Source organism: Nyctereutes procyonoides, unplaced genomic scaffold, assembly GCF_905146905.1.
Source record: "Nyctereutes procyonoides isolate TBG_1078 unplaced genomic scaffold, NYPRO_anot_genome, whole genome shotgun sequence".
Classification (NCBI taxonomy): Eukaryota; Metazoa; Chordata; class Mammalia; order Carnivora; family Canidae; genus Nyctereutes; species Nyctereutes procyonoides.
In genome coordinates, this window is record NW_026575146.1 from 46,184,147 (window position 1) to 46,256,235 (window position 72,089).

General features: G+C 37.8%; 1 pseudogene; it reads right to left on the reverse strand.

Moving 5' to 3' along the window:
* Positions 1 to 28,112: 28,112 nt before the first annotated feature.
* LOC129500012 (60S ribosomal protein L36a-like) lies at positions 28,113 to 28,547 on the reverse strand (annotated as a pseudogene).
* Positions 28,548 to 72,089: the final 43,542 nt, after the last annotated feature.

Sequence of the window (72,089 nt, forward strand, 5' to 3'; positions counted from 1 at the left end):
AAACATTTTAATAGAATATTATGTAACCTCTAAAATGATATTTTTGAAAAATTAATTGTATGTGAAATCACATTACTTTATAAAGTCACAATTAGGGGGACCTGGGTTGCTCAGTGAGTTAAACATCTGACTTCAACTCAGTTCATGATCTCAGGGTCCTGGGATTGAGCCTCACATCAGGTTCCCTGCTCAGTAGGGAATCTGCATGTCCCTCTCCCTGACCCTCTGACGCTCCCCTTGCTTATGCTCTCTCTCTTTCTCAAATAAACATATAAAATCTAAAAAAAACCAAAGCCACAATTAAAATTTTACTAAAAGTATCAAACAATATATTATGATCACATAAATTAAAGTATAACTGCATTTATATTTCTGTGTTTGCATATATGCAATTTGTTAAGAAGGCCTTTTTTTGAATTCTAGGGTTGGATGGAATATTCAGTTTCTTAATTTCTAAAATATTTTCTAAGTTTTATATAGTGAAGAGGTATCACTTTTAGAATGAAAAATGTGGTCATTAGAATATATTCACAAAATAACCCTTCCTACCAAGTAGCTTAGAATGTAATATTGTTTATCATATCATTAGATTATGGCAATAGGAATGTGGCTTTCTACCAATACTTTTTTTTTTCTTAAAAAAATCATAGTCACAAATGAATGCAGGCTAGCAACAGTACCCCTATGGTATTTCCACCAATGCTAGCCATACATGGTCCATTACATGCCCTGATCACACACAGAGGATCCTGAATCCCTGTCTTGCTCTTGCTTGCTCCATGCTCTCTTGCTCGATGTATTCTCTGCTCCCCATTATTTAACTGGGGAGCAGGTATGTTACCTGCTACATTTAATTTTTTATTTTGTCCATTATGTTTACATTCTCGTCTTTTCCAGCTAAGGCTGCCCTTCTCTATTTGGCTTTGCTCTTCCCTTCCTCCTTCACAGATTACCAAAGTCAATACCCCTCCTGGATAACCAGACTGTCTAGATCATCCTTGTCATTTTCTACTCCCACTTTCACCTCTTCCCTCCCACCCTCCTGCCTTTTCAGCTGCTAACAGTCTAGAATGGTTGGATGAAACCAAGTTATCAACTGAATGGGTTATTTTTCTTTTAATTAAATGCTTTTAACAATTAACCTAAAGGGAAAATTACTTCATTGATGTTCTTGTATTTTTAAAAATTTGCAACATCTAAAATTTTGAAATGTCCTATCTTTAGTGAAATGCATACGTGGAGTGAAAGATTTCATTTCTGTTAACATTATGAAACTTCTCATTTTTATTTTTGCCAAGGTGAACTGATGTAATCCAGGATTTTGTTCTTTTCAAGAGAAGATGAGCAACTTTATAGGAAACCTTAAGGGAGAAGGGAAAAAAAAGTGTCTTGTATAACAAGTACAGCTTGGGTAACTGATATTTTTACATGAGGATTTTTGGCTCAATATAAGGAAGAGGATTTTATAGCCCCAAATAGCAATCTAAAATCCTTCAAACTCATATAGACAGGTTTCAATATTAGGGATTCTGTATGATTTCTGGTTCTTTTCAGAACCAGACAAAACTGAATTTCAATATCTCATTTAAAAAAGTTAATCTATCATGAGAATACCAAATTATTATACCCAAACTGTATATAAATCTGATTGTTTCTATGTTTCCTATCTAAAAATTGCATATTATTTTGATCTTAATGATAAGACTAGAGATGCCACAATCTGGATTCAAGTTTAGGCTTTGGAACCTAGTTATAAAATGTCCTTAATGTTTCAAGGTGTTTCTTTAAAAGGGGGCATTAATATCTATTTTGGCTTTTTCACATCATAATGATGGGAGAATGTAAGATAATGCATATGAAAAATACACCATGAAGCTTTCAAACTCTATTGATCCATGCTTGATATACAAATAGGATATCCTGCTTATGAAGTTTTGTGTAATAAAAATATGCCTCCTCTATGTCCAACCTATTTTCCTTGGCCAATAAAGTTTTCATGCATTTGACTTGAAATGCTGATCTTCTTACTAAAAATAGCCTAGTACCTTTTGTAGGTCAAGAGGATTCTCTTTTAGCTGTCACTTTTCTGCTTCCCAAGTACTAAGATAACTGGTGATAGCAATGCCCAAAGGCACCAAGATCACCTTATAATTTGCCTAGTGATGATATTAATAGTCCTGACAATAACAGTTAACCTTTGCTGTGTGCTGACTATGCTTCAAGCACTATCCTAAGCACTTTTACAGGTGTTATTTTATGTAATACTCAAACTTGACCTATGAGGTTGATATTATAATTACCTACTTTCAGAGAATGGAAACTAAAAAGAGGCAGTTTCATTCATTTGCTTATTTAAAAAAATGTGTGTTAAGTACTAAGGATGTAAGCTAGATGGGGAGAAATAGCAGTAGTAAGGTTAAAAAGGTCGTTATACCCACAGGATTTCTATTATGGTAGGGAAAAAGACAAAACAAACAGGGAAATGTGTACATCTTAGAAAGTAATAAGTATTCTGTGAAATTTTGAAATGAATGGCTCCTTTAGAAAGTGGTTAGGAGAGATCTTGGTTAGGGAAGATCTTTCTGAGGAAGTCTGGGAAGATAAAGCCTTAATGACAAGACGGGGCCAATCCTATGAAGGTCAGCAGAATCTATGGGCCGAGAGAACAGTAAGTTGAAGAGTCCCATGATGTGAACAGGCTTGAGGTAATGATAATGATGGAGATGTGGAAAAAATTACAGAATGTTTCAGAATAAGAACTGATGGATTTTCTTCTGGATTGGAAATGAGGCTGAGGGAAAGAGATGAATCAAAAGGTGAATACTTTGTTGGTTTGTTAAGATTAAAGTAGGTTGTTGATTTGCAATTTGGGGAAGATGGCACGTGGTGGGCAGGTTTGAAGAAAGACCAGGTGTAATATTTTTTTGAACTTTTGAACATTTGATTATTCTGGTAAAACATATATATATAATGTAACATTTACCATTTTAACCACTTTTAGTATACAGTTCAGGGGCATTAAGTACATTCACGTTATTGTGCAAACATCACCATCATCCATCCTCAGAACTTTTTCATCTTCCCAAACTGAAACTCCATACTCATTAAACACTAACTCACCCCACTCCGCCTCTCCCTATGGCCCCTGGCATCCAACAGTCTACTTTGTCTCTATGAATCCAACTACTCTATGTGCCTCATAGAAAAGAAATCATGCAACATTTGTCCTTTTGTGACAGCCTAGTGTCTTCAAGGTTCATACATGCACCAGATTTTCCTTCCTTCCTCCCTTCCTTCCTTCCTTCCTTCCTTCCTTCCTTCCTTCCTTCCTTCCTTCCTTTTTTTTTTTTTTGTAGACTTATTTCTTGGAGCAACTTTATGTTCATGGCAAAGTTGAACATAAAGTACATAGTTCCCATACACTCCCTGCCTCCCCAACACACAAAGCCTCCCCTAGGATCAACATCTTCCACCAGAGTGGTACATTTACTGCAGATGATAAATCTACATTTTTAAAAAGATTATTTATTTATTCATGAGAGAGAGAAAGAGAAAGAGAGAGAGAGAGAGAGAGGCAGAGACACAGGCAGAGGGAGAAGCAGGCTCCATGCAGGGAGCCTGACGTGGGACTCAATCTTGGGTCTCCAGGATCAGGCCCTGGGCTGAAGGCGGCACTAAACTGCTGAGCCACCCAGGCTGCCCTAAAATCTACATTTTATAGGTGAACAATTTTATAAGTTAAAAATTACTTAGTTCCAAATAGAATGTAGGAAGAGGAGAGAAAATTAATTATGAAGTTTTTAAAAAGGATTTATTTACTTTTTTTAGAGAGATAGAGGAGAAGCAGAGGGAGAGGGAGAAGCAGATTCCCCACTGAGCAGAGAGCTCAACAATGCAGGGCTAAACCAAGCTAACCGACCTGAGCTAAAACCAAGAGTTGGTCGCTTAACTGAGCCATCCTGGTGCCCTGAATTAGTAACAGTTTTTATTGTTTTCTTTCTCTAAATGAGCTCTGTCCAATAGAATGGCCACTAGCCACTTGCAGCCATTAAATATATGAAACATGGCAGGTCAGAGATGCTGTAAGTGTAAAATAAACACCAGAATTTGAACATGTAGTAATAAAGTAAGAACATAAAATGTCACATTAACTTATTTTGTATTGGGTAATTGTTGAAATGATCATTTATTTTCATACTTTTAGTTTAAAAAATTGTGGTAAAATGTACATATCATAAAAATTACCAGCTTAATCACTTTTAAGTGTATAGTTCAGTGGAATTCAATATGTTCACATGATTGTGCAACCATAACCATCATTTATCCACAGAACTTTTTCATTTTGTAAAACAGAACCTCTGTCTCTATTAAACAACTCCCTACTTCCCTGCCCACAAGCCCCTGGCAAGCTCCATTCTATTTTGTATCTCTATGAATTTGACTACTCCAGGTTAAAATGATACTCATCTGGGTTTATTGGGTTAAATTCAATAGATTAGGTTTTATTTTTTAGAGAGAGAGAGAGAGAGAGTCTGTGAGGTGGAGAGGGAAGGGGAGAGAGAGAGAATCTTAAGCTGACTCTGGCTACATGCTGAGCATGTAGCCCAATGTGGGGCTCAATCTCAAAACTCTGAGATCATGACCTGAGTTGAAATCAAGAGTCAGATGCTCGACTGACTGAGCCATCCAGGTGCTCCTTAAATACAACAGATTTTTAAAATTGTTTTCCTTTTCTAAAATGTGGCTATTTCAAAACTGTACACATGTAGCTCACGATATATTTCTGTTGGACAGCATTACTTGCCTTATATGGCTATTTAAATTTAAATTCACATTAAATAAAATTAAAATTTCAATTCCTCATTTGCACCAGCCAGATTTAATGCACTCGCTAGTTACATCTGGCTAGTGTTTACCAAACTGAACGATGCAGATATAAAACATTCTTATCATTACAGTAAGTTCTGTTGGACAATATTGCTATAGGAGACCCAACTAAATGAAGAAATAGTCAAAGAAAAAACAAGGAAATCTGAAACAAGGTCAGCATGGTTGAGCAAAGGTTGGTCAGCATTCTTGCAGCCAAGGAAAAGTGACAACATATTAATGCAAAGATTAAAAAAGTATTGCAAAATTTGCAAGTTTTGCATTATTTGTTTTAAAACACTTGGACAACAACAGACAGCTTCAGATGTTTTTCCCATAAAATCTTAGATGTTGCCACCAAATGTACAACACACTACTGTGTACTGTCATAAGTCAGCTAAAACATGTGTAAACATATGTCATGTCAGTCATTAAGAAGAAGGGTATAATTATACTTTTAAATGTTGCAAAGCATTTTGAAAGTAGTGTATAATTTTCTAGAGCAGGAACCTTTGTGAACATATCTTTCCCTGAATGTTTATACAGCCTGACATCTTCAGGTTTGTTCAAATCAAGAGCCCCACTGTGAACAAGCCAGCTGCAGACAAAAGAAGCAATTTGTTCTTTAGGTGCCATTTCATTGAGAGAACCAGAAAGAAGGAGCAAGGCAAGCAGAGCCTCAGACAGAAAATCAAGACAGGGGAGGCTACTACCGAGCTAGAACAAACGGCTGAAAACTTTATAAGGTCTGCTGATATTAAAGGGAAGAATTTTTACTAATTGTGACCAAGATGCTAGCATAACAAATATGTAGTATAACCTATAAAAGTTGATGGTTTTGCATTTTTACAGCTCTATTGAGGTATTACTGATACAGAAAAATAATAATAAACAACCCTGTACATATTTAATATTATGATTTGATAAGTGTGCATTTGCCTTGCACCTATAGATATCATTACCGCAGTAGTGGTAATAAACATATGCAACACCTTCCAGATTTTTCTTTTTCCTCTTTTTATTTAATTTCAATTAATTAACAAATAATGTATTATTAGTTTCAGAGGTGGAGGTTAGTGATTGATCAGTCTTATATAATACTCAGTGTTCATTATATCACATGCTCTCCTTAATGTCCATCACCCAGTTATCCCCATTCCCCTACTCTCTCCTCCACTGACCCTCAATTGGTTTCCTATGATTAAGACTCTCTTATGGTTTGTCTCTCTCTCTCTGATTTCATATTATTTTATATTTTCCTCTCTTCCCCTACGATACTCTGTTTTGTTTCTTAAATTCCATATATGAGTGAGATCATATAATTTATCTTTCTCTAATTGACTTATTTTGCTTAGCATAATAATACCCTCTACTTCCATCCACATCGTTGAAAATGGCAAGATTTCCTTTTTTGATGACTGAGTAGTAGTCCATTGCATATATAGACCACATCTTCTTTATCTCTTCATCTATCGATGGACATCTGGGCTTTTTCCATAGTTTGGCTATTGTGGACATTGCTGCTATAAACACTGGAGAGCAGGTGCCCCTTCAGGTCACTATTTTTTGTATCTTTGGGATAAGTCCTTAGTAGTGCAGTTGCTGGGTCTTAGGGTAGCTCTATTTTCAACTTCTTGAGGAACCTCCATACTGTTTTTCAGAGTTCCTGTACCAGCTTGCATTCCCACCAACAGCGTAAGAGGTTTCCCCCTTCTCCACATCCTTGCCAACATCTGTCATTTCCTGACTTGTTAATTTTAGCCATTCTGACTGGTGTGAAGTGGTATCTCATTGCGGTTTTGATTTGTATTTCCCTGATGCTGAATGATGTAGAACATTTTTTCATGCGTCCGTTGGCCACTTATGTGTCTTCTTTGGAGAAATGTCTGTTCATGTCTTCTGCCCATTTCTTGATTGGATTACTCATTCTTTGGGTGTTGAGTTTGATAAGTTCTTTATAAATTTTGGATACTAGCCCTTTATCTGGTAAGACATTTGCAAATATCTTCTCCCATTCTATTGGTTGTCCTTTGGTTTTGGCAACTGTTTCCTTTGCTGTACAAAAGCTTTTTATTTTGATGAAGTTCCCAGAGTTCATTTTTGCTTTTGTTTCCATTGCCCTTGGAGACACATCTAGCAAGAACTTGCTGTGGCCAAGGTTACGGAGATTGCTGCCTGTGTTCTCTCTAGGATTTTGATGGATTCCTGTCTCACATTTAGGTTTTTCACCCATTTTGAGTCTATCTTTGTGTATGATGTAAAGAAATGGTCCATTTTCATTCTTCTGCACGTGGCTCCAATTTTCCCAACACCATTGGTTGAAGAGACTATCTTTTTTCCATTGGATATTCTTTCCTGCTTTGTCAAAGATGAGTTGACCATAGAGTTGAGGGTCTGTTTCTGAGTTCTCTACTCTGTTCCATTGATTTATGTGTCTGTTTTTGTGCCAGTACCATACCATCATGATGATTACACCTTTGCAATAGAGCTTAAAGTCCATAATGTAAATGGATTTGCCCTTAACATTTTTAAAGTGTATAACACCATACTGTTAACTATAGGCACTATACTGTACAGCAGATCTCCAGAACTTATTTACCTTATATACCTGTCACTTTACACCCATTGAATAAAAACTCCCAATTTCTCTGCCAGCCCCTGGCAACCACATCCTATTTTCTGCTTCTGTAGCTGTGACTATTTTCAGATACCTCACATAAGTGGAATCCTGCAGTATATGAATTTTGTGACTGACATTTCACCTAGCATAATGTCTGCCAGGTCAATCCATGTTGTTGCAAATGGTAGGATTACCTTCTTTTTTTAAGACTCATTTATATATACATATATATATATAAATGTGTGTTTTAATATATATAATATATATTTATATATGTATATATTAATATATTGTATGTTTACACATGTATATATGAATATATAATTTAATAATGTAGAATAATTTAATTATTCAATGTTAATATATATTATTTTAAGTTAACATTTAATATGATTAAATTCAATAATTTAATAATTGTATATATATTTATATGTATTCTTTATCTCAGATTCTTCTGTGATATATTTTGCAGTACTTCGAAACTCTCCTTTGGATTAGATTATGAATTCTCTTTTCCTAAAGTTTTGGTTCTTCGTTTGTGTCTCACATTCAGTCAATTGTTTTTCCTAACATGTTGTGGTTCTTGATCAGTGCTCACCTTTTCATCGAATATTCTTGGTGTGTGCATATTATTAAGGATGGGGATGCCTAGCTGGCTCAATTAGCACAGCATGTGACTCTTAATCTTAGGGTTGTGGGTTTGAGCCCCACATTTTGTAGAGATTACTTAAAAATAAAGTCTTAAAAAAAAAAAGGATGGCATATGGCACTTTCTATCGTTTTACCATTAGGGCATGGCCATTGAATCAGATGGTTTTGGGTTTGAATCATGAACTCTGCTAATTAAAAAAAATTATTTATATGTATATATACATATATATGTGTATATATATGTATACACACACAAGTAAATATATATATACATAGGTTACTATAATATTTTTATAAGAAAGAAATCAATTGTCATCAGGTTTAAAATGAACTTACAAGGAGAACAAGAGAATAATTTAAGAACTTGAACTCACACATCACTGGACATCAGGGAAATACAAATCAAAACCACAATGAGATACCACCTCACACCAGTGAGAATGGGGAAAATTAACAAGGCAGGAAACCACAAATGTTGGAGAGGATGCGGAGAAAGGAGAATCCTCTTGCACTGTTGGTGGGAATATGAACTGGTGCAGCCACTCTGGAAAACTGTGTGGAGGTTCCTCAAAGAGTTAAAAATAGATCTGCCCTATGACCCAGCAATTGCACTGCTGGGAATTTACCCCAAAGATACAGATGCAGTGAAACGCCGGGACACCTGCACCCTGATGTTTATAGCAGCAATGTCCACAATAGCCAAACTGTGGAAGGAGCCTCGGTGTCCATCGAAAGATGAATGGATAAAGAAGATGTGGTCTATGTATACAATGGAATATTACTCAGCCATTAGAAACGACAAATACCCACCATTTGCTTTGATGTGGAGGGACCTGGAGGGTATTGTGCTGAGTGAAATAAGTCAATCGGAAAACATTATATAGTCTCATTCATTTGGGGAATATAAAAATTAGTGAAAGGGAATAAAGGGAAAGGAGAGAAAATGAGTGAAAATATCAGTGAGGGTGACAAAACATGAGAGACTCCTAACTCTGGGAAATGAACAGGGGTAGTGGAAGGGGAAGTGGGCAGGGGATGGGGGTGACTCAGTGATGGACACTGAGAGGGGCATTTGGCAGGATGAGCACTGGGTGTTATGCTATAAGTTGGCAAATTGAGCTCCAATACAAAAAATAAAATAAAATAAAATTTAAAAAAAGAACTTGAACTCATCTTAATTTTCTGATATATAGAACTATGGAGTAGGAAATACTGATTATTAGAGAAATTCAGATAAGTATATACTATGCAAAGTCTTGAGAGCATCAAATTTGGCCAATAGAAATAAAGTAAATAAGTAAAAATAATTAAGAAGTATGTATTGGAAAGTTGGATATAACAAAATGGAGACAAAGCAAGAAGTAACGACAGCAAGAATTGTGGAATATTTTGCTTCCTTGATGGTAGGAGTGATGTGAACCATGAACTAAGTCGTACTTTTGCCAAGTAAGGGTAAGGTTTTAGCAAAGGTCACACACATACAAAAAACACTTATTACCCCTGGTAATAAGGCCATCACTACATGCTACTAGCATATGATTGAGAAAGAAAGACATATTAATTAAATAAACAGTAATTAGTGGGGAAAGTATTTTAGGGGGAAAGATCTGGGCAGGAATTTTGGAGGGGTTTATGTCACATAGGGAAGATCATGGAGGGAGAGCATTTAAGTCATGTGTATTACAGTTTATCTGACTGTAGACCTGCCATGTGTTGCATCTGGCACCTCTCTGTTGTTTGAGCCATGTGGTTGTCTTTCACTGTGGTATTATCTGTTCTATACATTGGCACAAGTGGCTGGAGGACATCATGTCCTGAGAAATGGGAGCACTCACACTACTGGTTGCCTGTATAAGTTGTCTTGAGTTAGGTACACTTGTAGCTACTCACGACATGCATAGCTTTTCCTCTCCATTCTCTTGCCATGCAGCAGGAAGACCACACCTGTCTGGGGTAGTGGAAGAAGAAAAGAGGGCAAAGGATAAAAAGAAAAGTCCATTGTAGAAACCAAAAGTTGCATAAAATTCTCTTCAATATATACATAAGTCCTTAGAAATATCCTTTCTTTCACAAACAATATCCACCCATCCTTATCTACCGGACTTTAAGATTTAACCAAGTTATGCAGTCACACTCCAAAATTTCAAAAATACTAATTCAATGTTATGAATCCTATTTCTATTCTAGAACGATTCCCCAACTTGAAGAATGACTTTTGGTCAGAAATCTGTGGATTTTGTAAGTAATTGATTTCATTTAGATCACAGTCTACCCTAAGAGAGGCCTATTTTAGAAAAGACCTCTAGAAGCACATTTTCCTACCTATACTGTGCAAAGTGCTTCCCCAGCATATAAATACGCTTAGTATCTCCATCGATATGTCAGTTATCACAACAAACTACATGATAATAGGACCTTTTGCAGAGAAAAGTAACTGGGTTAGCTGACTTAAGGTCTATCTTCTGGAATCCTTCCCTTATTTTCCCTTTTATTGTCATTGCTCTTTTTTTGGGCGGGAGGGGAATTTGCTGAGTTACTGCCATGGCTACCTAATTGATATTCCCCCATCTACTCTCCATCTTTTACACCACTCTGTTCTTATCATGTAAATCTGCACTCAACAACTTTCCATGGTTCCCCAGGGTCTATGAAATTAAAACCAAACTCTAGTATTAAAGTAGACACATGAATCCCTGCCCCCTGAAATATGCCTCTATGCCAGTCACAGCTGACATTCAGCTTATTTTTCCAGGTACCTGATAATATTCTCTCCTCTTGCTTTTCCTGGTGTAATTTATTTGAGTGGAACACACAATGGGACCCTTCCAATCTATAGAAATTCTACCCACACTTTCAAACCTATATCTTCCCTAATAATCACCTAGGCAGTTGTGGTCTTCACTGATCCTTCTGCACATCCTCCTACATGATACTCAATATAAAGGGCTTAAAACAGTTCTTATTAATAAAATGATCATAAATAACATGTTCTCTACTTTTTCTCTACTTTTCCCCTTTGTGCGTCGATTACGTGCTCTTGAGGGCAGTGACCCTCTCTAACTCACCTTTGAGTCAGTATGGCACCTAACCCAGTGCCTACTCATGGTAGTTCCTTAACAAAGATTTGTTAAATTAAATAGTGTCATTTGCTATTCACTGGCAATTGTTTCTAGATTTCTTTACTGGTACAAATAGAAAAATATTTACAAGAGAGCTATCTGTTCATTGAATACACAGATACACAAGGCATTGCCGTTGGCAATGAAGTCTGCCCTTTGGCACTAGTTCAGTATATTGGCTGGGTCATAATAACCTTTTCCTTTTTGGGCTCTGTTATTCATATTTTATCTCATTTAGCTTTTGACTTTAGTATCAACTATGTCATTTTTGTGTTCTGGTCTCATTCCTTGCATTTATGCCACTTTTTCCCCTCAAGAACAGCTATGGGTCCTCTCAACAAAGGTTTTGGAGAACAGCTCCATTTTTGCCACATTGCCTAGAGCCTCAACACTCTACATCCTTCCAACATTCCCCACACCTTGCTTATTCAAAACTACTCCCTCCAGGGAGTCTCCACCAGCTTTCATTGCTTAGAGGTGAAACCCAATGAATTGATAGACTTGGGAGAGCCTTCCCTTTCTTTGTCTCTCAGAGATATACCTGCTTTGTTTACTTCATAGAAATATAGGGGGAACAAATAAATCAACACACAAGATAATATACAAAGTCTAAACTGGAAGTTTTACAAATCTAGGATTTTATTTTAAAATTATGTTATTAAACATATTCCTTGATGACATAGCTTCTTCAGTGCCTATTAAGACAGATTATCTTTAACAAGAACAACAACATTTAAAAAGCAATGCAATTTTTATCTTGCTATAAAATTCTCTGTTTAGCTTTGTCTCCCCTGTAAGGCTGGAGCTAGACTTTAAAATTGGTATTAGTTAAGGCCATGACAATTAAAGAAACTGAGCAAAAAAAAAAGAGTCCTTCTTCCAGCTGGATTAATAGGGGAAAGCTTAAATCTCTGACAAGAAGATTTTAATAGTGAACATGAAAATCCCTCTTACTGGGTCACCGTTACTTACTCCAAGAAGGGCCTGCTGAAAATAAGAAATTCACAGCTATCCTGCTGACACAGAGAGAAAGAAAACTTCAAAGTAAACCTTGAAGAAATGATGTTTAAAGCAGTAGAGTTGAGGCTTGACCCAGTAATAGATTTTGAAAGGGTGTTTGGTATCTCTGCAGTAAGTCAGGGTGTCCAATAGACAAGGCTCCAGACCAGAATACAACCAGGCTGGAGGCGTCTTAATAGTGATATTGATTGACTATAAACAAAGGCAGAAAAAAAAAAAGTAACCAGGATAGCAGAGAAAAATGTATTTTTGGGAAAAGGTTATTATCCTCCTTTGGGATGACTAATACCACAGCCATAGAAATTCATTTTACAACAAATGTTTTTTGAGATCCTACATTGTGCCAGGCCCTGGCTAAAAGATACATTTCTAACCCTCAAGGCATTTTCAAGCTAGCTTGTGTGTTTTAGGGAGGTTGGTGGAAGGAGGGAAGAATCCACGGCCCAGACACAAAAAAATCAAACCTGCCACTTTAGCATTATCAGTAACTCACACTCTGTTGAATTGCTCTGAAAAAAGAACTATACAACCCAGAATGACTCTCATTTTGTTTCTGTCACCAAATGGCTGGGTAACTTAAGAGCAGTCACCTCACCTTTCTGGATCTTAATTTCCTCTTGGCCAAATATGGGGTCTGGTGGGGGAGGAGGAAGACAGTGAACAAAAGTTATACCTAAATCTCTTTTAGTTCTGGGGTGCCTGAGTGGCTCAGTTGGTCAAGAATCTGACTCTTGGTTTTGGCTCAGGTCATGATCTCAGAGTCCTTGGATCAAGCCTTTTTTGGGCTCCACGCTCAGCGGCGAGTCCGCTTATCTCCCGCTCTGCCTATCCCCATGCTTACATGCACACTTTCTTTCTCTCTAAAATAAATGGATGAATTTTTAAAAAAATAATAAATCTCTTTTAATTCCGTAATTCAAATGTGGTTGGGAACTGATATGTAACACAACAGTAGGATCTGTAACCATCTCTGTGAACAGAATACAAATTCACTCTTTGCAAGAATCAATTTGTACAGAACCTGTTGATGGAGTTAATTCAGGACATTACCCCTTGTCTTATCATTAGCACTTACCCTTGGTTTCAGACTTCCTGTCTCGGAGATGGTCAGAAGTTACCTGGCAACAGTCAGGGGAAAACATGAAGCTGAGTGAAGCCCCTTTGCCTTTTGGGATGGATGTTTTCCAAGGACGGATTTAATTGGTTATTTTGGAGTCTTCCAATCTGGAATAGCTCTACGAATGGGATAACCAATGGTGGCTGGATTTTTCTTGTGATCTATATATACTGCCTTCCAACCCTTGCTCTGCTCCAAACTGCTATAGCTAGAAACAGCACATTGGGTGAATGTAGCAAGAAAAGTTGAGGTGAGCCAAAGAAACCTAGTTGGAACCATAGTCTCAAAGAGGTGACCCTGTACGTTGCAGACACTGAGGATTTGAGAGTCATCCATTTAAAAATGTTTAAGCAAGAAGTATTTATTCTAGGGCTGAAGTCGTAGGCAATAAAAAGCCTAATTTGATCTTGCAAAAGTAATGGTCAAAAAGGAACCACACATGTGTCAAATCCAAACAAGAAGCAACTTCAGACAGCAAGTGCTATTACAAATCACAACTCCACATATCAATCTGGCTGTGGCCATGGCAGTGGCTGCTGTGCAAGCTTCAACATGCTTCATGCGAGCACAGGTTACTTCCCCTTGGGCCTGCTGCCTGCCCTGGAGCTTCTTAGCTTGGATGCCCACAGTAGCCTGCTAGGCACTCATTCACAAAGTGGCCACCCTGAGCAATGCGCGGTGGAAGATAAAAGTGCTTCCCATTTCATCTCCATAGGGGGCAATTCCGAGATGCATTTCATTAGGTATCTCAGAAGATTCCACCAAATTGAGAATGCATTCTTGTATTTGCTATCCTCCTCTACTCCACTCACCTGCCCCTCACTCCTGCTTCTTGAGATCATTCCCAAACCACCTGCATTCATGCAAGCTTCTGACTCATGCTCTGCTTTATGGGGAGGTCTGATAAGGAGGCAAGAGGGAGAGACTAAGGATTGTGTTGCAAATATGAAATTTCTTTGAAGTTGGGTGAATTTTGTATTCTTCACAGTATTTCCATGTATGTTTTAATATTAAAATATTAACACTAATATCTCTAATGAAAAGTCCTACAGTAACCTATTGGCTGGCCTCAACGTTCCCACTATTGACACATCCAACCTATGCTTCATAACATCCTACGACGCAAATTTGAGTCATCCCTTTGCTTACACCTGTTAGATGGACAGACCACTTGATGAAGTTGTGATGAAGTTCAAACTCCTTAACGTGATTTATTAGGTCTTGCATAATTCAGCCCAGGCTGATCTCCCCAGCCATTTTCTATCTTCTCCCTGACATTTATCATCCAGCCATAATGAATTTCTTCTGATTCCTTAGGGCTCCACGTTCACCTGCCTCCAGGCATTTGATCATTTTGTTAAATCCTCCTGGAGTCCTCACCCCACTACCCGTCAGCCTGATCAGAGAGCACTTTGTCATTCCTCAGATTCCCCCTCGAAAAGTAAATCCCCATCTTTGTCTGAATTAGACGCCCACCCATGTGTTCCTGTTGTAGCCTAATCTCCCCCCATCACCATACATTTAATTCTTTTGTTCTTGCCTATGAGTCTGGATCGCCTGCAAATGAAGCAGGGGGGGCAATAGGCCACTCCATCCATCCCTGCTGCCAAGGGCCTTGCTTGGTTCTGGGAACAAAGCTAATCACTGGCAGTTAGGGTCTTCTGGATCACTGAGTTCAATTACTGTTTTTCACACCTGTTGGCCATGTGACTTTGGGCAACTCTTGCAAGCTCTTTTAGTCTTAGTTTCTTTATCTGTAAATTGTGGAAAATAATAATACCTGATTATAGGATGATTAAAAATAAATGAGATAATTCATGCAATTTAGTACAATGACTGACCCACAGAAAGCATTAATAAATGACAGCTACTATTATCCTAACAATACTGATTATAATTATTAGGTATGCAATATATAAGCATGAAATGAGCAAATGAATGCAAAATAAAAGAAAAATACTTCATACTTCCTCTCATTTGTTAATAAGCAAGTTAAGTTTTACCATCTTATCAATTTCTTAGAAAAGAGAGCTGAACTGAAGAAGCCAACAAACCATATACGATTCAGGATCCAGGAGATTTTTGTTCACTGCTCCACTGTCATAAATGCACATGCATATGTGAATGTGACTGGCATTCATTTTTTTCAGCTTTTTAAAAACTAGGTAACTAGGATAACAAAGGAGAGTGTAGCAGGCTGAATAGTGCTTCCTCCCAAAGATGCCCATGTCCTAATCCATGGATTCTGTGAATATATTATCTTACATGGTAAAAGGCACTTTACAGATGTGATTAAACTAGAGAGCTTGAAAGGAGAGATTATCCCGTATTATCTAGCTGGGCCCAATATAATCACAAAGAGAAGAGGCAGGCAGGAGGGTCAGAGTCACAGAGGGAGGGTGATGTGATGACCATACAATGTGAAGCCAAGAGCCAAAGACTGAGGACGGCTTCCAGAAGCTAGGAGAGGCAAGGAACAGACTCTCCCTTGGAGTCTCCAGAAGTAATCAGCTCTGTTGACACCTTGATTTTAGCTCCATACAGACTCAGTTTAGATTGTAGCCTCTAGAACTGCAAGGAAATTAATTTGTATTGTTTTAAGCTACTAACTCTGTGGTAATTTGTTATAGTGGCAACTAGAAGCAAATGCAAACTTGAGGTACACAGAATATTGATGACCAAGGGGTTTAGTACAGTATTTTTTGGGTTTCTGAGAATAGAGAGATTGACGAGCATGAACTTAACTGAAGGGATCATCTTTCCGTATGTAAAGAGGACCAAAAACATTCTGGAGATAGAATTTCATTTTTTGCTGGCTATTTAAATCCGAAGGGAGTGCTAACCTCTTTTTATTTTAAACTTAAATATACACTCATATATATAAATACACTTGGGTCTACAATCATGCTGTCTTAAATAACGTGGCTCTATATTTTAATACACGGTAGAATTAGCCTTAGCTCATTAGTTTTCCTTTCAAAAAGTTTCCAGCTATTGCTCATTTATGCTTCCAGGTTAATCTGGAAATACTGTCATCTTAAAATAATAATATTCTAAGTCTCTTCTGCTTGTAGTTGATGTTGGAGGATTTTTACAAGGTATAAGGATCTTCATTTTTTATGGAGTCTTTCTAATTCATGAACAATATATATTTACATATTTAGCCAGTTTTTTTTCTCTAGGTGCCTCAATAGAATGTTATCATTTCTTCAGAATGTGTCTCCATATTTAGCATTTGTTTTATTTCTAAGTATTTTCTTGTGGTCCTTATGAATGGAAGATCTTCTTCCATTGCCACTGCTCTGGACTGAATGTTTCAGTCCTCCTGAAATTCACATGTTGAAATCCTAAAGTGATGATGTTGAGAAGTAGGGCCTCTGGGAGATGATTAGGTCATAAGGGTAGGGCCTTCGTGAATGAATTTAGTACCCTTATAACAGAGGCCCCAGAGATACTTCTCATCTCTTCTACCATGTGAAGATAAAATGAGAAGAAGGCCGTCTGGCTGTGAACCAGGAAGCAGGATCTCACCACACACCAAATCTGGTGCCTTGATCTTGGACTTCCCAGCCAAGAATTCTGGAGATCTGTGAAAAATAAATTTCTGTAGCTTAGAAGCCACCTAGCGTACAGTATTCTGTTATAGCAACCCATATGGACTAAGATGTGATCCTTTTTTTTAGGTCTGCCAGCCTTCTTTTGTTGTCAGAGAAGCTCATTCTTGATCTCTTCCTTTTCTACATTGGTTCTCTTGCAGAGTCTATGTTCTCTCTGATTTCCATGAGAAATGCATTTGTTGTCAATTTTCTTTTGTTTCCTGGGATAAATATTCTACAAGAGTATATTATCTTTCTCTTGTGTGTTGTATTCCTTTCTTCTTTGCCTTTTTAGTTCTAAAAAATTTTGTCTTCAATGCTTCCATTTTTTTAAAAAGCTTATTTCTGATGGGTACAATGTTTTTAATTTAATTTTTTAAGACAGAGAGAGAAAAATTGAGAGCCAGGGGGTGGGAGGAAAGCGCCAGAGGGAAAGGGAGCAAATGTCAAGCAGACTCCATGCCCAGGGCTTGATCTCACAACCCTGAGATCACAACCTGAGCCAAAAATCAAGAGTCAGGCACTTAACTGAGTCACTCAAAGTGCCCCTCTGATGGGTGCAATTCTGAGCATTCTATTTACTCTCTGATAGTGTATAGTTTTCCTCTTCATTCCTCCCTTCAATTTCTTACTCCATTGTTATCCTTCCTTTAGAACAAAATTTATGAGATGGTCTGGCTTTTTTGTATTTTATTATTTTTAAAAAATATTTATTTATTTATTCATGAGAGACACAGAGACAGAGAGAGAGGCAGAGGGAGAAGCAGGCTCCATGCTCAGAGCCTGATGTGGGACTCGATCTCGGGTCTCCAGGATCACGCCCTGGACTGAAGGTGGCGTTAAACTGCTAAGCTCCCCAGGCTGCCCAGTCTTTTGTTATTTTTGCCTCCCAGACCTCTAGCAACTTGGAAAGGGCAAGGTGGGTTAGTACAGCAATCCTGCCAGCTGTAACTGATAAAACAGATTGATCCCCAGAAGAGTAACTTAGTATTAAAGTTCTTGTTCTGTGATACCAGATTTTGTAAAGCATATGGAAGTCTTTTCTCATAGTTCCATCAACTGAGGATATTAATATGCACACATCATTAATGGGATCATGTTACCACCATAAGTAATTACAGAAGACCTTTGGCTCCTGGCTTTTACCATACATCCTTACATGACAATGTAACGATATTTTCAACTTTTATTGAAGATTTATTTTTTCACCTGACTTAGGTTTTTTCCTCAAATAATACATTTGTGTTATCACATATATGAAATTGAGTGATGAACATAAAGTCACATTGAAGTGCAGATACTATGTGATAGTTAGCTAGTAATTTTCACTAGTAAAGTGACTTTCATACAAACTAGCATCTCAGTCTATGCCAATCTAATTTCTTGTCACAGCAAAATTATCAGTCTCTCTATATCACAGACCTTGAGTATTCTGTGAGAATAATCAAAATTGTGAACACTCCATCTTGAATCCTGAAGATCTCCCATATTCACTGTGGCTTCCCAGACTTTGAAATTGCATAAGTAGGTAAGATGTTTCATGATAAGCCCTGTAATGATGCCAGTTCAGACCATTTTTGCAGATAGAAAAGACTTTGGAAAGTAAGTTTTATGATTTAAGGTAAAAATCATTATATATGCAGAGATAGCTATCATATAAATATAACTTAACCCTTCTGAGAAACCCCTATTCATAAAATAGACCCCTTGCCCATATAGTTGTGAGGAAAATATCTGAAATATGATTTAAGCGTTCAAAGATTAAACAGAAATGCAGAGAGACAAGATGGGGGAAGTTAGAAATGGTTTAATCTATGCAATTTTTTATGTTGGTACTTGGGTTCACCTGTTCACAGGCCTAAGAAAACTGCTCTTTCCTGACACTTCATGCACTCAGGTTTGCACATAGAGCTAAAACAAGCCTGGCAGAGAGTGTAAAGTTCATCAAGAAAAAAGCCTTCAGAATGCAGCTTACTGCACAGGACCACTGCCTCACTGGTGTCCTGTGTCACTGCTAACAAATTTTAAAACCCACACCTAGGGATGCCTGGGTGGCTCAGTCAGTTAAGCATCTGCCTATGGCTCAGGTAATGGTCCCAGAATCCTGGGATTGAGCCCTGCATGCACTGGGCTCCCTGCTCAGCAAGAGTCTGCTTCTCCCTCTGCCTGCGCCGCCCCCCCCCAACACCCCCATGCTCTCCCACACTCTCTCTTCCTCTCGAATAAATAAATAAAACCTTAAAAAAAATCCCACGTCAAAAGGGAAACAAAAGGATTCCTAAAGGATGTCTTCCTTTGTTCTCTGAAAAATATCACCACTAATTCCAGAATCCCATGAAACTGCTATTTAAGCAAAGTTACTGCAAAGGAATAGTCAACAGGATAGATGAGGCAGACTTAGTAATGTCCTCTGAGACATTCAGGATGAAAGCAAATTTAAAGATGACCATTTCTACTTCAGAGAGGCAACCAACTAGTTTTCCAGTCCTGTACAATATAGAGAAATGTAACCCCAAGTTTGGTTCTATCTCAAACTGTGTCTTGTACTTACTGTAACCTCTCTCACTCTTGCAAATATTCCCATTCTCCATCGTGTACTAAAATGAAAACATCTTGTTCAACACAAATAAAGAAATTCCCTACAAATCTGAGGGAGACCGATGGTTATAAGCTCTTGGACATCTATGCCAAGCAGCCCATTAGATTGCAGAAAACCTTCTTGCTTGAGGAGAAATTATAACATATCAGCAGGTGCAATTTTATTTGGACAGTAATATCTTGACTAAGTGGATGGTTGCAGTTTTCTGACACACCAACCTCACAGCTGCTCCGATGACCTTTACTTATCTCAGTGAAGTCAACAGTGATGCTATTTCTTTGACTCTCAGCATATCCCATGGTTGTGCTCATCACCGACAGATCTGTACGGATATATATCTTACTTCACATCAGAATGAAAAGATGAATCTTGCAGGAAAACACTCTTGAGTTGACATTTAAACAAGTAATTTGATTTGGGGGAGAGGAATAATTTTAATTTGTTGTCATTTTGAATCTGTATCATCCTTGTGAAACTGATAGCAAGGCAAAATAAAGCTTTTCAAAAATACCTATTCTTTACAAAGGTTATGTGGAAGAAATGTCCTTGCTTTTAAGGATGAAGTATACCATGTTAAGATGGTTTTATATACATATATACATGTATATGGGTATATATTTGCACAGGTATGTATTTGTATACCTAGAGAATGCATATGCTTGAAGAAAAATAAGAAGTATTAAAAATTGTTCACCTTAGGTTTGGATATGCAGGAGTTACTTATATATTGATTTCAATCTTTGAATGCTTAACCTTTTTCATAATTAAAATATTTAAATACTGATATTTATTGAAATTTTAAGGCACAATCTGCACTAAGATTCCCCCTCCCATCATCCCCTGCCCTTATATAAGTCCCTGGACTATGGAATAAAAGCGAAGTTGTAAAAATCAGGAAAGCAACCACTCCAACCCATTTGCTTTTTGAAAGAGGCTGCAGCGTGGCATGGCAAGACTCAGGATCTTGAAACAGCAGTCAAGTACACATCCTTCCTTTCTTGCCTCCACGCTTCCTGATTCCGTCTGCTGCCTGCTTCTCTGCAGTCATGGCCAATAACATGCTTGGGATAGAATCGGAACTCTTTTCAACTGGAGTCTCCCATATGTTCATTATAGAAAATGTGTTTGCATTTTCACTGCAACACAGCGCATATACTGACGCTGCCTGACTGTGAATTCATAGCTGGGAGAGAAGAGGGACTGGCAGATGAAGTGAAAGAAAGTTGGTGAGAAGTAGCATTCCAGCCCAAGAGTTTCAGAGTTTCACAGGACTTTGAAGCTCTGGTACTTGGCATAGTTCTCATTACAGAACGCCCGGATTGTTGTTTTTTGCCTGCTGTGGCCCCTTTCCACTTAGGACTGTAATTTCAGCACTTAGAGCAACATGAACTTTCTCAGCATGGGACCCTATGTGAGACTAATTTCTGATTGGTCGAGGGCTGTCTTTAAAGTGATTTTCTTTTCTTTTTTTCCTAGCCACTGACAGTATTGATTCTTAATCCATGGATGCCTATAGATTCAGTGTCACTGATATATTCTGCTTTCCCTCAATATTATGTAGATAGATGAATGGATGGATGGTTGCATGGATGAAGTAGAGAGAGAGAGGGAGAGAGATTGAGATGGAGGTCACCACATTTTTGTCTAACTTTTCATAATCTTAGAGCCTGCTATTAGAGAACACATGGGAAAGGTCTAGCATACGAAGAAATGAGAAAGCTATTTGCTGAATTCGAATTTCTGTGCTGCTTCCAACAGACAGCTGTTTGGAGCTTTGTAGCACCTGTCTTCATGAAGTCTGTGAGTCTCCAAAGGTTTCTAACTCCTATGAATATCAACTAACATTGCCATATTTATGACTAAATTTATTTTGTTACAGATTACTTGAGATTTTTAGTTGCCCACTGTATTGGTCTGCTAGAGCTGCCATAACAAAGTACCACAAACTGGGCTACTTACAACAACAAAAATGTATTCTCTCGTGGTTCTGGAGACTAGGAGTCTGAAATCAAAGTTTCAATGGGGCCATATTGTCTCTGAAAATTTTAAGGAAGAATCTTTCTTTGCCTCTTCTTAGCTTCCAGCGGTTGCTGCCAAACTATGAAGTGCCTTGGCCAGTAGATGCATCATTCCAATTTCTGCCACCATCTTTAGATGGCCATCTTCCTTCTGCAAGTAATTCTGTTCTCCACATGACCTTCTTATGACACCAGTCACTAGATTTAGGACACACCCTAATCCATTATGGCTTCATTTCAACAATTATAGCCACAAGGACCCTATTTCTAAATAAGGTCACATTTTTAAGTTCCTGGTGGGCATGAATTTGGGGGAGACATGATTCAACTCTCCAAACCCAACAAGAAATAAATATATCTTTCTAGCATGTGGGTTTCTGTTTTAAGGAGTTCAGAGTAAATGCCTTTGTACAAGATTTTTTAAAGTATATGTTTTCCTTTTTTTTCGACTATGAAAATATTTCCTTGATTTCTTAACTTATCTTTCCACAGATTAAATTTCTAAATTTTATTTTGGTTGTGAAAGAAAGATTTAAAATGTTTCCAGGAGCAGTCCCATTAGTTTTGATTATTCCTTAAGAAATAAAATGTGTGAACCAATTGACATGAGAGCTTAGAATTTATGGGGCCAGTTTCACCCTTTCACCCTCTTATGTGAAGCTGGAAATCAAGCTACGCCAGGTTCTGGCTATTAATATTAGCTGCACTCTATAGCTTCATGCCTCTCTTTCTGCCCCTCCTTATGCTGTTCCATCCATAAGCTATACACTTCCCCCATCTTTACTATCAAAATACTCCCATTCTTCAAAAACTCAACTAAAGGGCTTTTGCTCCTCAGTTTTCTCTTCCTTACTCAATCCCTCCAAAGTCTGAGTCGTTTTCTCTGTCCAACTCCTCATACTAAAGTCAGTCAATGACCTCGGTTTCTTTGGGTGTTCCTCCTCGCACCACACCGTACCCATATGACTTCAGAGAATTTATTTAGCCTTTCTCAGGCCTCAGTAAACTGAGGATAATAATATCTACTTCTATGTAAATTGCTTAAAATAATGCTTGGCATCAAGTAAGAAGTCAATAAATGTTAGTTCTCCTCTGTAATCATTTTCTTCTTTGTCCTGTGGTTATTTGTGAACAAATGTGCATGCTCCACTAGACAGGGAACTAACTATTGGAAGCCAGGGGCTGTGCTTTATCTATCTTAGCATGCCATATGCCATCAAGTACATGCTTGTTATGTAGCTGTGCTCAGTACATTTTTGCAGATTTGATACAGGAATGAACGCTTTTCAGATTCTGTCTGAATTCTTAACTAATACTGACAATCCTTCTCTTGTTTTCTAATGGAGTTATGGTAGAAATCTTTTCTGTCTGCACACATCACACATGAGATACATGCATTGAACATTTTGTTTATTTATTTTTTGATGTGCTCATGGTAGAAGGTTTTTACAATAGTTGCCAATAAGTTTTTATTTATTAGACACTTAATATGTACTAGACACAGACAATATGTTATCTCAATTTCTCACCCTCATAAGAACCATGCAATGTTTTTGCTATTATTCCCAGTTTGCAGAAGATAAAATGAAGCTCAGAGAAGCTAAACCTGTTCTGATGCAGAAAGCCATAGTTATAACAAGGGACAAGGCTGAGATATGAACCTAGTTAAGCTGGCTCTAAAGTCTTTCATCCTCCCCCTCTTCTGTTGTGTTGCTTGCTTTCTTTCTTATTATAACACTACAAAATAGTTCAGAACCAGGAGGAATTTCTACTATAATTCCAATATCTCATCACAATTGGTATACACATTCTGCATATTATCTGCTTATCTTCTTCATTAGCCTATTTTCTGGAATTGATATCATAGTACCCACACAAATCTCTAACTTGCTTTTTTCACCCTCTCAAGTGGTTTTTTTCAGTATGTATTTGCCATAGACCTGCACTAATTGTCACCATTTTCCTTTCTCTTTGAGTGACAAAACACGTGGTCAATCAAATAAAAATCTTGGTGTGTTGTTCACACTGACTTGACTTAATTTGGATTTTTTTTTCTTTTTTTCTGACTCAGTCAGAAATCCAGGGATATAACAAATGAGAGCATAGTCACTGATGGAGACAAGATGTTCAGCTCTTCTGGATTGAAAAGGGATAGTTTCCCATCCTTACCTGAATCATATTTTCACCTCTTGAACACCCCTAGGTTTCACTCTCTACAGGAAAGGCAAAACAAAACATAACTATTACACAGTGCATGCATGCACACACACATACACACTGAGAAAGAAAGAGAATAAGGATCACAATAAAACTTAAAAAAAAGTAAAAACTACTGAATTCATTGGGCTAGATCTATTCTAAAATTAAAGGGGAGTAGAAATTATTAGATTCTTAAAAGGAAGAGAAAATATTAGCCTGCATGGCAGGTAAATTCCTGAATTATTATTTAATGACTTACATTCACCATTATGAAAAAAATCAGGAAGACTGAATGTTCTTTGGATTTTTCCTTTTCTTGTGCCAAGAACTTGGTTAGGCTTTTGGTTTGGGGGCAGTTGTAAAATCAGTTGTTTGAGGACAAATGCTTTTCCAGGCTTGGTAAAACTTACATTCATGGAAGACATTGTGCCAGGAGACTCAGAGAGGGAGAGTAGAGCTCCTCTGGGGTGAGTAGAGGGGAGAGTAGACTGATAAGAGCCAGAAGATGAAGAGACAAGAGAGGAGAAGGAAAGAAAGGGACAGGGAGTTGGATGGAAGAAGAAGGAAAGGAGGAGGTGCTACTTCTGTGGCTCTCTATTTTCTTTTGAGTGGTAAGGGACAATGGGTGAAATTAATTTTAAGAATGCATTTTAGTTAATCCAATATATTAGAAGTATTATCATTTCAACATGTGATCAATATAAAAATTATTAATCAGATTTAATGGATTAAATATGAAGTGTGTATGTATAACCCACACAATATCTCAGTTCACACTTTTTAATAACCGTGTATGGCTACTGGTTATTTTATTGCAACAGATATCTGAATTTTTAACTCTTGAAGTGACCCTAAAGATTATTCTTAATCTAATTATTATACTGTAAAAGTGAAATAAAAAAATATTTAGGGAGGTTCAGCAATTAGTATAAGGATACAAAGCAAAGAACTCAAATCTGAAAGTCTGAGGCCTTTGTTGCACAAGTGTCTTCAATCCTGGAGTAGTGCCATATTTACTTCTCCATCATGGGAAATGTTACCAAATATTTATGCTCTTCTTCTTTGTAATAACTCAATATAATATTGGGGGAGCAGTGAGAGGCAGTAATATGTTCAGCCATTAACCTACATTTCTCAGCTTGCCTTGTGTAGCGTTGTTCATGAGATGAAGTTCTGGACAATGAATTAAAAGAAAAAATATGAAAGTGATTTCAGAGTAAATTTCCTTTTGAAATAATATTTCATCTCTTGTTCTTTATTGTTTCCTTTTTCTGCCTGCCTATAGTGCAGATAGGAGACTAGAGGTGAGACTACCATTGCATGACACTGAGATGATCATGGGAATCAAAGCCATAGTCTGTAGATGATGGATAAGAGAGATGGAAGAGGAGGGCATGACATGGAGCTGGTATGTCAGCCAGAGACTGTATGTGATCAAACTTTTTATTATGTGAGTATAAGTCCTTGTATGGCAGAGCCACTGTACTTACTGTGGCACAATGTAATTCTTAACTGATATTTTCATTTCAAACATCATTAAATTATATTAGGATCAATAGACTTTTAAAGTAAAAATTTCAATGAAATACAATACCCAGTAGGGTAATATTTATTAGTAGATATGCCAAATATAGGAACAAAAAAATCAAGAAAAAGAGAAAGATGTATTATATTCCCTTTGTAATGTATAGTCCTGAAAAATTTTTTAACCCTCTATGTTGCTATATAGTTTACTGGAACAAAATATGTTTGCATCACAGCAGTGCTACAGCACTACGTTCATGTACGTCAACACCTATTAAAATGGGGAAATGCTGTCTTTTGGGTTAATAATGTACTAGGAGTTATGAGATCTTGGTTCTTTTCCCAGTTCTCTCACAAACATGTTGTCTTTGGGCAATTCAAGTAGCTTCTCTATAACTCAGGTTCTTCATCTATAAAGCAAAAAAGATTAAGGTAGTGGAATCCTGAATTCCTTTGTAGCTTTAGCATTCTGCAAATCTATAGAAGCACTTCTTCCAGGAGACAGGATTCACAGCCTGATTTCCTTCTATGTTTGGCCTTTGGGGCTGTGCTAGTTTAAATTGTTAGATTAAATTTTTGGCAGTGATAACTCTTAAACATCCACCATTTGCAACTCTGACAGTATTCCTTCTGCTACGGAACCTACCCTTTCAGAAGACTCAACTTATTCAGCATTGCATAAAGCACCTTCATAAAATTTCAAGTGAAAAGGATTTCGAGGAAGTCAGATTTAGTACCTATTTTCTCTTTCAGAGGTTCTGGGAAATTATTTTTAGTGAGCTAAGAAAACAGGGACTATTGATACAATTTAGTATGCTCTGTGCATGTGTATTTTAAAATATTAGTCTCATTTCTTTAGTTCTATTTACTATTAGGCATTATTGAAAATTCTACCTCTTTTCATTTGCTCTTAAAAAAAAAAACCCCAAAGAGTCTTTTTCCAATTCTGAAAACTCTTGGCTAAATACTGGTGCTATTTTCAACTTATAGTAACTGGCAACCTCTCATTTTGTAAAGTTCAAAGAAGAGCAGAAACTCAGCCTCTGAATATGCTGCTCTGTCAAATGGTTAGAATGAACAGGAAGCAGACAATGGAAGGCAGATTGCTGGAAGTCAAACCCTCCTTTACTATAAAGAATAGACTCAGATGAAGACTACTTTACAAAATTCATCTTTTAGATGGTTATGTTGAAAGGGGGATGGGTCCCACCTCCAGTCATTCTTGCATCCAGATCTGCTTGCATCCCTCTTATTGAACCTTAGATTATACTTCATATCACTTCAGGTACTATTTATTTTAATACCATTGCTAGCTAGCAAAAAACATTCACCTCACAAGATGCCTTTGAACCATGGTCCCAAGGGAGACAGTACTGACTAATGCTTACAAGTGTAGGAATAGTAGAAAAACTGCCAGACTGAACAACTCATTCACTCTTTACTTAACCCTTAGTTTTCTAGTTTCCATTGAGTCTCTCCCTCATACAGGACGATTGTGGTGACTACATAAGATACTACATGTAAAACATTCATTTACTCTTGATTATAGTCAGTATTCAGTAACTGATAACTGTATATCAGTATTATTATTATTACCTTTACATTATTGTTTAAAGTAATAATATTAATAGCACTAGAATTCCTCAAAATAGTCTTCCTATTAAAATTGTCACTATTTGCTGATGATATGATCTTATATACAGAAAACTCCAGTCAGTCAAAAAATTGTTGGAATTAATCAGTGATTTCAGTAAAGTGGCAGATTACAAAATCAACTTCTAGAAAACCGTGGCATTCCTTTACACTAACAATGAAGCATCAGAAAAAGAAATAAAGGGAACTATCCCAATCATAATAGTATGAAAAACAACAAAGTACTTAGGACTTAATTTAATCAAGGAAGTGAAAGTTCTGTATGATGAAAACTATAAGACTTTTCTGAAAGAAATTGAAGAAGATACAAACAAATGAAATGGTAGCCTGTGTTCATGGATCAGAAGAATAAATATTGTTAAAATGGTCATATGACCACAAAGCCATCTACAGATTCAATGAAATCTCCATCAAAATGCCAAAGGCAGTCTTCACAGAAATAGAAGAAAGAATTCTAAAATTTGCGTAGAGCCACAAGAGTCTAAATAGTAAAAACAATCCTGAGAAAAAGGAGCAAATTCAGAGCTATCACACTGATTTCAAACTAATACTCCACAAGGGAGCCAAAAATACCCAATGGGGAAGAATAGTCTCTTCAACAAATGGTGCTTGGAAAACTGGAGAAACACATGCAGAACAATGAAATTGGACCCTTGTCTCACCTCACTTACAAGAATTAACTTGAAATGGGTCATACACTTAAACATAAGACCTATGTCAAAAAACTACAAGAAAAAAATAGGGAAGAAACTCATATTGATTTTGGCAATGGTTCTTTGGACATGATGCTAAAAGCACAAACAACAAAAGCAAAAGTCAACAAATAAGACCTTGTTAAAATCAAAAGCTTCTTTCTGCACAGTAGAAGAAACAATTAACCAAATGAAATGACAGCCTACAGAATGGGAGAAAATTTTTGCAAGCCATATATTAGATAAGGGGTTAATATCCAAAATATATAAAGAACTAACACAACTTAATAACAACAAATAATCCAATAAAAAATGGGCAGAAGAACTAAACAGACCTTTTTTCCTTTCTTTTTTTTTTTTTTAATATCACTGCATTTATTTTCATACATGTAATTCTACGGCGTCAACATTTTCCTCTCAAAAGAAGAATTGCAAAGCTTAAAACTGGATCACTTGGCCTTTTCTCTTCTTATCTCCTCCCAGTTCAAAATGCTTGCATCTCTTAATGGCCAGCATCCTCTTGGACCTGCAGTTAGGTTCAACGCATTCAAGCCTCAACACAATCCTCTTTGTGGTTTTAGCCTTCTTCCAGAAAATTGGCTTTATCTGCCCATCATAGCCACTCTGCTTCCTATCATAGCACCTCTTTCCCTGGGCCTAAAGGGAATCCTTGCCCTTCTTATACTGGGTCACTTTGTGAGGCTGATGCTTTCCACACTTCTTACAGAAAGTCCTTTGGGTTTTAGGAACATTGACCGACCATCTCTGCAGTGGCATTGTCTGCATGATAAAAACGGGAAATTCGGCGTCCACCCGCCTCACCTCACTTCGTTCGCGCCTAACAAGAAAAGGGAGGATGAAGCGGAAGTCCATACATTTTTTTCAAAGAGGACATCAAGATGGCCAACCATGAAAAGATGCTTAACATCACTAATCATTAGGAAGATGCAAATAAAAACCAATTACACCTGTTAGAACGGCTATCATCAAGAAGACAAGAGACAATAAGTGTTGGCAAGGATGTGGTAAAAAGAGAACACTTGAATACTGTTGGTAGGAATATAAATTAGTCCATCCACTATGGAAAACAGTATGAAAGTTCCTCAAAAAAATAAAAAATATATCTACCATATGATCTAGCAAGTCTACTTCTGTGTCTATATACCCAAAGGAAATGAAAACAAGATTTTGATGAGATATATGCGCACCCATGTGTATTGCAGCATTGCTCACAAGAGCTAAGGTCTGGAAACAACCCAAAGGCCCATTAACAGATGAATGAATAAAAAGACATGACATATGTACATGATGAAGTATTATTAAGCCATGAGAAAGGAGGCTATTCTGTCATTTGTGACAACATGAATGGACCTTAACATGTTATGCTAAGTGAGATAAGTCAGACAGAGAACAACTAGTAGTGTAGGATATCATTTACACGTGGAATCTTAAAAAATCAAACTTGTAAAAAAAAACAGAGTACAATGGTAACCAGGGAATGAAGAGTAGAGTGATAAGACTGATGGTGTGTAAGGGTATGAACTCGTAATAAATGGTAAATAAGCCATAGAGATCTAGTACACAGTTTAATGAATAGAGAAAATAATACTATACTATAATGATGTAGTGGGATAAATATTGCTTCACTGGCAATCATATTACAAGGTATAAATGTATCAGAGTAGCACACAGAACACTTTAAATTTATAAAATTTATAAAATGTGACATCAAATTTATCAAATAAAAATAATAGTTTTCATTGGCAGTATCATTAAATTGTCCCTCTCTATTTCATAAACTAAGTAGCTTTCTAGAGTCATACCAATAAACATAATATTTTTATTGGTTTCTTGAAATAGTCCATGCAGGATCCTTGAGAGTAAGGATGTGGTTTATTCATCATTCTGTGTTCAATGTCTAATGCATAAATGCTCATTGAACAAATAACTTTTGGGTGACAAGCAACAGAAATGCTTTCTGGTAGCAACCGCTTTTAATTTTACCCTAGTTCATGAAAAAACTCTGCTGATCCTAATGTAACAAAATGTGAAATAGAACTCTTTCATTGTCTTATAACTGAAATAAAATCTCTTGTGTAAGTGAGCAAGAGAGAAAAAATAATAGAAAGAGACCAGATGATAGACTTCAGGGTAATGAGAGAGAAAAGGTAAATAAAGAGTAGATTTTACTCTCACTTCTGACAAGACAAGACATGGGAGTTTCCCATGGGTCGGTCAATGGGGGCCCTAGAAAATGGCCCACCTGGAGCCATCTGGCTGATGCCCACTTAAGGGGGCTCTAACAGTAAAAACTGAGTGTAGGGGGTTTCTCAGCGACCTGGAGCTGAAGAGGGTAATTGAGGAGGTCAGCTGGAGAACATGCTTACAACAGGAATCTGAAGGGGGCAATTGTTCTGAAGAACCTACCCAGCTGCCCCACGGAAAACAGCATTGGGATGCTGCCCTAGACAGGGTACCATGTAGTGAAAGACTTTGACTCTTTGCTTAAATCCTCCTTATCTAACCCCTAATTCAGAGGGATGAGAAGGAAGAAAGGAAAGAAGGAAGGAAGGAAGGAAGGAAGGAAGGAAGGAAGGAAGGAAGGAAGGAGGAAGGGAGAGAGGAAGGGAGAGCGGGAGGAAGGAAGGAAGGAAAGAAAGAATGAAAGAGGCAGAACACCCAAAGGGCATGGAAAAGAAAAGCCTTAACTGGATATGATGGGCATTTTAAGACTGGACTGGAATTCTCCATATTTCAATATTAATAATATCAAGGTGAGACTGTTTTAATACTAAGGGTAATGGGTTCCTTATGGAACATGCTCCAGATATTAATCAAGCCATATACAAAGTTAAAAAAAACAAGCATGAAAACAATGATGGCACAAAACCCAACTCTGTCCTTTGTCCTCCCATGTAGCCAAGGCTGTACATTGCACCAAGTGCACTCACAACCCTGTGAAGGAAGGGAGGAGAGGGGGAGGTGCAACGTGTAACTAGCTGGGTAGGTGGGTCCCTCATGCTTAGCTGTTAAATGCACCCCCTGATGTTACAAAGTAAGTTAGCAAAAGTGAGGATTCTGAAGAGCTTTTGACTTTGTGCCAAGTTTGCTTTCCACTGCACTGCCCCACCTCCTACCTCCTGTAATAAGGGCTTCCGCCTCTACTGCACTTTCAAATTAACAAAGTACCGCCTAGCCAAGAATGTTTAGTCGGAACAAAATTCTGTTTAACGAGGTGTCAAAACAACCATTAAAGATGTTTCTAAGAGCATTATCTTAGCACTGCAGGGAGTCTGCTAGATGTAGAGAAAATGCAGGATTGGCAATCCAGGGGAGGCTTGCTTTCAGGTCCTAGCTCAATGAGGAACATTGCAAAATGAGCACGGCATTTGGAATCAAATTGAGATCCAAACTCTGGCTCTGCTTTTTAGCAGCTCTTTGACATAAGGCACATTCTTAACCTCTTTAATCCTCAGTTTCTTGATGCATAAAATGGGAAACCGGCACCTACTCTTTAGGATTGCCGAGAGGAATAATGAGATCATATAAAGGCCTAGGAAAGTGACTGGAACTGAATCCAATAAACATCCAATAAGCCATGAGTTTTATCAAATCTTCATCAGTACATTTTTTGCTCTGCTGAGCCAAGAGAACCCGTGTGATGATGAAATACAACAATATATGTGAGAAAAACTTTTTTAAAGCATAAGTTATTTTAAAGTATTTATTTTTCTTGCTTGCCTCCTGGGAGATCTCTCTCTGAACTAGACAAATCTCTGAACAGGAGCACAGGGTGAAGATAAGATGGGGAAATTCCCTCTCCTTAGAAAACAAAGTCTAAACTCTCAGAGCCAATTTATTCTATATTTCTTAGGTGACAGTTGTTTTTACTAGTATTTTCATATATATAATTTATTTTCAGTTATAAAAGAAACACATATTCATTGTGGAAAAGTAGGAAATATTTTGAAGTATTTTGGAGTTTTCTTTTTAGATAAGAATATTTTTAAGAATTAGACTTCTATGCACATGCAGTTTTGCATCTTGCTTTTTAAAGTTAACACTGTGTAATAGGAGGTTTTTCTTAGGATCATTTGAAACTTAGTTGAAATATTTGAGTCACAAAACAATAAAAAGAGAAACCATAATTCATCAGCACTCAACAGAGAATGTATAGATAGTTCCTTAAAGGTGTTAATTACTGTGAATTACATACACTTAAAGAAGAAAATACAAAATGTACGTGTACAAGGTATAGAATACAAGAAACCACAAACACCAGTGTAATGATCTCGGAACCAAAGATCTCTAGTTCTACAGAAGCCTGGGTGAGAATTTCCTCCCCACTGAGAAGTAAGCTCTATCTTCAAGAGTGAGACTTAGAATGCTCAGAATGTTTAACAACTGTTGAGATCATCATTTGTCACTGCCAAAGATAGTCCTTTCTTCATTCAAGATCCCAGAGGCCAAAGACACCAAGGTGTGGTAGCCATCTTCCTGCCACCTGTGTTGTATTTTGATTTTGCTTATGGTGTTCTTTGCCATGCCAATTATTTAAACTTTATGTTTAATTGAATTTAGCAATCTCTTCTCTTACCACTTCTGTTTTTTTTTTTTTTTTTTTTTTTTTTTTATGGATAGCTAGAAATGGTTTCTCCACAACTAGGTTATATAGGAATTCACTGGTGTTTTCTGATAGTATTCACATGATTTCATTCGCTACATTTAGATCTCTAATGATTAGCCATGCATTCTGCTAGATAGTCTGAGGTTTGAATCTACTTTTCTCAATAATTTCAGATGACACTTTCACTATGAATTAAATGGATTGGGTCCATTTCTATATCTTCTTTTATGTTCATGATTGTGTTTGTCTATTTGTGTGCCAACACCATACTGTTACAGGAACTTTATACCTATATTTTAATATCTGATAGACCTAATCTCTCATTGTTCTTCTTTCTGAGGGTTTTTCCAAGTGACTTTTCAAAATTTATTTTCTATGGAAACTTTGCAACCAAGTTGTCTAACTCCAAAATAAAACCAAACTAAGCAATACTTGTGTTTTACTAGAACTATATTAAATTTACATATTAATTTGAGGAGAAATACTATTTATAATGATGAGATGCCCACCAAGAACAAGATAAATCTTTCTATTTATTCAAGGCCAGTTTTGTCTTTCCAAAATATTTTAAAGTTTGCATCTTACAGATTTTGTCTATTTCATGCTAACTTCATTACTAAGAATTTTGTCATTATGGCAATAAGGTTTTTCTTCTATTATGTTCCAAATGGTAATAGTTTATACATGGTAATGCTACTTTTTGTTAATTTTACAGTATACTTCCTAATAACTTGTTCATTGTTTCTGTTAACTTTGTCATTTATTCTCATCAATGTTCCAGGTATACTGTCATCTCATGGGCAAACAGAGATAGTTTTCCTTCTTTTCCAATTCTCACACCTCTAATTTTTTAATACAGTAATATAGTATCATTGCCTTTTTCTTGAGGAAAATATTTCTAGTTTTTCCTCATTAAATTAGATGCTAGCTTTAGAACTGATACACACACACATGCACACACAAATCTGTAAATATTAGATATATTTGTATGCAAAACCTTTTAAATAAAATTTTAAATAAAAGTCAACCACACATTAGATATATGTATTTTTCTAGAAATTCAGAGATGGTTCAAATACAGAAAATTCTGTGTTATATTGACCATATATAGAGCTCAAAGAAAAAAATTCATATGATTAGCTCTTAGATACTGATAAAAAGGCCAACAAAATTCAACCACAATTCCTATTAAAAAATCAATAAAAATAGGAATTTATGAATACTATTATAACATGATTATCTATAATTATATTCACATATAAATAGAGATAGAGAAATGAAGAAATAGAATTCAGTTCTAAGTGGGGAAATACTAGTTCTCAATGAGGAAAGATGGACATGTCCCTGAACTCAAGAATTATTCTTTAACATTGTTAGAAGTATAACCAATGCAATCAGATGAGAGTTATGATGCTATTTAAGCCCAAACAACTTGAATTTATAGAAATATGCACAATTGAACTGCTTCACCTGTGAATTAGTTACAGGCTGGATGATATACATGCAAGTACAAGTAGGAGGGGGATGGATTTACTGTGAAACAAAGGGGTGTTTTTGCCATCTACAGATCTGAGGAATGATTCATCCTGGGTTCTGAATCACCCAAAGAGCCCATACATGTTGTCTATAGAGTGAACGTTTACATCTCTCCAAAATTCCTATGTCAAAATCTAACTTCCAATGTAATGATATTAGGAGGTGCAACTTTTGGAAGGTGATTAGGGCACAAGGACAGAGCACTATGGATGGGACTAGTACCCTTATAAATGAAATCTTAGAGAGCTCCTTTACCATTTCTGCCATGTGAGGACATAGAATGAAGACAGTTATGAACCAGGGCCCGCACCAGACACCAAATCTGTCAGCACTTTTTGATCTTGGAACTGTCAGCCTCCAGAACTGTGAGAAATACACTTCTGTTCTTGTAAGCCACCCAGTCTATGGTTTTTTGTTATAGAAAACTGAATGGATTAAGAAATTGGTACCAGCAAATGGGGTGTTGCTGTAACAAATACCTAAATATGTGGAAGTGGTTTTGGAACTGGGTAATGGGTGAATACTGGAAGAGTTTTGAGATGCATGCTAGAAAATCCTACATTGCTATGAATAGGCTTTTGAAGGTAACAAGCCACAGAGAAAGCCTTCATCTTCTTAGAGAATACCTAAGTAATCCTGGATAGAATGTCAGTAGAAATATAAATGGTAAGGCTATTTTGATGAGGGTTCAGATGGAAATGAGGAATACATTATTAGAAAATGAGGTGATCCTGGTTATAAAGTGGTAAACAATTTGGCTCAACTGTGTTCATGTTCTCATGTTTTACAGAAGGAAGAATTTGTGAATAGTGATATTGGATATTTAGCTGAAACTATTTCCTCACAAAATGAAGATATGCCTTGGCTCCTACTAACTACTTATCATAAAATACAAGAAGAGAGAAATGATGAAAAGCAAAATCAGATCTATAAATACAGAGAACAAACTGATGGCAGCCAGAGAGGAAAGGGCTTGAGGGGACTGGCAAAACAGGTCAAAGAGAGTGGGAGATACAGGGTTCCAGTGATTTAATAAATAAGTTATGGGAACAGAAGGTGTAGCATAGGGAATATAGTCATTGGTATTGTAACAGTGTTGCATGGTGAAAGATGGTAGTTACACATATGGTGAGCTAGGACATGCAAAGAGTTATAGAATCATTATGTTGTATACCTAAAACTAACATTGTGTGCCATTTGTACCCAAATTAAAAAAAAAAAAAGAGGAGAGAAATAAAATTGTGGAATTGTTAGGTAAAAAGAAAGCAGGACTTAAAGATTTGGGAAATTTTCAGCCTATTCATACTATAAAAAAAGAAAAAAAAGCCCACTGGGAAGAGAACACGAAGGGTGTGGCCAACTGACCATCTGATAAAGAGATGAGTATCAATCAGCCATCTCAATAGAAGCCAAGAGCTCTTCTCCAAGATGATGGAAGAATGACATCAAAGAAAATTTAAAAATCATCAGGGCTATCTTCTTGGTTTCAAAGTAGGAACCATAGTCTTTTTTTTCAACAGGCTAGAGGGTCTCCATCCAAAGCTGTGGGGGAAGGGCCATATGGGGCCTTGGGGTCCAATCCCTGCCCAGCAAATTGGTGGAAACAGAACTACCACCGCATTGGGGCCAAAAAGTGGGACCTTTACGACTCGGGCCTGTAGGGTAGACCACTGAGTCAAAGAAAATTATTCTCATGGGGTTTGCCTTATAAGGTGGGCTTACTTGGGATCAATTATTCTTTTCTTCTTTCCTATTTTTCCCTTTTGAAATGGAAATGTCTATTCTATGCCCGTCCCACCACTGTATTTTGGAAGTGCATGACTTAAATGGTTTTGCAGGTTCACAGCTGGATAACAATTTGCCTCAGGATGAATCATATCTTGAATCTCATCCATATCTGATTTAGATGATATTTAGATGAAACTCCGGATTTTAGACTTTAGAGTTCACACCGGAACAAGTTAAGATTTTGGGGCTTTTAGGATGTAATGAATATATTTTGCATGTGAGAAAGACAGGAATTTGAAGGACAAGAGGTAGAATGCTACATACTGAATGTTTGAGTCCCCCTAAAATTCCTAAGTTGAGACCTAACTCCTAATGTGTTGGTATCAGAAGGTGGAGCCTTTGGAAACTGAGTAGTTCATGAGTGCAGAGTCCTCCTCAGGATTAGTGTCCTTATAAGAGATTTTAGAGAGCTTCTTCACCCCCTCTACCGTGTGAGGACCCAGAGAGAAGACAGCTATGAACCAGGAAGTGGACCCCCACCAGACACGGAATCTGCCCGCACTTTGATCTTGAAACTTTCAGCCTCCAGAACTGTGAGAAATATTTTTCTGTTTTTACAAGCCACGCAGTCTATGCTATCGTTAGAGCAGCCCAAATAGACTAAGATAATGTCTATATATCAGAAAGCTCTTACACCTGGAAATACATGTTTTCAGAACTGATCACTGAATAAGTAGGTCTATGATGCTATCTCGGAAACTCTGTTCTTGCTATGTATTTCAAATGACACCTGAAACCAGACATGGTTTCAGGTGTCATTGTTTTACAAAGCTTTAGTTATTTGATTGGGTAGTTTCCACCTGTTTCAGAAAGGATTTAAGGAGCCTTACTAGAACACATGAAACACTGCTAGACCAATTTAGAGTAAATTTAAAAAGAGAAAATTAAAACTAAGAAAGTGAAATACTGGCACAGTTGAAGCTAATACAAAAAAAAAACTCATACCAATAGCTGAGAAGCACTGAGGCTCTTTGAAGAGGCTGGGACACAAAGCCAATCCTGGGGTATTGTGTGGCGTAAATTACTTTACACTCTCCCTCTTTCTCCAACTTGCAGTATTTGCATGTGCATAAAGTGGTTTAAAATAAACACCAAGAGCTGCTATAGGAAAAGAGGTGGCATAAAGGTTTATCACAGTCTAAAAAAGTATGTGCAAAAGACTGGAGTAAATCCCAAAACTTTGATAATGAGGCAAAGGTCTGGAGTCTGGATATGGGCAGAGCACCTTAGATTTTTATGTATTTAATATTTTAGCATGGGTCAGCAGGGTCAACCATTTCATCTCCAGCATCCGCACTGATGAAGCTTTCTTGATTATCTATGTCCTACATCCACTGTAGGGAATTTAAGAATGGTTAAATGATACCAAACACACAGACGTGTGTGTGTGTGTGTGTGTGTGTGTGCACTTACAACCATTAACATGCAGATAGGAAAAACAATTCAGAAATCATTTAAAGTAGGGTATCTGAAACCAGGTCTACTGGATACTCGTTATATAGTAGAGTGCAATGAATTATTACAGTTGATTTTCATTGGCCACTAAAGCAAAAAAGGGAAATGTGACAAAGTTGTTCTTCTCTGATAAAAAAAAATATCTTGAATCTCTTTAGGAAAAAGATTTTTTTCCTGCTATTAAATTCTAAGAGGAATTTACCAAATGGACCTATCCAGGAACAGTACTGAGTCATAATTCTACAGCCTCCAACATATCAGAAGATTGGCTTTTCTCTCCCTGGTTTATAGTTAGGTCTTTAGTTAGTTCCTTACATGTGTTTTTTCCTTATTTAGATTGCAAGCTCTGTGAGAATCAGAATATGTCTGTTCAGCTTTCTAGTGTTGCACTTTTCTTGATACAGTAGGCACTAATAAGTGTTTATCAAATGAGTGCTGAATAATGAATGAATAAATGAACAAACAATACTTTGAGTGTCCAACTAATTGCATCTCTCAGCTGTTACCTAAAGGATTGGCCTTGGGTAGTTATTTAACAGATTATTTATCTAACAAGTATTTATTGAGCAACTAATGTATGCCAGCCAGTATTTTTAGTACTGGGATATGGACAGAAAACAAAAGAAGTTTAACAAAACTTCCCTCATTTATACTGCTTACATCCCAAAGTGGGTTGGAGTATAAATAAATGATTAAAATATAAAATACGTTAGATGACAAGAAGTGCTTTTGAGGGAAAAAGAACTGACGATGAAGAGAAGAGAAATAAATTCTGAGGTGTGTGTGTGTGTGTGTGTGTGTGTGTGTGTGTCAGAGAGAGGGAAAAAGAGAGACAGAATAATCTAGGAGAAAAGACAGGCTTTATGCATCCTGGCTCCTTATGGAGGCTGATGTAAATAAAAATAAAAAACATACTGAGTTAGCTTTAATGGTTCTAAGGCAGGTAATGGTGGTGATGGAAAGAGTCTTAACTTATACTCAGAAACACACAGTCATGGGTAATTGACCCATTTTGCTGCACAGAGATATTTCTGGATACATTCAAATCATACCACATTGGCTAAGTGCACACATGGTAGGAGTGGACTGGGGAAAGTGGAGGAGAAGGCTAGAGGCAGAAGAAATTCTTGGGTGCATTGGGACTTCTTGCAACACTGCAACAGTAATGTTTTTCAGAACATTCAGAACTTGAGAATTAATTTCCAATTGGAGGTCTAAATGTAATTTAGGTAGGCAAAAAGTAATTTCCTGGGTTGGATTTGGGCCAGGGCATTGGAATTAACACCTCCTCTCTTACAAAAAAATTGCCAGGGGATCGCTAATAATCACATGCAAGCCTGACCTCAGATTTACAACTCCAGTGTAGGCTGGTATCTTCAGAGGGCAACTCTGATTAGCACTTCGAACAAACTCCAGGTGATGGATGACACCTGAAAGCCATTTACTGATTTACATGCATTCTGAGCTCCCAACAGCCCCTACGTGCTTCCTTGAGAGCTCCTGTGCAGAAGGACCGCCAAGACTACTCTGTCAACTGCTACAAGATCTGATCAACTGATACCAAAGGACCTCTACAGCTAAGAAAACTAAAAACTTAAAAAATTAAATAGGTCAAGAGATTCTTGCTGTGGTGATTATTATTTTTAAGCAGGTAAATACATCAATACTTCAGATACACTATAGGTGGTGAATATTGAATTAAGAATCTCAGACCGAGTTTTTATGTCAACCACTATGAAACTGTCAAATCCAGCAAGTCACTTCACTTCTTGGAGCCTCAGCCTTCCTATTCCTATGCACCTAGAATGCAACCCAAACAACTTACCTGTCCTAAAAAATCACCACCTGATTTATCACCCAATGGTCTAACTTTAACATCTGTTCCTATGCTCCTCTCCCTGCGATTACAGCCACACTAGCCTTTTTCTGTCCTGCAAATTTGCCACCCTTGTCTGGACTCAGGGCCTTTACACTTTCTTTACCTGCCATGTGGAACAATACTGTCACAGAGCTTTATGTGGCTGTTTCTTCCTATCATTTAACATGACCTTCTGGGGTGCCTGGGCAGCTGAGTCAGTTGAGTGTCTGCCTTTGGCTCAGGTCATGATCCCAAGGTCCTGGGACTGAGTCCCAATCTGGCACCCCCCTCAGCAAGGAGCCTACTTCTCCCTCTGCCCCTTCCCTTGCTTATTCTCTCTCTCTCTCTCTCTCTCAAAAATAAATAAATATAACCTTTAAAAAATGAGAATTAAAAATAATAAATAAAACAAGATATGACTTTCTCAGAGGCTCTACCTCATCATGTAATCCAGCGTTGTTCCTTGCTTCATTAATTTTTTTCTTATAGCCTCCCATTTTATCAATTTCACATCCTAAAATAATCTTTTTAGTTCAATGATATACCTGCTTAATGTCTTCTTCCCCACAGAATCAGTTCCCAAAAGGAAAACAGTCTTGTATATCTTTCCCACCAATTTATTCCCAATATTTAGGACACAACTAGTGGAAAGCAGATCCTTAACAAATATGGATGAATAATGGGTATTGGGCCCAATGATAGTCTCAGGCCATCCCAGTTCCAGTAGTGGTCGGCGGGCCCATGCTTCCCAAACTAGGGTAGCTCTCAGCTCCATGCAACACCAGGAGCTAGGGAAGTTATTTGTAGTGTCTCTCTTCCCCTGCCCCACCCCCTGCCTGCCTATTCTAGATCTAACCTCTTTCTCCCAGAGGCACTGTTCTCAGTTACAATCACAGAGAAGAAGATTTTGGGGTAAGGGTAACATGAGATGGAATGAATTAAAATATGTAAAACTGTGCCTAGCTCATAGTAAGGTACTGAATGTTTTCCCCATTTCTCCCTGCCTGGCAATGGTGACATTTGATAGAAATATTAAATAAAATGTGGACTTGTTGACTGAAATTTTTAACTATGATAAGATTTCAAAATAGTTTCTAGTAGGTGATTTTCTTTTTTTTTTCTTTTCTTTTTTTTTTTTTTAGTAGGTGATTTTCAAGTGTTACAGGTTTCCCATGACAGGATGGGAAGGTCAAGGATTGAGGAAGAATGAGTCAAGTTGAGACTGAGCACAGTGTATGAGGGCAAAAGGGTACTAAGTGACTGGGGGATGAAGCAGGACCCATGAATCCATGAAATCCAAGGCAAGCATGTGCCTCATTGTGGTGGTGGGAAGGGTGATACAGAAAGAATGGGAGTAGGGAAGTAAGGCAGGTGAGTGTTTCTTGCCAAATGACACAGTCAACTGAAGGTCTCAAACTGGCAGCCCAGAGGGCCTGGCAAAAGTTATGTTTTGTGTGGCTCATATGAGTCACTAGTTTAAACACAAAAACTGGATGCCTCTTGTCAAAGCATGTCATTTTATAAAGATACCCTCCTTTTTCACTGACTTCCATTACGTACAGTGTCCATAATGGTGGACACATAAATGGTGTCCATAAACCATTTCAGATCGCAACTACATAGCTTGAGAGTGGGATTATGGCCAAAAAGCAAGAAGCAGAAGTCTTACAGTCAAGAATCTCTAAAAGCTGGAGATATTACAGGAGTAAGGCAAGACCAAAATCGGTCAAATGCAACAGCCACCCTTCTCATTGATGATATTTCTGGAGCAATGCTGTCTTAAGTGGCTGGGTCTGAATATTTAGATTTATCCTCTTTTCTGTCTAATATAATGTCTAAATCTCTCTCCTTCCTCAAAGAGACACCAGTATCCAATGGGTTCTACCAGCTTACATGTGAAGTTCCAAGAGACATCCTGCCTGGAATAGGAAGGAGGGCAGTTATATCTTGATGAACCTAGACAATTTCTTCTGAGAAGAGAACTTCTGTATGCCAGTTTTATCAGTGACCATCCAAGTAAATAAAGCTCACCACAGCGGGAAATTCAACAGGCATCATTCAATCTGAGTATTTGGTCACTAGGGGTAAGAAGAACTGGAAGATCAACCAAAAGGAGGGGAGGAAACACAGAGATTAGCAACTATAGGGAGCTGTACCACTGTGAGGACTGGAGAAGGGAGGCAATAGAACCGGAGTCCAGAAGTCTGGGCCATATATGGACATGGAATCATGGTAGGCCTATGGGGCGGACAGGTTGGAAAGAGGTATGTGGTGCCATAGCCATTGTTAGATATTCACCTGAAGAAGAGAGAAGAGGGAAGAAATCTTTGACTTGTATTTTCTTCCTGCCTGCCAGCCTCTAGCCAATCTTCCCCCACTGCTCTCAAGAAGTCAGAAACTAGTAGGTAACAGAGACTGGAAATTATAGTTTGCAGGGGGTAGATCCTTCTGATTCAACGAAACAAGAGAAGATGAGTCTGAGAACTACCAGGTCCCACAACAGCACAGGGAAGGGCTGGAACATTTGCTCCAGTTCACCAAAGCACGGTCTGCCCATCACGGACTGCTCCACCACCCCTCAGGGGCTCTCTTTTTTTGTTTACTTGTTTTCATTTATAAGATGCTCTTTCTGGGTTTGCTGTCAGCGTGATATTGCCATCTCGCTTTAAAAGTTTCCTTCTCACACAAGTGAAACCATTCAAGGCCATTTGATCTAGATGGGTGGTTTCTTTCAGTGCCAATTTAAAATTATTTTCATAAATATATATGCATTTGAAACCAGCAAAGAAAAGGAACAAATCTGAGAAGAGAGTGGAGTGCTAACACAAACCAGAAATCCATTACAGCGTGCTTCACAAATACCGTAGGTAATTAAAGACTTTTAAGGGCAACTACAGTATTATTTACTTGACAGTGGAACTCTTACAGGCTATTATGTAAATATACATTGAGCACATTTTAAAAGTGCATGCTATTTACTATTCATAAGTGTTGTTAATATGTATTTCATTTAACCCTAAGGAGCCATTTCAGTCTCCTGTGTGAATTTACACTTATGAATGTTTTTATAAAATGCATATTATTTACCCAATAGGCAGCTCTGCCATAGGAAATGCTAGAGCTGATTGCCAATTTAACTTCACATGAGTTTCCATGCAATTGTTCTGTAGGCCTGCCTGCATGATTGGGCATCCCTAAATAGTCCTTCCGTTCAGAATCCTGCAAGTCGAGACCCATGAGCTGTTCAAATGAAAGAATTTTCCAGTCTGTTTTGGTGGTTCTGGGGGTTTTAGTATCACATAAAAAAGGGCCAGTATATGTCTCATCTTAGAAAACAAAATAAAGATTTCAGCACTGAAGATGGAAGTCTATAAAGTATATGTGTATAATCACCTTGTTTGCTCTGTGTCCTGAAGTCAATATCCACCAAATAAAGACAAGCAGGCTCTAGAATGAGATACTGAAAAAGTGAACTCCCTCCCTCTAGCCATCCCTCTGGGCCTCCCTTCCTTCCTTCCGTCTTCCCTTCCTTCCTGTCAGGATGGAATCCTTCCTGCCTCAGTCATTTTCACTAAGACACCAATGTGATCCCCTTCCCCCTCTGCACACACACCATATGCAGAATTCACAAAAGGAATGAAGATTCCTTGCCAATACACACACCATATGCAGAATTTACAAATGGAATCTGTTCCATGACTCCTGTACCCCTCAGGCAGATCAAAGACATAACAGGGATCAGAAAAAAAAAATTAAAGAGAACAGACTGGTGAAAAGATTTCTTCAGGGAGTCTTAAGCTGAAAGTCCCTGCTCCTTCTCTTGGAAGAGGAGTGGATGAAAGTGCCACTTTCAAACCCAAAACCTGGAGGGACACACTGAAAGCTTTGAATTTGTTCTTATGGGAGAAACAAAGACTGGGTGCTATTCTTATGACCAATAAAGCTAACACAGATTGAGGACTGAGGGCTGATTTCTACCCATGAAATCTAGAGAAAAAAAGAAAAGCTACTGAACAATTTTGATGGCAGACCTGAGAGCCTGTTGCTGTGTTGAGGTTGTCCTGCAGTTCTGGAATTCATCAGGACAAAGATGTGGTAGTGTATTCTAGCAATTTGACGTGCGCCATGGTGCAGAGAGAAGCAGGCATCAGGCTGTCTTGAGCCCTGAGTGGCTGGGGGTATGAAACTGGATGCCTGGGCCAGGGGAGAAGGCAGAAGCAATTGCCCACATGACAAGTGGATCTGGCCAAAAGCAAGGATAAGAGAGAGATCTCTAGTGAAAAGATTCGCTGAGGAAAGTACAATTGTGCTCCACATAGGAGTAAATTTTAACCACCTGCCAGGTCCAGGGAATCAGAAGCCACCTAAACTGAGTAAATACCCATCTCCTTACATCTCTTCCCTCCTCCTTTTTCACCCTGGCAGAGAGTGAATAGTAGCTAGAGAAAATGACAGTGGACAAGAGGAAAAAATTTGGAATAGAAATTCAAATTCTTTGTGGTAGATTGGCCACAAAATCCTCCCCCTTAAAATTGGCCACACATCCTCCCCCTTAAAATGTGGTATTACACATCCTTTCATACAAAGATGGAGTCTGTTTCTCCACACCTTGAATCAGGGTTGATTGGTTGACTTGCTTTACCCAAGTCTGAGAGATGGTTAAAGCATTTGGATATTTGGAGTTTACTCTCTGTTGTTTGTCTTGGAAATCCAGTGACCACTACACTATGAATGAGCCTGGGCCAGCTTGTTGGAGGATAGGAAATATGTATCACAGTGTCCCAGCCAATAGCCAAGCAACAACCAAATACATGAGTGTCGCTAACCACCAGCTGACTGTTGAAGCACGAATGAGTGCAGCTGAAACCACTACGAGAGCCAGGTCTCTGAACCTCACCCAAATTGCTGATCCATAGACTGTGGACAAGTAATGATTATTGTTTTAAGTCACTAGGTTTTGAGTGAATTTATTATACAGCCAGTGGTAACTGATAGAGCCTTTCCCCCACAGGTAGATTTTCAGTCTGAAGCAAGCCTGAACTAGGGAAGAGGAGAAGTTCAAATGTCTGCAGGTTTACACGTTTGATTTTCTGAATCAAGACTGTTTTTGATATACCATGACTATAAGAGTTTCTAACACCTAACAATCACTGGCCTGCATGAATTTCCATCTATCAACAGGGAGAAATCACTCCTAGTGAATAAAATCTGAAGAGATGATAAGACATAAACCAAAAATTGCGTTTTGATCAAAATCCATGTGTTGTTTAGCACACTGATTACTCTTTAATAAACATGCATTACATGCCCAGCATAATGGGCCTGGCATGACCTCAGAATAAAATGCATGGCATTTCTGAACTTCATGAAATTCATTTAAGTTTTTATAATGTGGACTCAAATGTGATTTTTTTCAAAGATATTAGAAAATTAAAATGGACTTCATAACATTTGATATTAAGGCTTTATAATTTATTTTCCAGGAACTTGGTAACAAGAGAGGTGCCTCTATCAACAGCTTTTAATGTAAGTATCAGATTAAACAATATGAAACTGCCATTTTTATAAACCAAAAATGTAGAGGTATTAGGAATTTTGTATAGTTCAAGCTAATATAATACAATGCCTAGGTTAACCAACATGAGAAAGAGCAGAAAAGAAAAAGAAATAACGTGAACTTTGAAAAATATGTTGATAGGTTGATTGGCATTCCAACACTTCCCCAATATTTCTCCAGCCCCACTCCCTCACAGTTCCTACAGAGTTTAGAAAAAGAAAATTTACCTTTCTAGCCATAGTCAAGTATAGGCATATGGCACTTTTTTGACATATACAACCTAAGCTGGAGCTTCTGGAAAGACATTTGTTCTCTTAATAAAAAGGGTGGATGAGGCTGGTACCATGCTATCTTTTCTCTCTTCTTCCAGTCTTGGGTTTGATAGTGTAGCTGTCAGCTGGCTAAAAGGTTAAAAATGCTGATCAGAAGGATAAAAAAGAAGTTGGGTCCATGATCACATCACAGCACTGTCACACCTGGGCTTTCTACCTCCAGATTTTTGCTACTTGAGAAAAACCAACTTGTATTTACTTAACCTGGTTTTCTGCAACACACAGCTAAAAAAAAAATTCTTATATGGTAGTAAACACAAATGTATAAGCAGACACGTAAGCAATCATCAGGATTTTCTGTTTAAAAATCCTATTAATAAGAGTTAGAGAAAGTGCTTTTTCTAGCAATTTTTATTAGAATTTGTGTTAAATATGTCACATTTCTCTGCTTTCGTGAGTACAGAAATCACGAGTTTGACTTTTTTTTTTTATACTTTAACCATAGTTTAGTGCCATGGGCTCATCTTTATGAACACCAAAGATTAATTACTAGTAGTTTGAATTACGAATTAGCAGCTAGCCACCTGTTTTTGACCAACATAAGTGACAATTCCATAAGGTTCAACATAATATACAGCCCTGTTGCTATAGGTGTTAAGAAGTTTCTGAGATTTGGTAGCTCCTGTGTGGATCCCAGAACATACTTGTGAGGTACAAATTTATATTTTTATTTATTTATTGATATATTTATTTATTTAACAAAATTTTGAAATTTACTTGTTTCCCTGAAATTTTCCTCCTATACATAAAAGAAAGTTTAACAAAACTTCTAAGTATTTATGGTTTGAGATTTCATAGCACCCAACATGGTACACACACATACACACACACACCAAATACTCACTATTTTACTGATTAAAATCTGATTGCTGGAAATGGGTTGGTGTATCTGAACATACCACACACATACATATATATCATGAGTATCTTATAAAGATCTTCCTTAGATCAAATTATTTTAACTTTCAGGACACACTAGAATTTCTTCAAAATAAGAATTTAAAACCCAGATCTCCTAGGCTTATTAAATGCTAGTAATAGTGACACCATCATTGATAAGACATTTAGTAGTATTTCACTGGTTATTTATTAATTTGCCTTAAAAGATAATAAATATTAGTAAAGTTTTTTTTTGTTTTTCTTTCTTTTTTCTTTTCTTTTTTTTATAACACATTCACTTTTGAAAGCTGTCTGGAATGTCAAACATAATGCATTTTGCATTAGTTCTATATAAATTTTCATTGAATTCAAACTTTTAAATAAATCTTCCAATATCTAATGCATCATATTATCAAAGCACAAAAAACCATTATATGATTATAAGAAGAACCTCAGAACTCACTGTCTTCAAATTTAATGGACTCCCAATGCTTTTTTTCCCCCTGCGAAGACTGTTTTTAAGACATTTCACGGTATTTTATACATTATAAATGGATTCCATTCTTGGCTTAGTAATTCACCTAATGGACAATGGATACAAAAAAGCTGTAACTCCAGGGACATTAAATTGGTTCTAAACTCTGAAAATTACAGCTTTTACAAAAAGAAGAAAATACTAAAAACATGTCTAATGCAACACTGCATCTAATTTTCCACTACCTCCAGATTGTGTCTAAAAGCTCCTAAACTTCTTAATGACACAATATGTTAAAATTGTGTTCCTGTATATTTAGATCTCAGAAAGATCTCATCCATTTTATAACCCCGAGGAGGGCTTACCAGCAAGAAGGGCACACATATGGGTTTGGAGGGCAGAGAGAGGAACAAGTGTGAGGCGCTCCATCTATCCCAGACACTGTGAATTCATGCCGGGGTAGGAAAGTAGCACCTCCGATGGCAGCCTCTCACTCACTGAGACAATAACGGATCCAAATTCCCAATTTAAGCACTGATCAGTGGGACTTCAGGAAAGGAATAGAAGAAGAACAGAAGAAAATGTTTTCTAGACATACCTGATGATCAACTCTAAGCCTTAAGACCAACCGCTAGTTTGGTAATCCCATCATTTAGGTCCTCCTCCATTCAGAGAACATATGCAATGTTCCCTGAAGCTAAATATTACATTTTAGTAATGGGGGAGGGAAGTTATTCCATTCAACCCCAAGAGCAAAACGCACCACACTTTGTGCATCACATATAACTATGAAAAATATGAGTAGCATCTGAAGGCAGAGGGTCATAGATTTTGCTTAGCATGGTATTAGCTGTCTAAATTCTTCTACGAGATATTCAAATTTTAAAGAGGATACTTCCCCACTCTCCTTATCTCTCCCTTCTGAAAAGTGATCCAAAATATTATTACAATAACATAAGTCCCTCCTTTTAATCTGTTTATGTTCTTCTCTATCTTATTCTGAGGTTAGGAAGTAATTATTTTTGTGTGAATTTCCCCCACATCTTCCCAAGCACTTAATGTAAGCATGGTATGGAGAGACGCCTATGTTATGTGTTCCTTTGCTATCCTGGGCATTTTACTCATTGATGATTTGTGCTGGAGAAATAGCAATTCAGTTCTAGCTTTCACTCAGTCCTTTTTTCACTTCTTAGCAAACTATGGTAGACTTTGCACATCACTCAGAGAATCTGTTTTGTTTTGCTCTTTTTAAAAAAAGATTAAGTTATTTATTTTAGAGAGAGCTGGAGCAAGAAGCTGGGGGCAGAGGGAGAGGGAGACAGAAACTCAAGTGGCCTCCACACCGTCCCTCCCCCCGCCCCCCCAGGGTTCCATCTCCCAACAAGGAGATCAGGACCTGAGCCCAAACCAAGAGACCTGAACTATGCAGGTGCCCCTAGAGAATCTCCATTTCTTTTAAATTAGTGCTTTTTGGCCATCCAGGTAATTAAAACTTCCTTTTGCCCGATACCACTTTTTACTCCAAATCTGACCTATTATAACAAAAATTTACCTAATCTGGGTCTTTTTTGGCTGCCTTGATTTCAGTACTTCATCCTCCTTGTAACAGGCTGATAATCTTTTTTTTTTTTTTCACGCTAAGGGAAGAACTCTTACCAAGCTTTAATTCTCAGCTTTTCTCTTAATGTGTACCTGTTCTCTCCTTAAGGGCCACATATCACCCTGTAGTTCTCGAGAACACTTGATTTTAATGAGAAATTCCTTATTTTGGTTCGAGGCTTATTAACTGCTCTTCTCTTGATTTGGTCTGAGTGCTTTGCCACAGCTGAATTCTTCTGTCTTGTTCCTTAAAGCTTGTTGGCTCTCTTCCATACACAGTCACATACCACACCTTCGTTTTATGTGAGGTAACTGTGGTAAGCATTTCCCACCATTTTTGTAAAAGATATTTGTGTGAAAATAGGCCTTAGTTTCTCCACATTCTCCCAATGCCCTATGTCCTGGCCTTCATCATTATCACCTAAGGCTCCCTGGAGTCCCTGGAATCCAAACATCTGAACTAATTTCACTCTCTCTCACCAACAATGTCACAGAAATCCTGTGAATCCTGGCTCCGAAATATCTTCAGAATTTGTCCGCTTTGCCTTCCTCCCTCTTATTTTATGTGCCTCCAAAGATAACTAATATATGTTGCAAAGTGCATCGTATGCATGCTGGTTTGTTTTATTCTATATTATCTTACTTTATTGCCTCAGACCATTCCATCATTAGACCAAGTAGATAAAGTAGATCATTTTTCTTCCACTCTACAGATGAGGAAATTAAGGCCCATGTAAATTAGGTAATTGTGTGAGGTCCCCAAACCAAGGGAGAAATCAAGTGTTTGTTCAGTTCCAGAGAATACACAAAATTTCTTCTTGCACAGACCACTGCCAAGCCGCTCCAAACTGCTCTTTCATACTCTAGTTTCACCCTCACCCTTTAATTACCTCTGTCAAAGCATTAAAGCTGGATCTCTAAAACATTATTCTGAACAAATCATCCTTCTGCTTATATAACTTTAGCAGCTTCCCATTATCTATAGGGCAATGCTTAATCTTTCCAATGAGCTGATAGGACCATCGGTGATCCAGCCTAACCTCTCCCACTCACACCATGGGTCTCACCCCTTCCATCCCACATCAAAGCTCCTGAGAGCACGGACACTGTAACTGTCCATGTTTTCTTACCTAGATGTCACCCTCTGCTTGCACTGCTCCTTTCTGAACTGTATACTCCTTATGTGTACCTGGTCATAACCATCACTTCTTCTATGGAAACTTACTGAAATGGCTTGTCAGGTATAATCTTTCCCTCCACTGAGACATCTGAGCATTCCTTTAACTCTATTGGAACATTGATTTGTGATCTCTCTCCCTTGATTATGAACATGTCAAGGGACAGGAACATATCTTTAAGATCTTTTTCATTTCTCCAGTGTCTTATATACAAATATTTATCAAATAATGCCCCAGTCTTTCTCTCCCCACCCCTTACCTTTTAATATCATTATTTTATTCCTGAAATAAAAATCATAAGCTTAAAGATATTATCCAGGGATCTTTCATAGAAATATTAACTTTCAGTCAGACAGAATTTACACCCTGAAGGATGCCATTTTATCATTTTTCTCTCTTGCGTCACTTAGAGTTTCTGGTACTGAATGCTGATAATTTTCCAGCCAGTAATCTTGCAGCACAGCAGTTCTCAAAGTGTGTTCCAGGGACCACTAAGGGTCCCTGAGAACCAGAGATCTGTGATGTTAGAACTATTCTCACAGTAATACTAAGAACATATCTGCCTTTTCACTCTTATTCTCTCCTGAATGTCCAGTGGAGTTTTCTAGAGGCTACCTGACACAATGATATTGTTAATTCATGGCTAATGGAATGTGCATATGCTTATGTTTTAAAAATTTCTGTCTTAAAAAAAATTTCTGTCTTCATTACTAATTCAGTAAACATTGATATTTAGCAAATACTGATAAATATTTCACATATCACATAAAGAAAATCTTATTGGGCTTTTCAATAATTTTTAAGATGACAAAAGGGCTGTTAGACTAAAAAGTTTGAGAACTACTGCTCTAGCAATATGCCGGCCTACAGTAAGTTGTAGAGTGCTAATAAGAACAGCATATGGAACAGAATCAAAATTCTTAAAACTACATGTGCAACTTCATTGTATATTTTTTGCTTCATAGTATATCCTGAAATACATTTTTATCATACTGGAATAATGTTGACAAAAGTCTACTTTCCAGAGAGTGATGTTGATTGTGACCCAGAATGTTGTGCTTTTTTAGGGGATTACAAACTACCTGATGATTACCAGTTCTAGTATCTGCCCAGGTAGCAAAGTTAAATTGGCTTCTCTACAAATAAAAGACTTGTCCTTTGTAAAAAATGAGAATGTGTACACATTTTCTTTATTCAGGCTCTTACAGAATTCAGTAATAGTAGGAAGAAGTTCTTTCTTCTTTTATTATACTAATTCCTGAACTAGTCTCTGAAATATATAATACCTATTTGTGTTCATGCAACAGAGAAAACTTAATAATTCCCAAAGTTTTCTTTTATTTAGTGCAAAAGTATAGCCTTTTTTCAAGGTTATATCCACTTCATCCACCTCCCTCATATTCTACATTATGCACATTTTAAAGAAAAATATCCTTTCCTTATGTCCTGATGTTTTCTTAAATGTAGTAACAAGAATGAATATGTGAAAAAGTCTCTTCTAGGATGAACCTTTAAGCTTCCTAATAATCCATATTTTAAATTTATAGTTTTTCTTATGTAATTTCTTCTCTCACTAAGGCATACACAAAAAGAAGTGCTAAGAAAAATTTCTACTTATTTCTACTTTCTAAAAATATCATGCATACATTCGTCTTGGCTAATCTTTCTGTATGTGGTTTCAAACAGATTACTTTATAACATTTTGACTGAAATAAAAATCCTTTACAAATTTTCACTGATATTAAACTCATATGAGACCTAAAATGCATACAAAGGAGTGTCTGTTTCTTTTCAAAGTGATGCATTACAAAACTCAGCCTGCATTAAAAGATCTATGACAGGATTCGACAAAAATAACAATTAGATAACTTAAATGTTGCTATCTTCCGGGATTTGGGGGAAGCCATCAAAAATCTGTGTATTGATTCTAGCACAAAAGTAAACAAAAAATAATTTCCTCCACTACTATCATTATCATGGAAATATCTAACTTTTGAAGGTGCAGCTAGATAGGGTTAGAGAAAACATTTTTTTAAAAAATCTGATCATAAAATCACGTTGAGCTAAGTCATCTTATGGAGTGTGAACCTTCCAGAACTACACCTAATTCTCAAGCTCATTGCCATGATACTCTCTTTCACGCACAGCTGCCCTTTCAGGCTCTACCCAACCCCATATAGACACCCTGTTGTTTCTCACATTTTCTTGTAATTTGAAGAGATAAATGGTGCCAGCTGTCTCCTGTTTAACTCAAGGCGAGATGATATTCAGCTCTTCAGGAAGTTGGTACACACCTCAGAAAACTTGCCAGGAGAGATGAGGAGTGATGGGTGTGTGCGTTTAATCAGGGAGGAAATGCAGAGGAAGAAATACCTGAATCAAGTTGCTGTAGTAACATTCTTTGGGGCTTTAATAGCCAGATTAGCACTAATGCTCTAAGTCATGAGGGAAACCTAAGGAGAAGGATGGGAGTTCAATACACAAAAGTGAGAAAAATATCTAGCATACTTGGGAAATTTTTTACATACATATACTTGGTTAAATCACCCATTTTCTCAGCTGGACAGATCAACTGGGCAAAGAAGAGGATAGGCAGAGTGCTATAATTAAAGCAAATCTTTAAAATGCTCTTCTTATAGGAAAATCTATTGAAATAAATAAGGATATGCATCGCTGAGTATCAATAGCTGACACTTTTTGGTGCTTACTATGTGCCAACGACTGTCCTAAAGGGTTTGTGTGGAGTAACTGATTCAAATCTCACAAATATCGATGCCAGGGATAGCTATTATTCTCCTCATTTCACAAATACAATGAAGAAACTAAGGCATTAAAGACTTCCAGAGAGCACAGATAGCAAGTGATAGTGCTAGGATTTGAACCCAGGAAATCTTGCTCCAAAGAGCATACCCTTAGACAATTCCTACTGTCTCAAAACCAGGTATAATACCAAGATAAAATTTCTTTTACAACTTTCTCATGATACATTTAATATTCTATAATTTCATGTGTGAATACTTATTACTTTTAAGTATTTTTTATTGTTTACATTTTCATCATTTTGTTCCTTTCTTCCCCTTTCTTGAACAAATCAGAGAACAAGTCCTGTAACAAATTCCCCAGAAAACGGAGATGACCTTGTACATAATCAGAGCTAAGAATCCGTTTTTATAGTGATTAGATCACAGCTTAGCAATCAACACATAAAACAAGGGTTCCATTGTGTCCTCATTCACATGTGTTTTTAAAATTAACATTTAAAAAGTAAAGTTGACTCCACAATTATAAAAATAGTGCCTATTTGTTCAAAAGCTCATAAAAATTACTGAAGTGGAAGACAGAGATCATTCCTAAAAGTCAGCCTCTGTACCATTTGTCTGTCTCCACAAAGAGATGTCTAAAGATCAGAATTGGTTAACAGAAAGATGAGGACTGAGCTTGATGTTACTGGAAGCAAAGCCTGAGAAGACAGGGAGATCACTTAGCCCATTTCACAGGTTACACAGAGTCTGTGGACTGGATCTCAGGGTAAGAGAGTTGGAGAAGTCTTCACTTACAGTGTTTGCTAATTTTCATGAGGTAAATACTTCCATCATGGCTGATTCCAAGCCATTACCATACCACTGAATATGGAGTTTGGCTAGGGGCATGCATCAGCTATTGACAACTAGTATAACCTAGCCCTAGTACCACACTGATAAAGTACTCACTTTAAGATTCTTACTAACCCCAAAAGTTGAGGACTCCTTTAGCTAAGATGTTATAGCTCATATCTCCTTATTTTCCTTCTCTCCTTCCCAGAACCACTGCATTTGCCTCCCAACTGGTTCACCAATATACACAGGGTCTTTCCCCTATTTGTCCTTCACAAGGCAGCTAGGGTGATCTTTTAAAGATATAATTTGGAACAGGCCTTTTTTTCTGCTTAAACAAATGTAAAGGCTTCTGTGGTGAGCTGAATAACGGCCCCCAGTGATTGTCTTTGCCTTAATTATCAGACGCTGTGAATGTTGCCTTATGTGGTGAAAGGACTTTGAAAATGTTATTAATTAAGAATTTTGAGATGAATAGATTATGTTGGATTATCTAGGACCTGATATAATCATGATGGTCCATATAAGAAAGATACAGGAGAGTTCAGGGTCAGAGCAGAAGGTGATGTGATGACAGAAGCAGAGATTGGAATAATGCATTTTGTAGATGAATAAAGGGACACAAGCCAAGGAATACAGGTGGCCCAAACATGAAGATGCAAGGAAACAGATTCTCCACTCAGGATCCCTCAGGGATAACCAGACTGGACAACACCTGGACTTTAGCTCAGTGAAACAGATTAGGGACTTCAGAGCTCCAGAACTATAAAAGAATTAATTGTTTCTTAAACCACTAAGTTTGTGATAATTTTTATAACAGCACAGGGAAGTTAATACAGTAACCTTTCCTATGAGGTAAAGACAGACTCCTTTAAACAGCTGATGTCCCACGTATGGTTTTGCTTCTACCCACTCTCCCATGTCAACTCATATCACATGATCTCCTTTCTTTCTGCCCCAGTCCCACTGTATTTCTTTCAGTCCACTGTATTTTCCAAACTTTGTATGTCATAGGGCCTTTGCATATGCTGTTTCCTCTGCCTTGAAAGCTCTTTCATTTACCTTTTTTCCTAGGTAATAATTAATCTACATCAATTCAAACATCACTTCTGCAGAAAGACTTTTTCTCAACCAAGTGGATCAAATGATAGACACCAACATGAGTATCTCTATCCTTCACTATATTTATAGCATTTGAAATTTTACATGTGTTTGCAAGATTTTTTTTAATTGCTTTCTCTCGCACTGGGTAGGGTCCATGCTAGTTCTTACTCCACCATCCCATCCAAGGGATCTGACAAATAAGAGATGCTTAATCAATATAACTGAATATATGCAGCTCATTCTTCTTGAACAGTTGTGATAAACACACTCTTTGTTCTTTTATTGTGCATCTAACCAATATTTACCGAAAGCCAACTGTACATAAAGTTCTGATCTCACATCCAATCTTCATGCAGTGTCTCCAACAATAATAACAATAAATAGTAATAAAAGCTAATCTCTACTGAGAATTTACTGTGTGTCAAGCACCATAATAAGTGCTGTAAGTCTATAAGCTCATCTTACAAGATGAGTATTATAATTACCATTTTCAGATCATGAAAAAATGGCTTTAGGGCACTTATATAACTTTCAGTAGACCATATGGCTAGAACTAGATTGAATGTGTACATGTGACTCACTAAACTTTTATTTCTTAGCACAGTATTATTGTTTGTCCTTTCAAGGCTCCATAATTATTTATAAGAATTATTTATATATTTATGCTTATTTATTTAAGTACTCTCCTATAACCTACACTCATTCTCTCTCTCTCTTTTCCTCACTCAGCATTCTGTTTTCAAGAATTTTCAAAGTTGCTGGAGCACATGTAGCTCATTGATTATAACTACTGCCATTTTTTATTCAACAACATATATTTATTATAATCTTACAATACAAAAACAAACAAAAGTAATCTTACAATACCAGAGAAAGCTAATTCTTTTTTTTAAGATTTTATTTATTTATTCATGAGACACACAGAGAAAGAGAGAGAGAGAGAGACAGAGACACAGGCAGAGGGAGAAGCAGATTCCATGCAGGGAGCCCGACATGGGACTCGATCCCAGGACTCCAGGATCAGGCCCTGGGCTGAAGGTGGCACTAAACTGCTGAGCCACCTGGGCTGCCCGAGAAAGCTAATTCTTCTTCAGTATTCATTCCTCCCTCCTTTAGTAATAGTAGGCAGTTGAGAATCTGGCTGTCCAGTTAGAAACCACATTCCACACAGTCCCTTAAAGCTAGATGTGGCCATGTGACTTATGTTCTGAAAAATGACATATAAACATCAGTAATATGCCAGGCTTCTAGATTGTGCTTCTAAATAGAAGTGGTAGACCCTCCACTTTTCCTTTCCCATCTTCCCCTGCCTAGAGCTGGAGCAATCATTTTAGACTACAAGGCAGGAGTATGTGTTGGAATTGCAGAGAATCATAATAGAATATTTGCTAGAGATACCATGGTGTTGCCATATTAACTTTGGACAGTTGAAATTCAGGTGTCTGTTACATGGAGATACATTCTATCTTGTTTAAGCCATGATTATTTTGTTTTTTCTTAGCACAAATGTGTTAGTATTCAAACCAATAAACATATTCATTTCTCTGGTGAGAAATGCTGAATTTTCTCTAAGTCCCCACCACTAGACTAACAATGCTCTATTTGTCTACAAATCTATTTGAGACTTTACCTAGGTACCTACCTCTTAGGTACCTAAAAGTATAGTTATGGGTCATGCTTTATAAGAATACTTAATTTGACTAAAAATTGTCAGATTGCTTTGCAGAATGACATTTTGTTCTTAATCCTTACTTAATCCATGCTTCCTCCCTCTGAAACACTCCCTCAACTCAACTCTTTCATTTCAGTGGACAACTTTAGTAATCCCAACCCCTACTTGGTTTAAATATAAGTTCTATCAAGGGATAAAAAATAAGAATGAAGTTTATGGAAATATATATTTTTTAAATCACATAGTCAGTGGGCAAATATTCTCCTGTGGCCTGGACTGTGGATTTGCATCTTATAATGAAAAAAATAGGTAATATGAATATGCGATTTATGTATCAGAATTTATTAGATTCATAATCCTTTATAGTTTTATAACTTGTCCTTGTACTCATACACCAATATCTCTTTGATTGTCTTGGGTTGTTAGAAACTATGCCCAGTCTCCACCAAGAAGATTTTAGCGCGATGAAGATTCATGGCCTTGGCTGCGACTGAAGAGCGGCCCCTGCCTTTGCTACTAAGTGGACAGAGGAACTTAGACAGGAGCTTCCTCATTATTAGCCCTTATTTACCTCCCTTATTCATAAGAGAGCAGACCAAAAATATCTCTCAGCACATTTGCATGCATGCTTCACATTACAAAATAAAAACGACATAAGTGTTCATTAAATCCCGAACACTGTGTTAACCATGCTGGCTACACCAAGATGAATGTGATGTAGCCTCTCCCCTAAATGGTCTCATCATCCGGGGATCGAGATAGTAAAATAATAGGTGATTTAACACAGCATTGTGTCAGATGCCTCTTTTACCCTCTTCACATATTTTTTAGTCTCTCCTCTGATTCTAGCCATGGCAGGGCAGATAGTTCTGTGTGGAGTTATTGGTGAGGCCACAGAGCCTGTGGATTACTGTGTTTCAGGGTAGTGCTCATCACAAATCATGCACTGCAGAGGAGTCACTAAACAATCACGTGGACAGGATGACTTGCCTCTGGAGTCATCACAAACAACATTGCCTTAAAGTAAGGGACCCATTTTATGACAAAAAAGGTGATATTGGGCATATGATCATAGAAGCCACTAGTCCTGCTGTATACTACATAATCAGAAGGAGCTAACCTATAATAAAAGGATAATTAAGATGAGAATAAAAGGATAATTAAGAAACAGTCTACGGAGTTGGTTCTATTTTCCTGAGACAGCACAGCACAAGACCAATAACCAATACCCAGCACTCTGGCCCTAAAGGCTAGACTACACAAATCTAGGAATCAAGGGGTAGAGGTTGCTTATCTGAATAATTCTTTCACTGATGCACTGAGGAATTACTGCTTCCTATCCCCAAATCTTAAGATCTTCCTAATTAGCCACCATAGTTCCCAGGGAAAGAACATTTCCATCAGAAAACACAAAGAGGGATCCCTGGGTGGCGCAGCGGTTTAGCGCCTGCCTTTGACCCAGGGCGCGATCCTGGAGACCCTGGATTGAATCCCACGTCGGGCTCCTGGTGCATGGAGCCTGCTTCTCCCTCTGCCTATGTCTCTGCCCCCCTCTCTCTCTCTGTGTGTGACTATCATAAATAAATAAATAAAAATTAAAAAAAAACACAAAGATTCCACTGAACTTGGTCATATCAAGGAATTCAGGTTGGTAGATCAGCTGCCAAAAACAAAACAATAACAACAAAAGAAGTTAATCTTGACCCAGAATGACAGGAGGAATGAGGCTTGCTGCTACAAAACAGGGGCTGACAGAAGCATGTCTAGTAATCTTCATGGGGGTGTTTTGTTTCCATTCCTGGTATAGTAATGAGCAAACCAATTGGAACAAACAAGTAATGGAAAGGAAACTAAAGTCTCAAATGTTTCAGGAATGAAGGTCTGGTTCGCCCTACCAGACAAGTAATTCAGATCAGCTGAAGTGGATGTAAAATGGAGAGTAGAGAAGAGAAATAGTTGAGTATCATTGACAACCTGTGGACCATTCACACCTACAAAAACTGGAACTTCTTCCACCAATCTTTTTGTTAAGTACTTGTAGAGATTGGAGCAGGCTACCACCTTTAAGCCTTGATTTAAGGTAAAGATGTATGGGTATGAGCAATGTAAACTGGACCTCTTTCCCTTCCTCCTCATTTTGGCCTAACCTCTGCTTCCAGCCATGGCTCTACTGAACAGTTCCATGTGAATCTCAACTCACAATGCAATGACAGCATCTTGCTATTTCTGTACAGCCTGGAATGACAAAGAGCTACCTCAAATAATGGGGCTATATCTCAAATACGGGGGAGCAGGAGCTGATGTATACCTACATTCCCTTTCAAAGTTTAAGTGGAAAATTTGAAAGACATTCTATAGCCTTCTCAGAAAACATGGCAAAATAGAGCCCTTTGTGTCCACTGGTTATCAACTTGATTACATATGCTTATATTTGGCTTTTCCTCCTCTGTTACATTCTCTCCATCCCCTAACTTTAAGTTCCCAGGATCAACTCCAGTATATAAGCTGTTGGCTCAGGCTGTGGTTCTGGAGAGAACACAAAGTATATATAGTGAAGGGTCCCAACAGTCCTTATCACTACCTTGATAATTGTTTATTGCCTCTACAATTGTTATACACCTCTACAATTGTGGAGGTTTCCTGCCTGTATTTTTTTAAAGATTTTATTTATTTATTCATGAGAGACAGAGAGAGAAAGAGGCAGAGACTCAGACAGAGGGAGAAGCAGGCTCTCCGCAGGATCCCGATGTGGGACTCGATCCTAGGACCCCGGGATCATGCCCTGAGTCAAAGGCTCAATCACTGAGCCACCCAGGTGTCCCTCCTGTCTGTATTTAATAACTGCTTTCTGGGGATCCCTGGGCAGCTCAATGGTTTAGCGCCTGCCTTTGGCCCAGGGCACGATCCTGGAGTCCCAGGATTGAGTCCCACATCGGGCTCCTGGCATGGAGCCTGCTTCTCCCCCTGCCTGTGTCTCTGCCTCTCTCTCTCTCTATGTCTATCATAAATAAATAAATAAATCTTAAAAAAAAAACTTTTCCTAATGCCTAAAAGAGTGTCTATACATAGAGAGTGCCTAAAGCATATTTTCTATATAAATTCTCACTGTTGAGATAATTCTTTAGGGCACCTGGGTGGCTCTGTGGGTTAAGCATCCAACTCTTGATTTCTGCTCAGGGGGTCATGATCTCAGGGTCATGAGATTGAGCCCCATGTCAGGTTCTGTGCTGGGTGTGGAGTCTGCTTAAGATTCTTTCTCCTCCACTGCATGACAAAAGTGTCACAAGTCTTGACCTTTCTGGATATAGCCAAGGAAGTAGCCAGTGCCAGAGCAAGGGGTAGATGGATGAGGCCAAGGGATTGCTCAGACATAAACTCTATTTAACCACTGAAGATTAGAGTGGCTCTTTAAAAATATCTCTAGAATATGAGAAGTGATATGTAAGGGTTTGTTTGGTAAAATGAAGTATATCTCATACATATAAACCATGAACTGATATTTGACCCATTTGTGAATAATACAATTATTTCAAAAAGGTTATCTAAATTTGATTAGGCACTTTAATGAAAGGACCATTTTAATTAACTCTTACTTTGCTTCACTCTATTGAAGCAAATAATTATTACAGTATGAAAGTTTGCATATAGTCAAAAGTGAGCTCTTAATCTAATTACTTGATTTTTACAACAGCTCAACCCTTCTAGCATTTAGGAAACCAAGTGGTATTTCTGATGAATTTGCACTGGGAAGCTAATTGGTTTACACTTAACCTCCTCAGGGGATGTTTCCTCCCCTTTGGGGGTGGGGTGGGGTGGGCTGGGGTGGGGTGGGGTTCAGTATCTCCAAGTTACCATCAGATGTGCTAATGCCTGAGGCCAGAGAGAAGGATAAACTCCATGTTAATCTGATCCTGAGACCGGCCTCTGTACTTTGTGTGTGCAATATTGCACACACAGACCTCCAGCTGCAAATAAGCTCTGATCACTGGGCAATGGGCTGGCTGCTTCTGACTGGGCCCTGCTGGAAGGACAAAGTCATGCTGTGAGAGAGTTTTCATGTCATTAGTGGCCTGGGTTATGACTCAGATGGAGGTGATCAAATAGATCTTTTTTAGACTGTGTAATAGCCTCCAGCATCTTGGCCTCATGCCTAAAGACTCCTTTTTTTTTTTTTTAAACAATAAATAGGATTTAACTCAACCATAAAGCTTCACGCCAGTACTTCCCTAAGGCCATTCAGTGGTTATAAAAAGCTTCTGTAGGAAATCTCTGCTAATAAAAGTTGTGGAAAGTTCTGATTTTACAAATGAAAAGAGGCAATTGCTGTCTCTCTCCATATGGGAAGCTCATCATCTTTGAGCCCCACTTCAAGGCTTTGCCATTATGTTCAAATTTCTTCCTCTCTGCTCCAAAGCCTTCCATCCCTGTTGTATTGGAATGAATGAACATTTTTTTTCTCATTATGACCTTTTTATACCCAGCTCCTGTACACGTTTCTAGCCCTGTGTCTCACCAACCCTACTTGAGATCATTCTTCATCCCAGCCCTCCAGTATTTTGAACCTGCTTGAAGGTGGGCGTAAACTTGGCATGGCACAATCCTTCTCCCTTCTGTGCCTTGCACATCATGCACCATCTTCCTGGAACATTCTTCCTTCTACTCCCTTGTCCCCCATGCTGAGCTCATTCCTATTTACCACTTGGACTTAGGAACATGGATCAGTTAGAAAAAAACTTTCCAACTCCTACCTGAGTTCTGAAAGGTGAGTCTTTGTGTTTGGTTTCTCACCTGCCAATGTATTGACTCACTCTCAGAACAAGAGGGCAAAATCGGCTCCAAGCAGAACATATGCTCTTTTTAACTGTTTAATGACAAATGCAATTGTGAAAATCAAAAAGTTTAGAAGTAAATGAGCATTAGCTCTTCTAACATATATTCTAAACATCTGAACAACTATTTTTTTTTTCCTGTTGGCTCCTAAACAGACACATCACCAAGGCTGATATATTCAGCAGACATGTATAGATATTGAACTACTCCATAGCAGTTGGTAAAAGCAGCTATCCTGACCCTGACTGTCATCCATAGCTCATTCCTTTGGCTGCCTTGGCATTTCACCTTGGATACTCCCAAGAACTCTCTTGCAGGTAAATGGGTAAAGCCTGGCCCAACAGGGGGACTCCAGAACCCAATCTGCTTCTCCAGGTGTCAAGCTAATTGGTTCGTGCCATACTTCTTTCTCTTTCTTTCTTTCTTTCTTTCTTTTTTTTTTAAGATTGTACTTATCTATTCATGAGAAACACACACACACACACACAGAGAGAGAGAGAGAGAGAGAGAGGCATAGACATAGGCAGAGGGAGAAGCAGGCTCCATGCAGGGAGCCTGATGTGGGACTCGATCCTAGGACTCCAGGATCATGCCCTGGGCCAAAGGCAGGTGCTAAACCGCTGAGCCACCCAGGCATCCCATATTTCAAGTATCACTCCTGCAAATCACCACATTTGCCCAAGTTCCAAAGGGATAATTGCAAGTATACTCTGTTGACAGGTATAATAACAATGCACAATGAGATAAGCCTGAATGTGAATAAAAATCAAGTTTGCAACTAGGAAAATATTCACTATGGCATTGTATCATGAATCAAATGGATCCAAGAGTCATCTTCATGCTACCAAACAAAGGCAGCTAGAATTGGAAAAATGAATATTTCAGATTTCATATTTAAAAATGATTTGCAACTGAGTGGTTCCAGTTGGCTAAGTGTTTGCCTTTGGCCCAGGTCATGATTCTGGGGTCCTGGGAGTGACCCACCTTGAGTCTGGCTCCCTACTCAGTGGGGAGCCTGCTTCTCTCTCATGCTTTTTCTCCATGCTCATGCTTTTTCTCTTACTATCTCTTTCTCTCTCTCAAATAAATAAGATCTTTTAAAAATAAAATAAAATGATTTAATTGAAATTATCAAATAGGATAAATAACTTCCTCATCAGAAACTTATTTGCTGCAGCAGTTCATGTGTGTAGGTGTTAAGGCACATTTTGATTTTGTATTTAACAACTTGTCAAGTATATACTGAGCCTTTGTGAATTTAGATGTATCTGCCCCATTCAGGAGATAAAAATGACTGAGAATTTAAAATTGGGGCAGTCCATCATGGGTCTTATTGACATAATTAAGGATAGTGATGAATACAGTAGAAGAGGTGGAGGCAAGACGAGATACATAAAGATTGTGAAGATGATGTCAAGTCATACAATGATGCTTCCAACTGTTGGAGATGTTTGATAGATAATGTTGCTTCCTCTGTTGTATTTGTGAGAAATAAAAAGAAATAAGTAACAAACATCCTAGAAATGAATAAAATACAACCATAACACATACACAGAGATAAATAAATCAAAGAACAAATGTTCTAGGGCCCATACTTACTTTTGAAGTTTTTAATTCCAGTTAGTTAACACAGTGTTATATTAGTTTTAGGTTTACAATATAGTAATTCAACACTTCTGTACATCACTCGGTGCTCATCACAAGTGCATTCCTTAATCCCCATCACTTCTTTAACCCATCCCCTCCCAAATCAACCCCCCCTAGCCCCAACCATCAGTTTGTTCTCTATAGTTAAGAGTTTGTTTCTTGGTTTACACCCTCCTCTCTCTTTTTTTCCCCTTTGCTCCTTTGTTTTGTTTCTTAAATTCCACATGTAAATGAAGTCATGGTATTTGTCTTTCTCTGACTGACTTATTGAGTTTAGCATAATACTCTCTAGCTCCATCCATATCGTTGCAAATGGCAAGATTTTATTATTTCTTATGGCTAATAGTACATATTCCACATCTTCTTAATCTATTCAGCAGTCAATGGATACTGGGTTGTTTCCATAGTTTGGCTGTTGTAGATAATACTGCTATAAATATTGGGGTGCATGTATCCCTTTGAATTAGTATTTTTGTACTAATAGTACAAAATAGTAGTACAACTGCTAGATTGTAGGGGAGTTCTATTTTTAACTTTTGAAGGAACTTCCACGGTGTTTTCCAGAATAGCTACAACAGTTTGCATTCCCACTGACAGTGCAAGACAGTTCCCCTTTCTCCACTTCCTCACCAATGCCTCCTGTTTCTTGTGATGTTGATTTTAGCCATTCTGATACATGTGGGCTGATATTTCATTGTAATTTGATCTGTATTGCCCTGATGATCAGTAATGCTGATTTTCATTTATCTGTTGGCCATCTGTATGTCTTCTTTGGAGAAATGTCTATTCATGCCTTGTGCTCATTTTTAAATGGATTATCCATATTGGGGGTGTTGAGTCTTATAGGATCTTATAGATTGCGGATATAAACCCTTTATCAGATAATATCATTTGCAAATATCTTCTCCTATTTTATAGGCTCCCTTTTAGTTTTGTTGACTGTTTCCTTCCCTGTGCAGAAGCTTTTTATTTTGATGATGTCCCAATAGTTTATTTTTGCTTTTGTTTCCCTTGCCTGAGAAGACATATGTAAAAAGAAGTTGCTATTGCTGATGTCAAAGAGTTTACTGACATGAAACCACAAACCTGTAGAAGATCCACATGTATTTAAATGGAATCTACACTGGCACTGGTAGGAGAGCAATTCAGGTAGTATGTGAAAGGAATTGTTATCTCAGAATACCGTTTTCTTAGAGTGGAATCTCAGGAAAAGGAAGTAGATGGACCAGTGAACGTGTGACTTTCAGAGCCTAATTGGATATATGGTTTCTATGAAGATTTATTGAGGTCCTACATTGTGCCAAACATTCTGTCTTACAGTGATGGATACAAAGATGCATGCAGCATGATCCTGTCCTTAAAGAATCCACAATTCATTAATGCAAAGATACACAAATCTAATAATATGGTTCAGGCTGTAATGAGCAAAGTAATAGAGAGCCATGAAGACACACAGAAGTGAGTTAATAATTTGGACTCAGGAACACTAGGCAAAGGGCTACTTTGAGTTTAGATACTGACAGATGAGAAGGTGCCCTGCTAAGCCGAATAGTCAACATGTGATTCAGAGATTCAGAGATGTAAAATCATTTATTTGGAGGGCTGGTGAACTAAGCAGTCACACATAAATATCCACATAAGCCAGATAAGTCTTTAAAAAAAGCTTCTCTCTCTCTCTCTCTCTCTCTCTCTCTCTCTCCACATCATGGGAAACAAATCAAGATGAATTTCAAAGTATTTTTACAATATTTGAGAGTAAAGGGCTATCTAGAGACCAAGTAGCCTCTACTGCAGTGACATGAGCCTATCCATCTTCAGAGCAGCCCCGTTTGTGCTATGCCTTTGGAACTGTTATACATGGCAGTGTTGGCCAGACAGGCAAAGATAGGGATAAGGAGAGAAAGGGTAGAATGGAAGCCTCTTCATACAGGAAAATCAGGATGGGAGAAAGAAACTGGAAGATTTGAGAAACAGTGAGGCTCTGGTACCAGAGACTGTAGACTATATATTTTCTAACACAGAAGCCACCAACCGCATGTGGATACTTAAATGTAAACATAAATCAATTAAAGTGGAATGAAATTAAAAAGTCTTTTCCTCAGTCCACTAACCACATTCTAAGTACTCAATGGCCCCAGTGACTAGTGGCTACTGTATTAATCGGTGCAGATACAGAACATTTCTGTATCTAAATGTTCTTTAGAACAATACTGGCTTAACATTATGAGTAAAGGAGAAGAGAGTGTTAATGAAGAGATAAGCAGTGGTACAAATGAACACTGTTAAAACAAAGCTTGTCTTGGACTGAAATCTTGAAATAAGTACCAAGATATTTAGATCTGAAGGAGGAACAGCACCACTGACTCAGGACCTTTATCTCTTCTTATATAGTTATACTGTCAAAGGAGAGATGAGACAAAGGCTACTTGTATTTCAGTAGCACATGATGTTCCTGGCCACATGATCCATAGCAGAAAACAGACAAATGACTCAAGAAGGTAGAAATGCAGATCTTCTCATTCCCTCCCTGCTCTGCACATACTCCGCTCTGTTTCCTAGCTGTGTGGTCTCAGCTTGTTCACTTTAACTTGCAGAGTTCATGTTTTCATTTCATTCATAAACTTGTGCTAATAACCTCCTTCCAAGCAATGGTTTAACAATCAAATGAGACAACACCAGTGGAAGTTCATTATAACCTGCACAGTAAAATAACTTTGTAAAAGTTATTGTAACTACTCATTCTGACATGCTTCAGTTATCCTTTGGTATGTTTATTAATTTTGTCATATAGATTATAAAGCAATTGGAGGGCTAAAATACAATTAAAGTGACACACTCCCATGTAAAATTATGATTTTTACTTTTTCTGACATCTTATTTCTTTTTAACATTTCCTAAACATTTCTCTCACTGGATTGTAAAGCATTTGAGAGCAAAAACTCTACAACAGAGTCTCATTTTGATACAGCTAGGTTAGCAATTTGCATATTATTCATTAAAATGATTTAGTGACTAAGTCAAATATTTCTGGTGTACTACAGATTGAGTTCCTCAGGAAGCAACCCTGAGATGGAGATGAGCATTTATTAGGAAGTTTTTGTGGGGTGCACACCTGTAGAAGGAAGCTTGATTCAACAAAGGATAAAGCCAAGCAGCATACAGTCCCAGCTGACTTATCAGCAAACCCAGGAGAGCTGGAATAATTCTTCAGATTTGGGATTAGGGGACTTTTATGCCCCAGTGTTGACCAGTGTCTGGTTGTCGGCTCTTCTTGATGAAGTGACCGTAGGTGAAGCAGGGATTTGCAATCAAAGCTGTGCCCAAAGAGGGCTGTCAACTGATGGCTAACTTCTGGAGCATGCCCAACTAATAGGAGGAATAGTCCCTTATTTCCTGAGGGGGGATCTGGGTGGTACATTGTGGCATTCCCTCCATGGAAGGAGCAGAGTGAGGGGAATACATAAAGAAGAAAGAAAAATTGCATTCAGAGATCTTGGCAGAAAATCAGAAGTAACAATTGTTGGGGATGCCCAGGAGGGTGAAGGCACTAAGAGTGAGTGACCAAAGGCATGAAGTCAAACAGAGGTGATAAGGCAAAGACTAGAAACTGCCAATTAGATTTGACATTACTTGTTCACTTTAGCAAAAGCAAATGCAATCTAAAGGGGAGAAATGAAACTAGATGGTATCAGAGAGAGGAGGAGATGCAAGATGCCTAACTTCTTAGGGGGACAGGGGAGAGGCAGAGGGAGAGGGAGAAAAAATCTTAAGCAGATTCCATGTCCAATGCAGGGACTCAATCTCAACCTCAAGAACATGACTTGAGCTGAAATCAAGAGTCGGATGTTTAACTATGAAGCCAGCCAGGTGCCCCTAGATGCCCAATTGTTCAGTGAGATGAATCATGAGAAGGAGAGCAATGGGATGATAATTAGAGCCATGTATACCTTTATTTTTATTATTTTTTAATATTTTATTTATCTATTTGACAGAGAGAAAGAGCATGAGCAGGGGGAGCAGCAGGCAGAGAGAGAAGGAAAGCAGGCTCCACACTGAGCAGGGAACCCAATGCAGGGCTCAATCCCAGGACCCTGGGATCATGCCTGAGCCGAAGGGAGAGGCTTAACTGACTGAGCCACACAGGTGCCACCCATGTATACCTTTAAAGGAACTTTTATTTTATTGTTATACAGGAAAGCATACTTCATAGGATAAAGGAAAACACCATTTACAAGAGATAAGATGAAGGTAAGGTGTGGAGGCTGGGGTGGAGTGCGGAAAAGAGTCAGGTTGATAGAATAAGGGACACATTCCAGGAGGACATAGAATCCAAATCACAGACACCTCACTCTCTGAAAACACCATTTACAAGAGATAAGATGAAGGTAAGGTGTGGAGGCTGGGGTGGAGTGCGGAAAAGAGTCAGGTTGATAGAATAAGGGACACATTCCAGGAGGACATAGAATCCAAATCACAGACACCTCACTCTCTGACATGGGATCCAAGAAGACATGAATGGGTGTGGAGAAACAGAATTCTGTAGAGACTCTGGCAGGGAAGGAAATTGGGGGTGATCCCTACATGATTTCTGCATTCTCTGAGAATAAGGAGGTGAGGTAATCAACTCTAATAGATAATGAAGTGGTTGGAGTTGATTAATTGGTTGAGCACTAGCAGGATACACTTTTTTTTTTTAAATGAAGCTTCATTCAACCAACCTGATTATTTGATTTTTGTCATAGTTTATTCTAGAAGACCAACTATTCACCAAGAGATGTAAGGTAACTCAGAAAGTCTGAGAAGAGAGGACAGCAGGCCAAATGGGTTTCTCCAGGACATGCAAATGGAACACTGCCTCTGAATTTCTTTTTGCCTGAGGACCACCATCATTTGTCAAAATGGAGAAAATGCATGGGCCAATGCCGCTCATGTCCATTATTAAATGATTAATTTAATACTAAATTATTAAATGATTTAATTAAATCTTTAAAAAGATTTTATTTATTTATTCATTATATATATATATATATATATATATATATATAGAGAGAGAGAGAGAGAGAGAGAGACAGAGACAGAGAGACAGAGAGACAGAGAGAGAGACAGAGACATAGGCAGAGAATCAGGCTCCTATGCAGGGAGCCTGATGCGAGACTCGATCTTAATCCTGGGACTACAGGATCATGCCCTGGGCCAAAGGCAGGCGCTAAACTGCTGAGCCACTCAGGGATTCTCCCATTATTTTGTACATATAAATAGAGGCAATGGTTTGTTTATATTGGGCCTCCTGATGTGATACATAATGCCTTTCCAGAAAAGGACTAAAATCAGATTCTAGATGCATTTCAGGAGTATAGTTTATCAGGTCCTCACTGATAAACTATCAGGTCCAGTTTCCAATTCCTCACTGACTCACCTCTAACCCATTCTCAAAATTATAAGAAATTGTTTCATTCTCCATTTAAGGAGGGGAAAAAGAGAGAGGAGGGAAAATAGGATGGAGGGCAGATGGGAAGGAAGACAAGCCACAATTCAAGATAATGGAACACTGCAGATTAGCATTATTAACATGTCCCTCCCTCCATTCCACTTTTTATACTCCCCTCATCGCCACCCCTCATCTACCCACGCCTGCCCCTGCAGCCACCAACACACAGAGTCTTAACATTTTACCTTTAAGGAGACGTATTTTTACAACTCCTGGCAACAGATCATTTGTACGCCTTCCCTTTTCAGTCATTTAAAATTCTTAGATTTTCCCCCATTTTTCTGAAGGTATTAAAGTAATAGATTGAACAGTAAAATGAATAAAAATGTCAAAACATTTTTTAAAGTTAAATTTTCAGACCTTTCTATATTGTATTAATAGACGACTTGAAGTATCACTTTGAAATTTGCCCAGAATTTTAAATAACAATGAATGATTCTTTTAAAAAATGTGACAAATGGAAAAGATAAAATAATTCTTAATTGTTATTCACAATTATTCCTTCTTTCTATCACCCAAAGACAAACTACTTAAAATATAACTGTAGACTTGGAAACATTGATATTTAATTCAGGAATTTACCTAATACATATAATGTTGAATACTTTTTTTCAAGAAATCAATGTCGGTTATTTTATTTCTAGCCAAGTGCATATATTTCAGATTTCCTTTTGACACACATTTGTTCCCACATACATGAATCTGCCTGTTCTCTTATCCACCCCTCCTGTCATTGTCAGCAGAAAGCAGGCAAGGAAATGTGAAAACCACTCTTGACAGATTCTGTTGCTTTTTGACGTGGAAGGTACTATTGGCCTTTTTAGTATAAGCCTAATGCTTGGTATTTTTTCAGACTCCAGCAATCTCCTGGGAGGAACTTTCTTCTGGCTGGAAACCAAAATTAAATCTGCCCTTGCTGCTTAATTCTGTGATTTACTGTATAGTTCAAAACCATGTGTCACCATGAATCACTTCCATTTTAATTTTTTAACTTCTACAGCAATTCATGTTGTGAATGCTTTGGTACAGGTCTGAAAAGCTTGATGGTTATGCTACAGAAGCACTGCATGGCAGATACATTAACTGAAGTAGCAGAGACGGAGAGGAAGAATGAGCAGGGACAGTTTCCAAAATCAGGGGAAGTCAATCAAATGAACATAATGACCATCTACAGTTTTGAATCCTTGGATTAGGAGAAACATCTTAAGAACTACAGTTTTACTCTTCATGAATTTCAAGTTTTTTGCAGACATTCTGAACAAGGCCATGTTACAGGCTGAATGTTTGTGTTCCCTAGAAATTCAAATGATGAAGTCCTAACCGTAAGGAGATGGTATTGGGAGGTAAGTAGGTCTATATGAAGTCTCAGGAGGGGTCTTCAAGATGGGACTAGTGTCCTTATAAGAAAGTGCATGTGCCAATGGCCCCCACATCACTCCGCCCCCAGCACCATGTATGGGTATATCAAGAAAGCAGCCATCTGCAAGCCAAAAAGAGGGCTCTCACCAGAACCTGGCCATGCTGGCACCTTAATCGCAGACTCCCAGCCTCCAGAATTGTAAGAAATAGATTCCTGTTATTTTAAGCCACCCAATCTATGGTATTTAGTTATAGCAGCCCAAGGCAAGTCATCACTCATCAAGAATAAAATTTCATTATGTTAGCATATAATAAAAGTCTTTATGGTGACACCTTTAATGATATCGGATCTCATATTTTTCCTGTCTCCAGTTTTCTTTCCTCTAAGGTTCTTATTGGTGCTATTTCTTTACCTATAAACATGTTTCATTCACATGACCTAATCCTACTCACCATGAAAGTCCAACTAAAGTGAATTTTTCCATAAAGAATCTTTCCTATATCCTTTTCCTTTTCCAAATTGATCTAGCCTCTTCTCTGTGCCTCTCACATTATACTTATTAATTCATAATGCATTTCTTAAGTGGCAATAAGAATGTGATAGTCTCTAAGATGCTCCCATGATCCCCACTTCCTAGTAAGTATTCATGCCCTTGTGTAATCCCCTACCCTCGAATGAGGGCTGTATGTTGTGGCTTGCTTCCAACAAATAAAATAAGGCAAAAGTGAAGGTGTCACTTCTGAGATTAGATTTAAAAAAGAATCTGGCTTTCATCTTGCTCACTTCCCTTGGCTCTGGCTTCTAAGGGGAGCAAGCTGCCATGTTGTGAGCTGCTCATGGAGACACCCACGAGCCAAGGAACTCAGTCCAATAACCTGTGAGGAACTGAATCCTGCCAATAAAAAACGTAAGCTGCATTAGATCCCTGACTCACAAAAATTGTGAGATAATAAATATTTGTCCTTTCAAGCTATTAGATTTTGGAGTAATTTGTTATGCAGCAATAGGCAAGTAAAGCATAGAGCTAAGCGCACCAATATGAAATTATCACATCTTTTTTAGTATTGTCATTTTTTATGCACATGTCTTTGGCTTGCTACTGGATTACAGGCATCTGGAAAACAGGATTCTTCTTTGATAGAATAAAAAGTATAGGCGTGAGAGTTCACAATGCTCATGAAATGCCCTCCTTCATCCAGACCACAAAGTAAACCCTGAAGTTGCCAGCACAATTTTCTCCCTTCTCATCTCCTCCTCCATCGTTTTTCCACCTCCACCACCCAAAAAGTGTCTACTCTGCCAGCAAGAGTCAAAGATTTTGTAATGCTACATCAAGGGAGGGGACAGAGGGAGAGACCTGTGAGGCTGGAGGAGGAACGGAAAGACTTAAACGAAAAATGTTACAAGACTGGGAGAAAGGGGAGCAAGGTGAGAATGTAAGCCCATGAGCTAGGAACAGAAACGGACAGCTTTACTAGTGTTTGAGAAGGAAAGTATATATTCACAAGAAGAAAGATGATATAATAAAATAGCAACAATGACGACAATGGCCTATTTAGACTGTCATCCAAACAATGGACCTTGTTCAATAGCCTTGCTCAATCATTCATCCAATCCACAGATATTTATTCAATGCACTCTGCCTCCATGGAGCTGACATTCTGGTGTGGGAGACTGAGACATATCAATAAAATATTAGTGATACAGTCATATAGCCACATCTAATTGATTCTTCTTTATCCTTTGCTGCAACCAACATACTACTTTTACATAATAAAAGGTATTATTCATTGGTTGAATAAATGAGAACCTACATTTGCATGTTTTAGTAGTACCCTTTATTTATTATACAGGGAGTCTCATGGTATATTCATTAGCTTGATAAGATTGCCCTAACAGAGTACCACGAACTGGCTAACTTAATCAATGGAAATTTATTTTCATAGTTCTGGAGGCAAAAAGTATGAGATCAAGGTGTTGGAAGAATTTTTTTTCCTCTGGCTTGTTGATGGTCATATTCATCCTATATCTTCACATGGCCTTCTTTCTGAATGCATCTGTGTCTAATTTCCTCTTCTTATAAGAACATCAGGTATAGATTAGGGCCTAATGACCTGATTTTAAATCATCTTTTAAAAAATTATAGCATTGTTAACAGAGTGTTATATTAATTTCAGGTGTGTAAAATATAGTGATTCGACACTTCCATACATCACCTGCTGCTCATCACAAGTGCACTCCTTAATCCCCATCACCTATTTCACCCATCCTCCAACCCACCTCTCCTCTGGTAACCCTCACTTTGTTCTCTTTAGTTAAGAGTCTGTTTCTTTGGTTTGTAAATTAATTCTCTCTTTAAAGACTGTATCTCCAGTACTGTCAGATTCCAAGATAATAATTCACTGGTTAGGAGTTCAGTACATGAATTTGTGGGAGACACAACTCTTCCCATAACACCATATAAAATGTAGTTATTTACTTCTAACAACATTGAATAATGGTTCAAATTAGACTCTGGGGTCAGATAGCCTATTTCAGGACTGACTCCACTAGTTCCTACCTGTTTGTTCTTAGGCAAGACAGTTAAGCTCTTTGTGCCTTAGTTTCCTCCTCTGTAAAATGGGATACCAATAAAGTTTTATATAAAGTAAATTAATTAATCACTAAAAGTCATCAGAAAAGCCACTGACACAGTAAGAATTCAATAAGAGGTAGTTTTTCATTATTTTGTTTTACCAATGGAAAATTGAGAAATCAAAAGTAAAATGACCTGCCCAAACATAAAAGCAATTAGTAAACAACAAAGAAAACTCAAGTGTCCCAATCCTAAGGGAACTACTTTTTCTCTTGACCACAGCACATTAATCATGGTTTTCCGCCAAGAAACACAGATTCACTTTTGAATGCCTCCTAATGAGAGGCTGGTTTATAATGACTTTGAAGGTTACATTTTATTTTTCACCTCATTGAAGTCAGCTTAAGGGATATGGCTGTCAGTCTTTTCTCTGTCCAGTAAACAACTAAATCCATCAGAATCTAGCCTTGCCTTCTTTTCTTCCTTCTTTTGTACATTTATCGAGTATCAGATATATGACATGACACAGTCTTGGTTCTATAGATCCATGCAAGATATTGTCCTTGCCTTTGAGGAGCCTAGAGGGTAATGAGGAAGTGGGCATTTGAGCACATAATTATAGTACTAGATGATGAGAACGATCAGCAAGTCACAAGAAGGCGGAAGAGATGATGTTGAGTCAGACTTGGCAGCAAATGTTACCAATAGGGCCACATTATGACTTCCATGTGTCCTAGGCACTTTTGTCTTCATTGGTCCCTTCCTCCATGTAAACACAAAATGATAACACTACTGTGTGTATAAATATGAATAATATTAAGGTAGAAGTTCACAGTTTTCTTATGATTTTAAAAGAAATTAA